The 72,089-nt window shown below is 39.3% G+C and overlaps 1 long non-coding RNA gene across 1 annotated transcript; it reads right to left on the reverse strand.

The window, feature by feature from the left end:
- Positions 1-3,329: 3,329 nt before the first annotated feature.
- Positions 3,330-40,411, reverse strand: LOC132830516 (uncharacterized). Its single transcript, XR_009646374.1, has 2 exons — positions 40,299-40,411; positions 3,330-4,256 (listed from the first exon to the last, which is right to left on the reverse strand). It is a non-coding gene; the product is annotated as an uncharacterized LOC132830516 (long non-coding RNA).
- Positions 40,412-72,089: the final 31,678 nt, after the last annotated feature.

Raw genomic sequence — 72,089 nt, forward strand, 5'->3', positions numbered from 1 at the left:
TGCACATTACTCTCAGACACACACACACACACACACACACAGGTTTTCAATTCAGAGGAATTTAACATTTCTCATGTAAAAATTCATTCAACATTATTTTGCTTGAACAAACATTCATTAATTTTCTTTGCATACCATACCAGTAGTAATAGTCCATGTGTTTCTGCTAAAAGATAATTCAATGCTTTGAATTTGAAATTTAATAACTAACCAAAATGGATATTGAGATTTCAATGCACTATTAACGTTTGCCTGTTATTTGCAATACAAGCATCAAACAAACTTCCTGCTGCCTACTACTTTGAACAATTGTTGCATGAAACCAATGCCAAGTGCACATTGAGTGGTTGCATGCCCGAGCAGAGGCAACATTCAAAAGGATAGTATCAATTCAGGGTAGCTTAAAATGACCTAAAAGCCGACTTGCATCTCTTTAGGGTAGAAGTGCATTTGACTGCAGCAGGTACTAGGTGTCATTCCAAAATTGATTTTTGACCTGGAAAATACAATAATGACACAACATAGCATATAACAGGCTCCAAAATGTTCTGATGTTACAAAAGCTGGAGAGGAAGAAAGATGTGATCCATCCACAGAGGTCTAGGAGAGGCTCCATTCAAACATGGAGTTATTAGATCCAGGTAGTAATACCTTTCTGGTCCAAAGAACTACAGGCAGCCAGTGACTCATGAAATTAAATGACTTCATCTAGCAATCAAAGTTAGTCATTACGTCTTCCATTGCCATATTTGACGAACTACATGATTTGCTCGCACTGGCACACGCAAAATACTCTTCTTGCTTACCAACAGTCTCTAGCAATCACAACTCATACAATAAATTCATATCTTAAGTATTACCTGAGACACTTAGCATTGCAATTTTCACACTCATGACTTAGAGTACAAATGTAATTTCTCAAGTTGACAAGCAAATTACATCTGAAAATGTATTGCTGGAAAAGTGCAGCAGGTCAGGCAGCATCCACAGAGCAGGAGAATCGACATTTCGGGCATGAGCCCTTCTTCAGGAATGATTGCAGAAGAAGGGCTCATGCCCGAAACTTCGATTCTCCTGCTCTGTGGATGCTGCCTGACCTGCTGCGCTTTTCCAGCAACACATTTTCAGCTCTGATCTCCAGCATTTGCAGTCCTCACTTTCTCCAAGCAAATTACATCTACCATTCTCACAATCATGGTTGAAGTGTCTTGCAGCACAGCCAAAATCAAAAGTGATGGAATGAAAGCAAGCACATAACAAATAGAAGTATGCCATTCAGCCCCACAGGCCTAGTAATCATTCAACAAGATCATGGCTGATCTGTTCCAAGCCTCAACTCCTCTTTTGTGCTAGTTCATTATAGCCCTCAGCTCCCTGATATTACAAAATTCCATCTATGTTCTTTATAAAAATTGTGAGATCCAGCCACTGCAATTCCCGGAGATAAAGCATTGGACATTCACTACTCTTAGAAAAGAAATTCCTTTGCATCTCAGCTTTAAACGAATGTCTCATTCAGTCACTACATCCCTTTGTTAGAGATTCCCCAATTGGTGAAAATACCTTCTCAATATCTATCCTGTCAAGCCCACTCTGAATTTTGTATGCTTCAATAAGATTAACCCTCACGTTTCTAAACTCTAATAAATAAAATTTAACTTATTTAGCTGTTCTTGTTAAGTCATCCATGTTGTTCCAGGAATCAGCCCAGTGAATCGACAGCATCACTATTTTTTTTGTTTACATCCGGGCTGTAAAACTGTCTGTAATATTTCAGTTAGGGCTTCAAAACACCTTGCACATTTGTAATAAGACTTCCCTACCTTTAAGCTCCAACCCTCTGGCAATAAAATTCAAAATTCCATCTGCCTTTTTAACTAGTTCATGCACCTGCATGCAGGAAAGGTGAATGGGTGTTGTGGGGGTAAAGAGGAAGGGAGAAGGTCTTTTTACCGGAGATAATGTCAGCTCACTCAATCGTGAAGTAGTTCTATCTGATTTTCAATAATAAACAATTTTTTTTTGTGGTCTGACTGATACGGTCTGTGGTAAGATGCGAGCAAGAATTGGGCAACAAATACCGTGAAGACCATCCTGACATCAAGGTCATCTTATTTCATATTACAGGAGAAAATGACAACTGCAGATGCTGGAGAGTCAGAGTCTAAATGTGTGGCATGTGGAAAAGCATAGCATGTTAGGCAGCATCCAAGGAGCAGGAGAGTCGAGGGCTTCTGCCCAAAACATCGACCCTTCTGCTCCTGCTCCAGCCTGACCTGCTGTGCTTTTCCAGCACTATGTTTCCATTTTTACTTCAAACTAATCAGTTTTGCAGTTACACAGCATCCATTCTCGCAAAATCTTGTGTTAAGAAAACTGTGTAACAGCAGCATCATTTAAACTAAATGGGACCGGAATCACATTATAACAAATAAATGCTTTAAAACTTTATGCTTGAGAAACACTGTCCCCAATTCATCAATCATGTTATAACGAATTAATGTTAACAAAACTTGCATTATAGCAGAATGAATGTACATGCTTTGTGCAACCAGGGTGGTGAGGTTCTCTTTAGGCAGCAGCAAGATGTCAATTGAAGAGGAATAATGCTTGTTAAATGCCTTGTTAATGCCACAACTTGCTTTTTTTCTTAAAAAGAAATAGTCAGACTCCCGGCTTACTATTATTGACAAATGAGCAAGATATCAGGAAAACTTGTTGAGAAAACCAGAGCAGGTACCTGGCAGATTCAACTTGCCACTGGCTCCAAATGACTTCCATTCTGGACAGGAAGTAACATCACAGACACCAGCTGATTAAGTCTTCCACAGACATTGGCATTGGCCTACCCATCACAACCAGTCTGGCACTTCCACTCTTCCTTGCCAGAATGTTTTGTAAATGCAAACTTGCAACAGATGTTGTAAGGATGCAGAAAGGACACTGTACACAGGAAAAGACACCCAGCTCACAGATTGAACCAAGCTGCATCTCTGGGATAGCTGCTTGCTGTCTTAGCACTCCCTTGCACACTGCATACCTGCATGATAATAATATTCCTGCTTTGCCTTGCCGTGTCAATTAGCAGTCACAAAAACAGGCAACTTGTCTTACTGTGAACAGAACTGTGTAGGAGACCCAAACCTTGCAAAATGTCAATCTCATACCTATTCCATGTGTCAGCAGCATACATGGTAAATACACTGAAATACGGATGCCAGCTTGCTGCACACACAAAGTCTTAGGGGAGTAGTCCTAGTTAAGTGCATGGAGTAGAAGTGCCAGTATTGTATAGGGGTGAACAAAGTCAGAAGTTACATGACATCGGGTTATAGTCCAACAGGTTTATTTGAAATCACAAGCTTTTGAAGCACTGCTTCTTCATCAGGTGAAGTAGAGGGGAGCACACAGGCACATTTATAGGTTTCAATAAAACTGTACAAACTTATCAAGGTAGAGAGGTCATAAGTTATCAAGGTGATGGTGTCAAAACAGGACAGTAAGGAAGATGATTTTACAAATACAGAATAGTATGGTGGGGTTACATGTATTACAAGATGAATCCAAGATCATGGTTGAGGCCATCTTCATGGGTACAGAAATGTGTGTATCTTGAAGGCCACCTTGGAGGACGCTTGTGGGAAGATTAGAGCCTTGACTGCTGAGTGCTCCCTGACTGGGAGAGAAACCTCCTGCCTTGTAATTGTTCTGTGGTGTACATTTATCCATTGTCGTAGCATCTGCATAGTATCACCAATATAACTTACATCAGGGCATCTTTGTTTTCCTGCAGTGTACAAGGTAAACACCATTGGCCGGGGCACACAAGTACGTACCATATACATGGTGGGTGGTATTCCCACAAGTGATGATCTTCATGTCTTGCAGTGGTTGCTGTGGCAGGGTTGTGTGGTGTTGTTGTCCTGAAGGCTGCTTTGAGATTTGGCAGTTGTTTGAGGGAAGAAGTGGAAGCCTAGGGATGGCCGTGGCAAGATGCTGGTGTCATTGATGATACGTTGAAGGCTGCAAAGATCATGGTGTAGTTTGCCCACTCCAGGGAAGTATTGGATATCAAAGGACACGATCAGTCATTTCCAGTGTCTGTATTCTGAGGAGGTTATTGCAGTTATTCGTTGTGGCATGTTAGAACTGGCAATTGATGAGTTCAGCATCGTATCCTGTTCTTAGAAGGGCATCTTTTAGCTTCTGGAGGTGTTTGTTGTGTTGCTCCTCACCTGCGTGGATCCTGTGTATTGCTGGCTTATTGTAGGGGGTAGTGTGGGGGAAATAAAAAAAGAAAAAAAAATGATTATGGCTTTTAAAGATCCATGTAATGTATAGCACAGACAGTCAGATTGCCTATTCCTTGACTATCCTACAGGATTGAACCCCTTTGTATGTTGCATCTGCCTAACACAATCACTGCTGAACTACTCATTGATATGTACACCTTTGTATTCAGAAGAAGCCAAATATTATAAAGATTGAATGAGGAAGGACAAGGGTGTCACTGTGATCTAATGCTATGTGCATGCACCTCTTCTGTTGGTACCAGATGGTGCAAATAGGCTGTCAGCAGTTATCCAATCATGGGGTATATCAAGTACTGCCAAATACTGGTGAAATGCATGTATGTCTACACAGATACATGACAGGTATAAAAAGGAATTTTTATATATAAATAACTTGTTGATAGAAGTCATATCACCAGTAGCACTAAATGTGGCCTCAATAGATTTTCTTCTTTATCTTCCTTCCATTTCACATTTGAGTAGTGCTTGCTTGCACATCTGGGATGGAGGGAGCCTACATGGAAGTGGAACCTACTGGTCAGAGTTACAGAGCTGTATAGCATGGAAACAGATCCTTTGGTTCAACTCATCTATGCTGACAGAATATCCTAACTTAATCTAGTCCCATTTGCCAGCATTTGGTCTATACTCTCTAAATGCTTCTTATCCATACACCAATCCACATGCCTGTTAAGTGTTGTAATTTTACCAGCCTCAAACAGCTCTTGCCATACATGCACCCTCTGCATGAAAAAGTTGCCCCTTAGGTCACTTTTAAATCGTTCCCCTCTCAACTTAACCTATGCCCTCAAGCTTTGGACTCCCCTACTCTGGGGAAAAGACCTTGCCTATTCACCCTACCCATGCCCCTTAGGATTTTATAAACCTCTAAACAATCACCCATCAGCCTCCAATGCTCCAGGGAAAAATAGTCCCAAGCTATTCAGCCTCTCCCTATAACTCAAACCCTCCAACCATGACAACATCCTTATAAATCTTTTCCGAACTCTTTAAAATTTCACCAAGTTAGCCTCTAAATCAAAATTAAAATTTCACAACATCTTTCTTATAGCAGGGAGACCAGAACTGCATGCAGTAGTCTAATAGTGCCCTAACCAATGACCTGTACAGCCACAACACAACCTCCCAACTCCTATAGTCAGTCAATGCACAAACCAATAAATGCAAGTATATCAAATGCTTCTTCACTATCCTGTCTATCTATGGCTTCACTTTCAAGGAACTGTGAACCTGCACTCCAAGGTCTCTCTTTTCAGCAACACTCCCCAGGACCTTGCCATTAAGTGTATAAGTCCTGTCCTGATTTGCTTTTCCAAAATGCAGCACCTCACATTTATCTAAATTAAACTTTATCTGCCATTCCTCGGCCCATCTGATCGAGATCCCACGATACTTGGAGAACCCTCTTCGCTGTCTACAACACCTTCAAATTTTGGTATCATCTGCAAACTTAACCGTACCTCCTACATTCACATCCAATTAATTTATATAAATTGCAAAGAACAGTGTACCCAGCAGTCATCCTTTTGTCACACTGCGTCACAGGCCTCCAGTCTGAAAAGCAACCCTCCATGAGCATCCTCTGTCTTCTCCCATCGATTCAGTTCTGTATCCAAATGGCTAGTTCTCCCTGTATGCCAATGTGATCTCACCTTGCTAACCAGTCTACAATAAGGAACCTTGTCGAATGTCTTACTGCAGTCCATATAAATCATGTCTACTGCTCTGCCATCATGAATCTTCATTATTTCTTCAGAACAAAAACTCAATCAAGCTAGTAAGACATGATTTCCCATGTACAAAGCTATGCTGACTATCCCTGATCAGTCCTTGCCTTTCCAAATACATGTAAATTCTGTCCCCCAGGATTCCCTCCAACAACTTTCCCACTCGTCTATTGTTCCCTGGCTTCCTTACCATCTTTTTTAAATAATGGTACTGCGTTAGCCAACCTCCAGTCTTTCGGTCATCAAGGATGTAAATATCAGAGCAAGGGGCCCGGAATCACTTCCCGAGCTTCCCACAGAGTTCTAAGTTATACCTGATGAGGACCTGGGGATTTATACACCTTTGTGTTGTCATGATGCTGTTTTTTTCAACAAAGTTATGCTGTCCTTTTAGGTCAGGGCCATTTTGATTATAGCTAACAGATACTGCCTTAGGAAAAAGGCTTTCATGTTTAAAAAAAAAACATTTGTACAATGAAAGGGAAGTGGATAGTTCTCCTATCTCAGCTTTACTCTGCTTTGGTTTGGTTTTAGCAGTCTGGCTGTTCAGAGCAAGCAGTCTGTCAGTTTTGAGGCTGCTGGTCAAAGAAACAGCTGCATGGAAGAAGATGTTCCAAATGGAATCTCTCTGACATCTCTCCTATAAGACCAGTGTTTGTTTTTTCCTTTTTTGCCAAGAGATGTTTATGGGGATTGTTGCGAGTTGTTGGAACAACATCATTAAGTTGGGATAATCTGTTGGGTGTTCAGATAGGCCAAGTTACTCTATATTCTGTTCTCTTTTATTTGTGTTTCATTCGGTAATCTTACAAATAAATTCAGCTTTGTTTAACACTAAAGTGATTGGGCCAGCTGCATCCATCCTGGAATATCCACTTTACATCTGCTAAAACCAACTAGCAAAGTTAGGATGCTGGCTACTTTCTGGAAATGTTTTGGGCTGGGGTGTCTCTGTGTCTCGGCCTGGTCCATAACAATGTGTTTTAAGACATCCAGAACCATTATCTGAGATATGGACATTTTTCAAGATGTTTCTATGTATTTCCCCATATTCTCAATCTTCCATATCCTTCTCCACAGTAAAGACTCATGTAAAATATTTGCTTAGTATCTCCCCCATTTCCACACAGGCAGCCTTACTGACCTTTAAGGAGCCCTATTCTCTCCCTGATTACTCCTTTGTCCTTAATCTATTTGTAGAATCCCTTTGCATTCTCCTTAATCTATTTGCCAAAGCTATCCCATGTCCAATTTTTGCCCTCCCAATTTCCCTCTTAAGTTTACTCCTCTTGTGTTTATATTCTTCTAAGGATTCACTCAATCTCTGCTGTCAATACCGGACATACGTTTTTTCCTTGACAAAAACCTCAATTTCTCTAGTCATCCAGCATCCACTATATCTACAAGCCTTGTCCCTCACCCTAATAGGAACAGTGTCTCTGGACTCTCATTATCTCATTTTTGAAGGCTTCCCATTTTCCAGCCATCCCTTTACCTGCGAACGTCTTATCCAAATCAACTTCTGAAACCTGACACCATCAAAATTGGCCTTCCTCCACTTTAGAACTTCAACTTTTAGATCAGGTCTATCTTTTTCCATCACTATAAACTAATAGAATTATATCACTGGCTCCACAGTGCTCCTTCACTGACGCCCTGGTCACCTGCCCTGCCTTATTTCCCAAGAGTAGGGGTCCCAAAGGTTTGGTGAGGTTACCCTGGAAACAGGCCGAACATTTAGAAGATATTTTAGAAGCAAGTTGATCGTCTTTGCCTTGAACTTCCAAGCATTGTAGAATTGCAAGGTGAGTTGGAGGGCCCAGCCATGTTTACATTGTCCCAAGTGAAAAATACAGAGAGGCCTATTTGTGGTTCCACTCCAGCTGGATGCTTGCTGACACTGTCCTGTCTCGGAGGACAGGACATCTACACTGGACTGAAAGCTCCTCACCCTATAGTCACATGCCTTCAGTACAGATGGTGCATAGTGTGGGCCATTTCATCCCATATGCCTATGTGCTGCTGCTCCATTCTGTACATTTGGATGAAATCCCTGACTTCTGCCACTACAAGTTTACCTGTTTGGGGTGGAGGAGGTGGTGAATTCTGACAGTCCTCAGAGTGTCAGCTGCTGAAACTTCTGGCTTGGCCAATTGCAGAGCTATCACAGCAAAGTGTTCACCAGAATATATACCCACACTGTCTACATTCCACCAAGTATCTGGGCTGATGCAGGATGCAGTTCACAGCTTTGTCACCATGTCACAGGATCTAATGGCTTTAATCAAAGGGTTTTAAAGCCAAAGTCTGAGATAGTAAAGGCATTGATTGAAATATTTCACAACTTGGGATTCCAAGAGATTTCCAGCATATGGAAAACTGTGACCAAGATGTCCCAGCTGAAAAAGGGAGGGAGTCAGAAAGAAGGAAACTGTAATCAATAAGCCTGACATCTGTAATTAGGAAAAGCTAGAGTTTGTTATTAAGGAAAACAAATGTAGGACTTTTAGAAAAGCTTAATGTAATCAGAGTCAACATTGATTTAAGGATGACAAATTCTCTAGAGTTTATTTTGAGGGTATAACAAACAGTGGATAAAGGGGAACCAGTTGATGTAGCTTGTTTGAATTTCCAGAAGGCATTTAATAATATGTCATGTAAGTTTATTATGTATGATAGGAAGTCATGACACTAGGACTAATGTATTAGTGAGGGTTGAGGATTGGTTATCAGACAGTATTTTTCAGGTTGGGAACACTACCAGTAGAGTCACAAGGGTCAGTCCCAGGGCTTCAATTACTTACTGTCTATATTAATGATTTGGAGGGGGTTGTAGAGTGTAATATTTCCAAATTTGCTGAGGAGACAAAAAGAATTTGAGCGCGCCTGTTGCGAAGAGGACACAGAATCCGTAAGAGGACACTGATAAGTGGAGTGGAAGGACCAAACTTGGCAGATAGAGTTTTAATGTAGGAAGGGTAAAAAATGAGGTCTGCAGATGCTGGAGATCACAGCTGAAAATGTGTTGCTGGTTAAAGCACAGCAGGTCAGGCAGCATCCAAGGAACAGGAAATTTGTCGTTTCGGGCATAAGCCCTTCATCAGGAATGATGAGAGGGTGCCAGGCAGGCTAAGGTAAAAGGTAGGGAGGAGGGACTTGGGGGAGGGGCGATGGAGATGTGATAGGTGGAAGGAGGTCAAGGTGAGGGTGATAGGCCGGAGTGGGGTGGGGGCGGAGAGGTTAGGAAGAAGATTGCAGGTTAGGAGGGCGGTGCTGAGTTGAGGGAACCGACTGAGACAAGGTGGGGGGAGGGGAAAATGAGGAAACTGGAGAAATCTGAGTTCATCCCTTGTGGTTGGAGGGTTCCCAGGCGGAAGATGAGGCGCTCTTCCTCCAACCGTCGTGTTGTTATGTTTTGCCGGTGGAGGAGTTCAAGGACCTGCATGTCCTCGGTGGAGTGGGAGGGAGAGCTAAAATGTTGAGCCACGGGGTGGTTGGGTTGGTTGGTCCGGGCGTCCCTGAGGTGTTCTCTGAAGCGTTCCGCGAGTAAGCGGCCCGTCTCCCCAATGTAGAGGAGGCCACATCGGGTGCAGCGGATGCAATAGATGATGTGTGTGGAGGTACAGGTGAACTTGTGGCAGATATGGAAGGATTCCTTGGGGCCTTGGAGAGAAGTGAGGGAGGAGGTGTGGGCGCAAGTTTTACATTTCTTGCGGTTGCAGGGGAAGGTGCCGGGAGTGGAGGTTGGGTTGGTGGGAGGTGTGGACCTGACGAGGGAATCACGAAGGGAGTGGTCTTTGCGGAACGCTGATAGGGGAGGCGAGGGAAATATATCCCTGGTGGTGGGGTCCGTTTGGAGGTGGCGGAAATGACGGCGGATGATACGTTGTATACGGAGGTTGGTGGGGTGGTAGGTGAGAACCAGTGGGGTTCTGTCTTGGTGGCGATTGGAGGAGCGGGAAGTGGAGGAGATGCGGTGGAGGGCATCGTCGATCACGTCTGGGGGGAATCTGCGGTCCTTGAAGGAGGAGGCCATCTGGGCTGTGCGGTGTTGGAACTGGTCCTCCTGGGAGCAGATGCAGCGGAGACGAAGGAATTGGGAATATGAGATGGAGTTTTTACAGGGGGCAGGGTGGGAGGAGGTATAGTCCAGATAGCTGTGGGAGTCAGTCGGTTTATAGTAGATGTCTGTGTTGGGTCGGTCGCCTGAGATAGAAATGGAAAGGTCTAGGAAGGGGAGAGAGGAGTCTGAGACAGTCCAGGTGAATTTGAGGTCGGGATGGAAGGTGTTAGTAAAGTTGATGAACTGTTCAACCTCCTCATGGGAGCACGAGGCAGCGCCGATACACAGTCATTGTTGTAGCGGAGGAAAAGGTGGGGGGTGGTGCCAGTGTAGTTGCGGAAGATGGACTGTTCCACATATCCTACGAAGAGACAGGCATAGCTGGGGCCCATGGCAACTCCTTTAGTTTGGAAGAAGTGGGAGGATTGAAAAGAGAAGTTATTCAAGGTGAGGACCAGTTCAGTCAGTTGAAGGAGGGTGTCAGTGGAAGAGTACTGGTTGTTGCGGCGGGAAAGGAAGCAGCGGAGGGCTTTGAGTCCTTTGTGATGGGGGATGGAGGTGTACAGGGACTGGATGTCCATCGTGAAAATAAGGCGTTGGGGACCGGGGAAGCGAAAATCCTGGAGGTGGAGGGCGTGGGTGGTGTCCCGAACGTAGGTGGGGAGTTCTTGGACTAAAGGGGACAGAACCGTGTCAAGGTATGCGGAGATGAGTTCGGTGGGGCAGGAGCAGGCCGAGACAATGGGTCGGCCGGGGCATTCAGGTTTGTGGATTTTGGGCAGGAGGTAGAAACGGGCGGTGCGGGGTTGTGGGACTGAGGTTGGAGGTGGTCGATGGGAGATCCCCTGAGGTGGTGGGAGGTGGGGTCGTGGTCGAGGGGGCGATAAGAGGAGGTGTCCGCGAGTTGGCGTTTGGCCTCAGCGGTATAAAGGTCGGTGCGCCAAACTACTACCGCGCCTCCCTTGTCTGCCGCTTTGATGGTGAGGTTGGGATTGGAGCGGAGGGAGTGGAGGGCTGCACGTTCTGAGGGTGAGAGGTTGGAGTGGGTAAGAGGGGTGGACAGGTTGAGTCGGTTAATGTCGCGGCGGCAGTTGGCTATAAATAGATCGAGGGCGGGTAAGAGGCCAGCACGGGGTGTCCAGGTGGATGGGCTGTGTTGGAGGCGGGAGAAGGGGTCGTCAGAGGGTGGGCGGGAGTCTTGGTTGTGAAAGTAGTCACGGAGGCGAAGGCGGCGGAAGAATTGTTCAATATCTCGCCGCGTGTTGAACTCATTGATTTGAGGGCGTAAGGGAATGAAGGTGAGGCTTCTGCTGAGGACTGATCTTTCATCCTCAGAGAGGGGGAGGTCTGGAGGGATGGTGAAGATCCAGCAAGGCTGGGAGCTAGGACCTGGGGGTGGGGGCAGGGGCGGGGTCAGATGTGGTGACGTTGCTCGGTGTGGGGGCGGGGTCAAGCGTTGTGATGGAAATAAGCGTGAGGACGGGGTTACATGTAGTGACGTAAGACGGCGTGGGGGTGGAGAAACCTGAGGCGTTGTGGTCCTGCAGGTTAGTGATGTCAGTGGGGGCGGAAGTGGCTGCGGCGACGGCAACCGAAGGGGCGGAAATGGTTGTGGCGACGGAAGAACCGTAGTCATTCCCGGTAGCCGCGGGGGTCGCAAGTCCGTCAGCAATCGTGGAAGCGGTTGGCTGTGCGGTGATCGCCGGGGCGGTTGTTTGGGCGGCGATCGTGGAGGCTCCGAGGTCGGTGGGGGCGGAAGTGACGTCACGGTCGGCAGCGGCCGTTGGTGCTGCGGGCGCTGTAGCGGCCACATGTGTAATGGCGTCCGACAGGCCGATAGAAGATTCTGGAACAGTTGAGGAACCACGAGTGTGGGGGTAAGTACATGAAAGTTTTCGGTACTTACTGTCTTTAATTTCTGATATGGCTAGGAAGAACTATTTGTTTAGTGTATGGATTCTTCTGTAGATGAAGAACAGCAGAGGTCCTTTGCAAGTTTGAGAGAGTGCTGTCCTGAGCTGGGGTAGGGCTGATTGCAGGGAATGTAGGTAGCGACGCATGGCTGCAAGGGTGGAGCGGAGGATCCGGAGAGAGGTCGGTTGCTGGAGGCTTCGGATTTGTTGTAGGTACAGGTTGTCCTGGTTGGGTCCAAATTTTGTTGGTTGGAATGTAGTTTGGAGTCCGTGTGGGATCAGTCGGTTCCGTAGGCAGGTGCTGAGGAAGGAGATGTGGCTGTGGTAGTGAGTCTGTTTGAGAATGTGGCTGAAGAGCTTCTGTGCAGAGGAGATGACCTGGGGGGGTGCAGTGAGAGAGAGACTCACTGAAATCCTTGTAGAGGTAGGAAGAGAGCTTCTTCAAGGAGGGCATCCTTGCAAGAGGATTCGCAGTAGGTTAAAATCTTCGAGTAAAAAATGAGGTCTGCAGATGCTGGAGATCACAGCTGAAAATGTGTTGCTGGTTAAAGCACAGCAGGTTAGGCAGCATCCAAGGAACAGGACATTCGACGTTTCGGGCATAAGCCCTTCATCAGGAATGAGGAGAGGATGCCAGGCAGGCTAAGATAAAAGGTAGGGAGGAGGGACTTGGGGAGGGGCGATGGAAATGTGTTAGGTGGAAGGAGGTCAAGGTGAGGGTGATAGGCCGGAGTGGGGTGGTGGCGGAGAGGTTAGGAAGAAGATTGCAGGTTAGGACGGCGGTGCTGAGTTGAGGGAACCGACTGAGACAAGGTGGGGGGAGGGGAAATGAGGAAACTGGAGAAATCTGAGTTCATCCCTTGTGGTTGGAGGGTTCCTAGGTGGAATATGAGGCGCTCCAGCCGTCGTGTTGCTATGGTCTGGCGATGGAGGAGTCCAAGGACCTGCATGTCCTCGGTGGAGTGGGAGGGAGAGCTAAAATGTTGAGCCACGGGGTGGTTGGGTTGGTTGGTCTGGGCGTCCCTGAGGTGTTCTCTGAAGCGTTCCACAAGTAAGCGGCCTGTCTCCCCAATGTAGAGGAGGCCACATCGGGTGCAGCGGATGCAATAGATGGTGTGTGGAGGTACAGGTGAACTTGTGGCGGATAGGGAAGGATCCCTTGGGGCCTTGGAGGGAAGTGAGGGAGGTGGTGTGGGCGCAAGTTTTACATTTCCTGTGGTTGCAGGGGAAGGTGGAGGTTGGGTTGGTGGGGGGTGTGGACCTGACGAGGGAGTGGTCTTTGCGGAACGCTGGGAGGGGAGGGGAGGGAAATATATCCCTGGTGGTGGGGTCCGTTTGGAGGTGGCGGAAATGACGGCGGATGATACGTTGTATACGGAGGTTGGTGGGGTGGTAGGTGAGAACCAGTGGGGTTCTGTCTTGGTGGCGGTTGGAGGAGCGGGGCGTGGAGGAGATGCGGTGGAGGGCATCGATCACATTTGGGGGGAATCTGCGGTCCTTGAAGAAGGAGGCCATCTGGGCTGTGCGGTGTTGGAACTGGTCCTCCTGGGAGCAGATGCAGCGGAGACGAAGGAATTGGGAATATGGGATGGAGTTTTTACAGGGGGCAGGGTGGGAGGAGGTGTAGTCCAGATTGCTGTGGGAGTCAGTCGGTTTATAGTAGATGTCTGTGTTGGGTCGGTCGCCTGAGATAGAAATGGAAAGGTCTAGGAAGGGGAGGGAGGAGTCTGAGACAGTCCAGGTGAATTTGAGGTCGGGATGGAAGGTGTTAGTAAAGTTGATGAATTGTTCAACCTCCTCGTGGGAGCACGAGGCAGCGCCGATACAGTCATCGATGTAGCGGAGGAAAAAGGTGGGGGGTGGTGCCAGTGTAGTTGCGGAAGATGGACTGTTCCACATATCCTACAAAGAGACAGGCATAGCTGGGGCCCATGCGGGTGCCCATGGCAACTCTCCAGATAGCTGTGGGAGTCAGTCGGTTTTCCAGATAGCTGTGGGAGTCAGTCGGTTATACACTTTAGAAGGAAGAATCAAAAGACAGACTATTGTTTAAATAGAGAGAGGGGGAGGGACTCCAAAAAGATATGATAGCGGAATTTGGATGTTTTGTGTAAGAAATATCAAACATTAACATAACTAATTTGCTCCTCACTACCTGTAAAAATCTTATTTATCTTTCTTTTCAAAACAATTCTTTAATTTTCCATTTTGTTTTTGAAATGACAATTGGGAGAAGAGACAAGGTTATTAAGTACAAAATAGAGAAGTTCATCTAGTCTCATCTTAGATGACTTTTGATGACTTTAGAATACAAAAAGAAACTAGCAAGACAAGTAACATGACTCAAGATCAAGAACCTGGCTGTATTTGGATAAACCAAGTAAATCCTTTGGTGACAGGAATATCAAACAATGATGAAAGACCTCAATGTGGTGTCAATATGTTTGCCATTACAATTTCAGTGCTATTAAGGTTTGAAAATGAATGGTTGAAAAATGTAATACAAGTATTTGAATATTCCCTAGACAATAAGATTGGTGGATGGTCATCTAACTGGCAACAACTAATCTGATGCACAAAAATAGATGAAGTATAGAACTTCACTTGGCATATCCCTGAAATAGGGAGCAACTTTGCAGAATTTTTCCTCAAGAAATGAAATAGATTACTTGGAGTCCATCATAGGAAATTGTGCTTGTTCTATGTAAGTTTAATTCAATGGAAAACAAAAGCTATTCGTTATTTAGCTTAACTTTAATTTGGCAGTTATGAAATTTCACTTGTGTTCCTACTCAGATTTGATTTTTCTTTTGCCACAGGGATTAAGGTGATTTAAAAACTTATTTTCTCAAAGTTATTTTCCTCTATACTGAAAATTCCTGTACACCATTTTATCTCCTTAACACAGTCATCATATACTAACTTACTCAATTTCATAATACAGCAACCAGAGAGGCAACATTCCACGCAAACGCTCACAGCAAGAGGATGCTTAGAAATACAAAAAATGCTTTTAAAAACTTCCAATTTAGCCCTTTCATTTAAATATTCAAACCATCGTTGCTACCAGAGTGTTCTGCCTTAAGACAATGATTCTAAAAATCCTAATCTGTCTATTCATGGAATTCTAGATTAACATGATAACGTGGCAGTATTGTCAAAACTGAAATATACTAGTTTGAATAATTTCTTCTGAAACAAAAGATGTGCACTCAAAACATTACAATGGCTTAAAAATTATCAATGCATTACATTCAGTTGCACTTCTTCCAGAATTAAAGTATTTAATTCTTTCTGGAACCTTCGCACAAACTCACGTTAGAGTAAATGTTCACTTTATCTCCCAAAATCATTTGTTCAAAGTTGAGGCAAATATTAGGCGGATGTTAAATTATAATCCAAATCTTATTCAGATTTGCATTTAATTTACATTATAGAATGACACAACCAGCTTCATTCCTTCTGTGGTGGGTTGTTTTGCTAGCTCTTGGAAGAACCAATACCATTAGTCCCACTCCCTTACACTTTCCCTATAGCTCTACAAAAGCTCCCATTCAACTTAAACAATTCCCTTTTGAACTTTATTACTGAATCTATTTTCATCATTCTTTCACTCAATGCATTCCAGATCTTGACAACTAATTGCATAATAAGCATTTTCATCATCTCATCTGTGGTTCTTTTTCTGATCACCTTCTGCCTGTATCTCGAGTCGAATGACCCATTTGCCATTAGGGACATATTTCACTCCATTTATGTAAACAAGTCATGGTTCTGAACAGGTCTGTCAAATCTCCCCTTAGAGGCTCTGCTCAACTGTCTTCTATTTCCTTTAAATTTCCTTTCTATTTCCATACTTTCCTCATTCCTGAAGGGGTCATGCCCGAAAAGTCGATTCTCCTACTCCTTGGATGCTGCCTGACCTGCTGCGCTTTCCCAGCAACACATTTTCAGCTCTGATCTCCAGTCCTCACTTTCTCCTTCTATTTCATTGATGTAACTTATAGCCAATATTCCTATTCCCATATTAAAATATGGTCTAGAATATTAAGCTCATTAGTAAAATATTAAAAACTTTGTTATACTCCAGACCTCTCGATCAATTCAGAATAACTGTGTACATTATTCTGTAATCTCTAGTCCTAATTCTGAATCCTGATGGAAATAACACTTATGCTTCCAAATACCAAGAAAAGACAAACTGACTGAAAAGAAAGGGTAATTTAAAGTTCATAAATCCCAAAGTCTGTACGTAGCAATCATAGAAAATCTTCAAGTTGGTACTTCATCTTATTTTGCTTTAAACACTACAAACTGGAGGAGTACACAATGTCTTAACACGTCACTGCAAAGTGTTAAAATAAGGGAACACAATTAGAGGTATTACATTTCCCATTTGCAGTGAGCTGAATTTTGTACCTAGGGAGATGTTAAATGGCTTCAGCCTTTGAAATTGTAATCTTTTCATTCAAATCCCTCCCTAGCCTAACCCAATGAAGGAGCGTCGCTCCGAAAGCTAGTGTGCTTCCAATTAAACCTGTTGGACTATAACCTGGTGGTGAGAGATTTTTAACTTTGGACTGGGGTGTACAACACCAGCATCTCCAAATCATAGCCTAACCTCAATCCATTTCTTTGAGTTCCTTTAACCTTAGGACTCTCAGCACAGGTGTGAAGGCATTAAAATGACTCCTCTTTTGTATCATTAGATCACTGAAAAACTAAGTTACCAAAGCAGCTACTTTTTTTTTTTAAAACTGTAATAGAAAGTCTGGAGAAACAACAGGTCTAGCAGCATCTGTAGATAGAAAACAGAGTTAAAACTGCTTTCACTGACATTGTCAAAACAGATTTAAGTGTGCCTGCTAAACTCAATACACTATCCAACATTGGACATTTGCTGAATAATCCTGACTAAGAGTTACACTCAATAAAATAGATGATGGCAATGTCTTGGCTATTTAGAGAATAGCTCTGAAAAGTCATCTGCCCAGTTTAAGATTTAAACAAAACCTGGCAATTAACGGTCAATTTTAACTGATGCATGCTTCACAGTGAAATAATTCCAGAGACCAGTATCCCAAAGTCACCCTTTAATTTACATATGGAGAATCCTTGACACTGATCCAGCTCACTCCGAGCCAGCTCTCAGTGAACAGAACCTCTCACACCCTTGTTCTTTCCCCACGCTCATACTACCGCTTAACATCAGTAGTGCTTATTTTTCCCCAGCAGTCATGTGTGCAGGTGTAGGACACAATGAAGATCAAGCGCATGAATCTTTATTCAAAATCCACCACCAGGAAGGAAAGAAACGCAAGAGTGGCCAGTGACAAACAGTATCCTTCTCAACAAAGGATGAAGTCCTTCACACAGTGATCCAACTCCCTCAGAGGCAGATCTCAGACTGAACATGACATCTGACACTCCTGTTTATTTATTGTCTTTTTTATTCCCCCCTACACTTTTGCCTAACAGTGGTAGTGCTTATTTTTCCCCCAGCACCCATGTGTGCACGCGCAGGTGTAGGACAGTGAAGAACAAGTGCATAAATCTTTATTCAAAATCCACCACCAGGAAGGAATGGAACACCAGAGTGGCCAGTGACAAGCAGTGCCCTTCACAAAGAGAAATGTTGTGTAATCAAAAAAAAGAGTGAAGAGGAGGGCAGTGATGACACCCCTGATCTTCTCAGTCAGCCAGGGCTCCCTGATTGAATCTGTTAATCAGATTCAATCAGGGAACTCATTCTCAATCCACCTGGCTGACCTCATAACAATCACTACACACAGTAATGCCTCTTTAAAAGAAAAACCTACTTTCCAATCACACCATCATATAATAGAAACTGGTTTCCATTTCAATTGGTAAGTTCAGTAAATTGCCCTACTGAAAGAAAAGGTAAAAAGCTTCAATAAAATCAATCATTTCTAAGCAATATCTATTCAGCACTTCTAGGCAACGTCAGACTCAAAAAGGGTTTTGCTTAAACAGCTAATATAAACCAGCTAAAATAAAAGAATTAATTAGCAATCTTTTATTTAACTCTTTATAGTCTATGACCACAGTAAAATTGAAAGACGATTTCACCAGATGAACCTTCAACACCATAAAAGGATGAATACAACAGGAATTTTCCTTGAAAGACTTGAAAAGCCTTGGAGAATATGAAGGATTAACTGGTTAAGAGACAAAATGGTGGAGGTACAATAAACTGATAAGGGTTGGAGCAAATATTGTCACACTAGGATAAGACTGAGTGATTCCTGTCTGGGTGAATGTAGCCCTACATACACATTTCCAGGCATCCATTAATTGCATCATTATGTGCTGATAAAGGTTGAAATTTGCATGTGACCAAAAAGGTGTCTGAATGATATATCTTGTTGTCAGCAGAGTTTTCATTCCAGTTGTCTGAAATGGACTCTCTCCCTACATAAACATGAATAAGTGATCAAAAACTTGCACTAAAGGTTCCTGTGACTGGTTATTAAATGTAACTACAACAAAATTGTTAAAGATTAATAAGTTATCAAAGTAAAAAGATCACAACACCAGGTTGTGAGATTATTAACTTTGTATACACCAGTCCAACACTGGCTTCTCCAAATCATGTTTAACAAAAGTAATGTGGCAAAATTCTAAATACCAAGGAGCCAGTGTAGGCCATTTGGATTTAGAGCCTGCTCCACCACTTAATAAGATCATGGCTAATCAGATTAATCTTCTTTGGTAAAGGTTTTCTTCATTAATGATTTAGATTCATACCAAATATCCAGGCACTGTTCTTTCACTGTTAAGTTCCAATAAATAATGATTGTTAATTGTAGAATGTCAGAATTACAAATTCTTTGACCATTTTTCAATGAAGTTGGAGCTGTTGTTTGCCAAGATGTTTGCTTCTGTATCTATGCCTATGCTTAATTATCTGTATGTAACAAATGAGTTATTGGGATGGGCAAATGTATCACTGTAATTGAGTTAGTTATGTTCAAAGGTTAGCCATATGGAAAACTCTGATCCAGATGTGATATAGTTAGAGAATGTTGCTGGTTGACCAAAGCAGAACATTTACCATTGTTAGAATATTTCTGATTTTGTTTTATGCAAGGTCTCAATTATGTTCTCAGATGACAACAAGACACTTGGAAGTCTACTATGAAATAACATCTTAATTGAATTCTTTCATTCTTTTCAAAGCCTCAAAAGGGTGACTACTGCATGACAGATCATCTTAAGACAGCAACTGTTCATAGTATGAAATTGTAATTTGTTACACAGTTTCATCCCTTGCTCTGCATCAAGCAAGAAAACTTGATGTTTTCATGTTACAGGTTGAAACATTTGCAATAAATAACCACTCTCGTGGAGCTTAAATTGAGTAGTGAAAGTATTATTCAAAATTGCTATGTTATTCTAACTTGGGTTTTTGATATGGAGTGTGATCTCTCATTTATATTGTCCTCAGATCAGACTTATACTGTCATTTAGAAAAATCAATTTGATTACAAGTTAAAACCAAACTGAATCTACTTTGTATCTATTAGGTACCTTTAGGATAGATAATCTTTGTTTAGTTTTGGGCCCATGATACCAAATTATCAGCTGATATTCCTATTTGATACATGCTGAAAATGTGTTGCTGGAAAAGCGCAGCAGGTCAGGCAGCATCCAAAGAACAGGAGAATCGACGTTTCGGGCATGAGCCCTTCTTCAGGAAACAGAAGACGACAAGTTCATGAAGCAGTGCAAACAAATCTAATAATTTTTTTTAAGATTACATAAATCAGCAGCCCACTCCAATTTTAAAAATGCTGTTCTATTAATCTGATACGTAGATATCAAAGTTAACTGGCACAATAGGTCAGGCTCAAGCTCCAAAATTAGGAGAATTCCTCCTGACGCATCTTTTACTCCAAAACTAGTAAAAAGTAGGTTGTTGTTCTGTGGTCAAAGGATAACTTTCATTCCACAAAAAAAAATCCATATTTACTCTAGATTAGTTGATAATAAACTAACTGAAAAATAACTTCATTCAGCTTGAGTGTCATTCAGTAGTTACATTTTAATTCAGAAACAATTTCCAAGTCTAGATCGTTATGGATTTATTTAAGACGCTACTGTACAAGAGCTGCAAATTGTAACAGGAAGACAAAGACGACAGAGAAAGCCAATACTAAAAGGACTATATTAGAGAGGATAGCTTGGTGATGTGGAGATTAATATGACTTGACTCGAAGAGCTTCTTTCAGCAGAAAAAAAGTAATATCATCGCAATTCATCCAACATTCATAATTTAATACCTTTAAGTTAAGCTTCTGAATCAATTTCTAAAATGGATTGGGCGAATACCAACTCATGCATTCGCATCTAATCACATCGGGAAGTCTACTAAAGTGTTTCCAAAAGTCTTGCATATTATCTGATTGCAAAATAATTAACTCGACAAGAGTTCAAAACGCAAGCCTTTTTACCATCAATATTTTGTCTTGTTTTTCAAAGTTTCTGTGACGTTATTTACTTGTTAAAAAGAAATCATGCTGAATGCAAGTGAGATATTTAGCACCTCTGAGTACAAACAGCATGATAACATCCTATTAATCGCTCAGTATTCAATTCCATTTATGGCACAAGTCAACATAAAGTGTCAGCTTATGAAAATAACTTCACTTGTTTTAAACCAGTTCATGGTCACAAATTTAATAAATATAGTATCTGTTTTAGATCTTAAACAGCCTCTTGATTAATTGGTGTATACACATAGCTGAATCAAATGTAGGCTGCTAGTCATGGGAATTTTCTTTTAAAAAAACTCTATGCATTAATCTCATCAGCAATATTGGTTTGCTGAGGCAGACAGCAACAAGGAGGTCTAGGAAAACCAAATTTACTGGTGGCCTGACAAAAAGCCCAAGAGGTGCTGTAAACTTTAGAAACATAGGAAATGTTTGAAAACATTCATTCATGGAAAATGTGAAGTGCAGTATTGTTTCTTCTCCCAGTATCACATTCAAAGCCACTCCATTAATCAGATCCCTGCCTCTGTTGGTGCTGTAGTAGTCCAATATTCCATTTCTCTTCATTAGTTTGACAGTAAACCAAGATCCAATATCATGTGTGCAACTGTAGTCCACCCAATAAGATACCAAATTGGTTCCCATGCTCAAAAAACACATCAGCTTGAATATTTTTTAGGCCAATGCATTGGGAAAGAGCCAGAAATACCAAGTGCTTTACTATTATTTTGTAGGAGTAGAATAAGTACTGAAAAACTAACTTTTGTTAAAACACAATCCATACCATTTAAACTGGCTCACTTATTTAGTACACATTAATTTCAAATCTATATTGGATCTTTTTCTTCAATCACTATACAATTTGAAATAATCACAATAAATCATTGCAACTCAGAATTCAAAGACTAAACGACTGGTGAGGCACACATGCTTTAGACACACTATGCTAATATCAGGAACAGGTTCAAGCAAAATCTATACCTATGGATTGTACAAATTATCATGGCCAAAGAAAAATCATTTCATGCAAATATATTGCATTAGTTCAAACATAATACCAGCACAGATTTCAGAACAATGTCTGGATCCATTCAGAGCAGGAAATTGTGCTTTTCACAGGAACCAAATGAAATATAATTTCAACTGGTAGAAAAAAAAGGAAATGATTTTGGTAGTTGACTTTCAAAAATAATTCAAATGATCTTGGCTATTAAGAAGATCAGCAGCTTTAAAACAAACAGGATACCTCTACTACTCTCTCAACATAAAAGGCAAATGGATTATCAATAACATTGGTCTTGAAGGAGTTCCTCAGTTTTACACAATTAGTTTTATTTCCAAAATAAATCATAAAGTATATGGCTAATTATAGGTGACTGTTGCATAATATAACTCAAATGATCATATCTGCCCTCACCCAGATTTAAAATCTTTGCAACATGGGAAATACTGATGTCAGAATTAGACGAAGCAACTTCATTTTTCAGCAATAATCACCTATGAGTATTCTATTCACACATATAGACATTCATGATAATTAGACATCCAACCATTAATTTACGTGTTCAGTACTAAATAGCCCTAAAGCTACAGACAATAATGAATAACCTAATTTGAAAATGGTCACTTCAAAAAATGTATTATTTACAAGCAGCATTTCCTGGCATCTATTTGCTTTGTGTAGTTCTTGTCTGTGCAAGACTTGTCAGCTATGAACAGGCTGACAGTTGTCTTTAGAATTCTCATACAAAAATGACAGCTCTGAGAGAGTTCACAATGGCTTTGATTTCTACGTAGGGTGTTATTTAATAAAATGTTTGAAAGCTACAAAGAAAACATGTTTTGGCTCTATCCAATCAAATAATTTAAATGGCAGATTGGAGGCATACTCATTCTGAGGAGTCAATAATAAAGCCAATAGATACGGTGGTGCAACAAGAGCCAGAGGAAGTTTATGGGATTGAAGTTCTAGATTTTTATTCTGTTTTAGCATAGGATAATCTTCATATTAAGAATACAGTAAAATTTCTAGTTAAAATTATTAAATACAAACTTAATAGATTGTTATTCAATTAAAGACTACTGGCATTTATAATTTAAGCTAGTCAGAGTCATGCTCAATTACATGATGTAGCACAAAAAGTTACTCTATTATCCCATTGTCTTAAAATTTAAGACTATGACAGTGTTTTACGTTAAACCAAAGTACATTAGAGTTCTTTTTCAATCTGTGCATTCACTATGTTAATCATTGGATAAGTGAAACTATATAAATAATATTGAGACTACTGTTTTCTGATGGTAATGGTTGATGATACTGAGCCCATTTATGCCACCTTTCCACATTATTATATTTTACACTGTGGCAACTTCAACATGGGATAACCTTAAGCATTGCCACGCAGTTGTTCATCAATTTAGAGTAATATAGCCTGAATTATAGTAATTTATACCTTGCCAATGAAACCTAATAGTGCACCATCAGTTCTCATTACAAACTGGTTTGTGTTTTGTTATGAAGGTGGTGATGTGGTCTATTCTGCACTTTGTCGAGATAGCCAGAAGGGACAAGGAGAACTGTTTGTTGCCGGATTGTTTTTTTTAGTTATTATTGACTGTGGTTTAACTATAGTAAGTTTCTGCAAACATTTTTCTATTTACACCATTGTACCTACACAGAACAATATTAAGTACATATATTACCAGTGCAGATATTCCACCATTATCCAGTCTCCAGTATGTGACTGATATCACCATTGCATCATGATATCCAGTTATCATTTTCATTACTACATCTCTCCTACTCCCACCCATGTTTCTAACTTTTGCATGAACATTTAATAATTAAAACAATTTACATTATCACTAAATCCAAACTTCATAGGTTGAAATCATTGGTATTTTGTGCTTCTGCTGATCTTGTGTAATTACCACTGATTTATGGGGATGGTTTTCAACCATTTCCACAACTTGTAGATTGGCATCAATGTAGTTATTTTCTCAACATCCCAAGTTTGGTCTTGCTGCCTCAAATTAAAACAATTGTTCCTTCTGAACAAGGATGTAACTGCTCTGCCTGTTTGGGGACTGTGCCTTCAAACTTCCAATCACGCTTGCATAGCTTCTGGCTTGGCATCAAAGCTGATAAGATTCTTCCCTCTTTGCTGGGAATTATACCAATTTTTCTGTTTTCTCTTTATCAGTTAAACTTTATTATTCTACTTTCTCGTGGTATCAATGTTATATTTAGTCTGAGATTTGGCTGTAGCAATGGACTTTTATCCTTCAGCCCAGTAAACCTGAATGCCAACTACTATTCTTAATCCTTGAAACCTTAGACTGTCTCCATTGTCTTGAATTCCCTTCATCCAAGCCCAAATGGAGATGTAGTAACATGATTGATTCTAGATTCCTAGGTGAAGCTCAAAACCTCTCCATTCATTAACTGTTTCAGGCTGTGTACCAGCAATATCTTCTGGAAAAGGACATACATAAAAGCTTTTCTTCAGTAATTTAAAAAAGTAGCCATTTTCAGCTGTTGTATCATAAAATCTGGTATCTTCTCGTCACTTCAAATAGAAGTTTACTGTGATCAAGTATGCCTTCCTTTGAAAGTTGAAATCATCTTGTCAACTTTTAGTTGCTCTACCTGGGAGTCAAGGAAATACTAAAGGTTCTGGTGGTGACTGATTAATTCGTTTACCATATCTGCAATCAATTTTTAAATTTCTTTTGAAATTCCTGGGCTACCATATAGCTTGCTGTATATGAACTCTACACCTAATATTCCCACATGACCTCCACGCATCCAAGAAGAATTTCTTCTGTCTTCAGTAACACTAGCTGATGATTAAAGACTAGAATATCTGCTATGGTAAAATGTTCCCTTTGTTCATGATAATTTAAATCAGCAGCTAATCATTTGTGTTACATTTCAAACAAACAATCTTGTAGTCACATTTCCTATTCCTGCCTTTTTAAAAAAAATCATAAGCATAAAACTACTTTGAAGTTAGTAAAAAAGCTTCTGATGAATGAAAAGGCATCTACTTCATAACTAAGGATTAATCATCCATTTAATCTTGATCAACTGGAGTTGTAGACAATGTGTCAGCTATGATTTGAGGTTCCCCCTCATTGCATTATGATCTTACAAGAATCATTGCAAGCCTTAATCTTTGGATACATAAATGAGTTTGATTATATCATTGGATTCCAAAAATACTATCAATTTTCTGTTCTCCTTCATAAATCAATCTCATCTGACAATCACCAATGCTTCTATATCTATGAAGAATTGAAAGTTGTTCTGTGATAGCTTGTTTCCAGAAAATGAACTATGTTAGCTTCCTTATACCATCACATGCTGGACCTGCTACACCTGTTCTGCTGCTACACCTGTACAGAATACATCAGCAGCCATTACTGAGTGAAACTTGGGATTATAAAGCACCTACTCATACGACAAAATGAGTGACTTATCTGCTGAAAGTGCTATTGTATGCTCAATTTTTCAAAGCCATTAAGGACCATTTCTTAAAAGTTATAGAATTGTAGCCAAATTTTAATTAAACTTCAGTACTTGGTTGGCTGCTCCCATACATCGCTGGTCATCATTGTACATTGCAGTTGTTCAAAGTCACTTATGGTTGAGGATCTATTATCTCTCTGTTGGATAATATGTTCTTAAGAGTCTAATTCACAATCTTATACACTCGCATTAAATGGGAAACCTGCATTGTAATACTTTCAAACTTTATAAACTCCGAGATCACCCACCTCCCCCCCCACCCCACCAGTTTTGAAGTCCTCTGTAGAACTAAGTAGGTCAGGCATCTGATAAGTAACTTCATTCTCCTTTACAAACGGAGATATTGTGCATGAAAATATCACTTTATGCTAATGATACCCCAAAAGGAAAACGATTAATTCAGAAATAATGAAGAATGGTATATTTGATATTACAAGCTTTGACTTGTAACCTAAGGATATTTGCAAAAAAGAAAAAAAAACTTACTGCGTTGTTTAGAGAAAAGCTAGCCTGGCAAAACTTGCCAATGTCATTCATTGAAGATATTGGCTAGACTGCTCTTCTGACTGCTGCTGCATCAGATCTACACATATCCTGAACTTACCACTAGATTTGGAAACTGTTAGAAGCTCTGCCCAGTTGGCTCTGGGGCAGGTGATATTACATTATATAGCATTTGGTCAAGCTATTATTTAAATTTTCTTCAGTATATAATGAGGTACCTTCCTGAGAGAGCATATATACATAATGAACTAGCATCTGAAAGCAAAATAACAATCTTTCTTAAACTTTCCTGAACCTTTGAATTGTCCCATTGTCTTTCTACAGAACATCATCTACACTTTGTAGAAGATCTAGCCATATAACCGCATTTCTGCTCCACACAGACACTCTTCAAATCCTTTACTAATTAAAATCTCAGAACTCTCACCCTTTGTGGCCAAGTAATCTGACCTTACACTTGAAGATCTGGGCCCCAAGTTTAATTCATGTAAATTTGACAGATAAAAACAAATGTTATAATAAATAGTTTATAACCTGTCTTGCAGCTTTTATTTCATGTAAGCTGAATTCAAGAAACCTAGAGACTTGCCAAAGAAAATTCATTTTATTTCTAAATTTCTTGAATTTCCAGATTTTTTTAGACTTGGCTTGCTTTTTACTTTCTGCAGCATTTTTGTTTTGAAAAGCTGCTTTAAGTGTCCAGTCTTCTCAGATTGACAACACCTTGCACCTCCTATTGTGCACTCTTCCTATCCATGGGATTGCTTTAATCCACAAATTTAAATACTTCAAAATGGCTGTTGTCCTAATCTTGACTGGCTTTCACGGCCTTGAGTGGACCAGCTGCCTTATTTTGGCCTACTCAGCTGAGTCAGCCAAAATCTCAGTATTTCTCTAGATGATGTCCCATTTTGCAGTCTGACTGCATTTATATAGCATTCTATATGATTCCAAATGATAATGATTATACTGGGCAAAATCAGACCTCAGGTGTGAAACCTGGCTTGATAGATCAGTTTAGTTTTTGCAGTTAGTTACACAGTACTTAGGCTGTTGACTTGAAGAACTCAAGTTAGAGCTATATACACATTTAGACATTAACAAACAGCAAAGAACAGTTTAGCCAGCTGTCTAATGATATTTTTAGAAATACTCAATCCTGGATAAATATCATGACATCCAACTGAACTTTGTGATTCTTCAATTCCTTCTTGGGCTGCTGGTTTTATGGCTTGCTTGCAGTCCTGCTGCTCTCAACCCTTTTTACTGTCTGATAACTTGTAAGGTTCTGAACAAACTCCCAACGGGTATATCCTGGAGAATTCTCAAACTAAAACTCTTCTACTGGGATGATTACTCTCCTAAACTGAACTCTTGAACTGAAGTTAAAACTGAAGTAACACTGGTCTGTTTTCTCAATCTATCATAAACTCAGCTGTATTACTTGACACTGGTCTCCTGCTAGCCACTTAAATACATAATGACCAACAAAGCACGTACATATTACATCTTTATCACACTTTTTTTCAATTTCTTTGTGGGAAGGTATCTACTCTCGAAAAAGCATTCACGATTGCCAACATAAATTGTTAATAATATGGTTGCACATCAGACCTCAAATAATCTTTGAGATTTTTTGCTTTGTAAAGAAATTCTATGACAAAAAATTCTAAGACTTCATATGCATATCAAAATTGGATATATTAACATCAATGTCAGTAGATCCCAAGACCAAGCTCAGTGTCCCATTTCTGCTGATAAGCAGTCAAACATTTTTGTTGATAAGCAATTTCCTGGAAAAGTAACTGATGGACAAATGATCTGCATAGGAGAATATTACCTACAAAATCACTTGCATCAATATCTAGTTTGAAAAGCTTCGGATAAGTCAGTTCCGTTAAAATTGGGTGGTCGACAGCAGAACTTTCATATGAAAAAAAGGCAATTGCATCAGAACAATTGCTGAAATCTGAAACATCTGATAAAATTTACACATGTCAATACTGCAGAATTTTGCTTTTATCTTTATTCTGGAAAAGTTTAAGATAGCCCTTATTTTGCTTTTCCAGCTACTTCCTGGCCTTGTTCCACAGCATGGTCTAAAAACAAAAAGCAGCCACTTTTGCTAATGGTTATTTTCATTTTTATTAAGATTTGAACAAACTGACTCCAATTGAGCAGTTTTCTCATTGTTTTTCCCAGGTTCGACTGAACACAAATAGTCAACATAATCATAACTGCATAACTGGGTAAATCAAAAGAGTTGGTGTATTTTTCATTCTTTACAGCAGATATTTGCATTGATGCACACAAAGAAATATCAGATTTTGTAACACCAAATGGGCTTTCAGTTAGTGGAACTTACCAATGTTGTTTTTAACAACTCAACTTTGTAACAAACCATGCAATTTCAATCATCTCAATACAAATCTTTCAATCATGAAATTGGAAAGGAATCCATCTTGTTATTGCAAAGTGCATTGACTTTGCAATAACTATAGTATTGGAGGTAGTATATTAGATGGATAGATGATTAGCTAATGAATAGAAAACAGAGGGTTGGGATAAGGAGGGCATTTTCAGGATGAAAACCTGTAACTAGAGATGTGCCTTAAGGACCAGTGCTGGAGTCATAATTATGGAAAATATATATTCAATGACTTGACTGCAGAAAGAGAATGTACCAAAACCAAAGTGTTATGGACCAGACCCTGCTCAAAATGTTAAGGTGGTAGCTCAGACCCTAACTTATTTTAAAAAAGGTAGATGCAAGGCCAGGTGCGACATGACTGGTCAAACTATTTGATATTAAGCAAAACAATTTAAACACTAAATTTAAAAAAAAAAACAAAAGAAAAGGAATTTAGAACATTTGAAAAAAAAAACACAACCAAATAATAGATACAGTTCCAATATAGTAATATGCCATAAACAGTTCCCTCACCCCCAAAAAGTTAAATTCAGACAGTCTTATATATAGTTTTCCAATCCAGGAGGAAACATAAGAGATATTTCAGAGAATGTAGCAACTAAGAATCATTTTACTGAAGCGTCAACTCTTCTGGGACCCAAACAGCTTTTGACTGCTACAGCTAAAAAAAAAACTAGAAAGCTTGATCTGTGGGAACTGGTCACCCCTCTTCCATTGTTACAATAGTTCTATTGAAAAAACAAAAATGCCTCCTAAACTATTGACTTAAGCAGTCTTCAGTAGCCACTTTGTCACTACTGCCTTTAAAAAGATTTTGTTTTTGGAGATCGTAAAGTGACATCATCACACAAGTTTGTAAATGACAAAAATAAGTGGGAAGGTGATTGGTGAGGATGGGAATCCTGTAGAGGGACACAGACAGATTAAACAAGTGGGCAAAAACTTGGCAGATGGAATGAGGGAAAAGAGAGAGTTAATGCACTTTGGTAAGAGGAGGAACGGAATATTATTTAAAAGGAAAAAGACTACAGAAAGCTGTGGAACAGAGGAATAAGTGCTCACGTGGTACAGCAGTAGAGTCCTAACCTCTGAACCAAGAAGCCTGGATTCATATTGTCTCAAAGCAAATGGAGTATAAAAGACAGAGGTTTTGCTAAAACTATACAAGGCACTAGCCAGACCATAGCTGGAATACTGAAAAGTTTGGGGATTATTAATGGAAATAAAAAGGTATAATGGCATTGAAGAAACTCTTATAAAAGATATTCATAGGAACATGAAAAAATAAAAAGCAATCTTCACATACAAGAGACCCAGGGAACTTGACAGGGAAAATATGAAAGAGGTTGTTTTCCCCTTATAGGTGAGTTTAGGACCAGAGGGCATCTCAGACAAAGTGTGGCACAGTGATGAGCACTGCTGCCTCACTGTACTAGGGACCTAGGTTAGATTCCAAATATGGGCAGCTGTCAGTGTGGATTTCTGTCAGATGGCCCAGTTTTCTCCCAAAATCCAAATGTGCAGGTTGGGTAATTGGTTATGGTAAATGCAGGGTTATGGGGATAGGGTAAGGGGCTGTGTTTGGGTGGCATGCTCCAAGGGTGTACACATGACTGGATGGGCTAAATAGCCTTTTCTACAGTAAGGTTTCTCAGTAACACATTTAAGACAGATGCGGAGAAATTTGAGGGTAGTGAATCCGTGGAATTCTTTACCACAGAGGACAATTGAAGGTGTGTTTAGTATATTCAAGGAGGAGAGAGAATTTTAACTAGCAATCAAATCAATAATTGTGGGAGAAAAACACAGGAAAGTGGAGTTAATGATTATTGTATCAGTCATTATCTCATTCAATGACAGTAAAGATGTGATGGGCTAGATGACCCACTTTTGCTCCTACATTGTACGGTCCTATAGTAAACCTGTTTCTAATTGTGCCCCAGAGAGACGGTAATGTACTGCCTTAAATTTTGCAACAAAAAGCTTCAGCTGCCCTTTTTATTGATTGTGTGTTGAACACATTTCAGAGAGTTTTTGACCAACACCCACTCTGGTTAGTTTCTGAATCTTGAAACATTGGTTGGAAGTGTAGGCTGAGTTTCAATTTAAGTAGCCCTATCATCTCATGCTCATAGATCTTGGGAAAGGTATTGAACTTTGTAGACTCCTTAGGTGCATCCTTAGTGTCAAAACAAATGAGGGAATTCCTTTACCCTGATCATTAGAATGTCTTGGACAGCACGAGTCCTAGTAAGTATATTTTGATGCCATCTTTTGATGCTCCACGAGATTGTGGATGGTAAGTGAAAGACAACTTTTTACTCCCAAATTATTCCCCAAAAAAAAATGGTTCCGGAAATCCTTGGAACATCAAAATTGGTTCAAAAATGAATTCATGTAATTGCACAAAATCAGGTTGAAGAATATTTGAGTTTGGGGAAGAGTCAATTGGTTCTATGGGGATTTATTGCACTAGCAATTACACCTTTTCAATTCACCAAGTCATAACCTCCATTAACGCATTCAATTAATATTTTAGTTAACTCATCAGCCAGAAGCAACATTTAGAGGCTTCACTGGCTTAATCATCTTAAGCAATATAAGAATCTTCTTGTCTGTTCCAAGTCATCTTGGTGCATTCACAGTGAACATGCTCTACAAGTGCTTCTGCTACACTTTTAATACCCATTTATTTTCCTGATGTGCTCTTTTCAGAGGATTCCTCAGGTATTTGTATTACTACAATTAGTAGTTATTTAACTTTTAACAATTGGCTTTTGTAGATTCAATCCCCTGACAAGGGAGGCGTGATTTTTTTCTTAAAACTGCTTTTGGGTTCTAGCATTCTATTTACTCTCTAAAAAGAAATAACTTCCCTGTTGCTAGATTTTCTATTGCTCCAATTTCCTGGTTGATTCCCACAGGACATCTCTTTACATTTAAGTGTCTGTAGTGGGTGACACGGTGGCACAGTGGTTAGCATTGCTGCCTCACAGCGCCAGAGACCGGGGTTCAATTCCCGACTCAGGCGACAAACTGTGTGGAGTTTGCACATTCTCTGCGTGGGTTTCCTCCCACAGTCCAAAAAATGTGCAGGTCAGGTGAATTGGCCATGCTAAATTGCCCGTAGTGTTAGATAAAGGGTAAATGGGGTATGGGTGGGTTGCGCTTTGGTGGGTCGGTGTGGACTTGCTGGGCCGAAGGGCCTGTTTCCATACTGTAAGTAATCTAATCTATTAGATAACAGTTTCTGTCAGAACTGCTACTTCAGATCTTCAGGCTCATCTAGATTAATCCAAAATTTACTGGAATATTTTCAGAATCACAAGTTCACTCATTCAAGTTTTTTCCTCTAACTTCAGCAATTGAAACCATTGATCACAGCTGTAGTTTTTGCAACTTCCACAAATACCTGATTCAGTTTCTTTATAGATCTAAATATTAATTAATAAAACTTTATACACAAAAATCAGCTTTTTAAGTATTGCTCTTTTAACATTTTCAGAGTCTTTGGATTGTTCTTCAGACAACATGGAGTACACATTCCAAACTAACAGTTAAAATACAAACACAAAGGCCCAAAGATGTTTTGGCCCTTAAAAGGAGGTAGGAAGATGAAATAGAGGTGAAATATCTGTATTCTAATTTGTGTAAACTTAAAGTTGAGTTAATTCTAAATCTCCCAATTGAATCAAAAATCACCCTGAACTACTTTATTCTAAAAGCTTTTCTGGCTTGCAGTCATAATATCCAACCCTTCTTTGAAACTGACACTTTAAAAATTCAAATTTTCACTCCCCTTTCTAATTCAAGGAAGTATTCCGCTCCCCCAACCTCCCTCAATTCTAACTGAATCTCAGCTGATTTCATCAATGAAAAGTCATGTTCAGGTTTTCTTCCTAATTCTATTTGCTGGGTAATCATTTTAGGTATCTCATCAGAAATTCTTACTTTTATTCCTCCCTTTAAATTTACCTGCCAACTCAAATTAATTTTAAATCAGATTTCAAATAACCCACTTATGTTTACTACTCCCAATTTTGGTAACAAAGTCATTTAGAAGTCAACCAATGTAACATACATCACAACTAACACTCCCATTTTACATCCAGTACTTTCATGCACTTTTTAAAAAAAAAAGACACACGGATCCCTCAAATTCAATGAATGCCCATTCCAAGTGCCCCACACGATTGATCCCAGCTGATTGACTTTTCTAGCAACTGTGTGCCTAGAGTGAAACTTGGCATTATAGATTGCAACTGAAAACGTGTTGCTGGTTAAAGCACAGCAGGTTAGGCAGCATCCAAGGAACAGGAAATTCGACGTTTCGGGCCAGAGCCTGATGAAGGGCTCTGGCCCGAAACGTCGAATTTCCTGTTCCTTGGATGCTGCCTAACCTGCTGCGCTTTAACCAGCAACACATTTTCAGCTCTGATCTCCAGCATCTGCAGACCTCACTTTTTACTCGAATATTATAGATTGCAAGTTCAATGTTTTGCAATTACTAGGATTTCCTAACACAAGAACACCAATATATTAGAGAAAAAAAACTACAAAGTGCAGTTTTGAAAGATATGTTTCTGCAACCTTACATTTTCCATGGCTAGTCACCCAACTTGCACATCTCCAGACTGTGGGAAGAAACCCATGCAAATATAAGGATTGTCTGTGTGTGGAGTTTGCACAGTCACCTGAGCCACCCTATCACTTGAGTTAAAGCAAATTTTAATCCCTTTCAAATGTTTCTTACCTAACTATAAAGGGAAGTAGATAAGAACTCAAAGTTCACCACGTACAGGTCATTTTGTTAACTGAATTCACTATAACACAATTGACAAATTGGGACACTTTCTAAAGTGAAGTTTTAAAGCATACATTCCTTATGATGCAACTCCATTCCCATTAGTTTAAGTTGTGCTGCTATTACATGACTTTAGTATGGCATTGCACGAGAACAGAATTAATGTGTTATAGCAGAACTGACTGTAGTTAGCTTTTGGAACTTCAAGTGTTATTTTCAAGAACACCCAGTCTAATTATCCAGAGATTGGAAGTCCTTGGCCAATTAATAGTCAATATAGATTTCAAAAAAGGGAAATCCTTGCCTGACCAACTTTATTGAATTTTTAAGAGAAAAAAAGCAGTAGACAACAGTAATGTATATGTAATTTCAGTATTTGAAAAGTGTTTCAATAAATGCCCAATTACAGTCTAAATAAAGTTAGAAAATAGATGGGGGGGGGGTTAAGTGGCAGAATAGAGTGCTATTTGGCTTCAAACAAAGCTTGTGGGAGTAAAGGGTAGTTGTTAATTTGGAAGCAGTGGATTTTGTTAAGTATTCACTGGACTTGTATGCAGTCACCAGGCCATTGCTCTTAACAGATATGTTCAAACCCCACCACAGAATTTAAATACAATTAATAAATCTGAAACAAAGTTGGTCTTAGTAAGGATGACCACAGAAAGTACCATTGATTGGTGTTAAAACCATTCTGATTCACTAATTTCTTTCAGAGAGATAGAATTGATCAGCCATCCTTATCTGAACTATCTACATAACTCCAGGCAGATAGTAATATGACTGCCTGTTGAAATTACCTTGTATGCCATACAATTAAGGGTAACTAGGGATGATGCCCAAATCCTAAAGAACAGCATAGAATTACAGGAGGGCAAAAACAAACTTGCAGAATGGGCAAATGAAGTCATATGCTTTGGCAAGAAGGATAGATGGTCTTTTTTAAAAAAACTGGCAGGTGCAAGCTCAGATGAAATAAAGGGTCTCTGGAGTGCAAACTTACTAATCACTAAAAAAAAGTGTGCTGCTGGCTTTGCATAGACATCAAAACAAAGCAAACTAATCAGAAAGCATTATTTCTAATGGGATAAAATTGGGAACTAGGGAGGTTATGCTAAATCTATGAAAATCAAACCACATTTGATTTTACAGTTTTACCACATTTCAACATGTTATATTATGAAAACAAAAGCATGGAGGGAAAATATCATTTTTAACTTGAAAGAAAATTGGCATAGAGGAGTTAATTGAAATAAAGAAAAAAAGCTTGACAGAGACACACAGATCTTATTTACCAAAAGCAGTGAACATGTAAAATACAGTACCACTGAACCAAAAAGCATTGATACGCTTAGGGAGAGCAATACAAATATGGTGAAGGGAATAGAGGAGACATCAACAGCATGGTTTCACTTCCTGCATTCAGCTGAGGTCATCAGGTTCCACCTCCTCAAACCCTTAAGTTTTAATCACTACAAGTTGTCTCACTCATGAGAATACAGCATTATGATCCTCTGAGGCTATAGTGACTTCTTTCCATATTTAGAAACTTGGAAAGAAGTTTGTATAAGTCGTAAGTGTCAACATGGACTGGTTGGGTTGAATGGTTCATTTCTACCCTGTTTATACACTATATAATCCTATGTAAATCAGGCTGCTGTCAAGTTACATGTTTACACAAGATGAATTTTTTGCAACATTCCTACCAAGAAAGCAAGAGGGAGTTAGAACAACCTTTTGTACTAAATTTGTTAGTTAGATGTTGAAATATTGCAGGTTTACATATCTCATAGCACTTTCTGCTACACATTTTGGTTATCATTTATATTTAATTAGGGGTGCATTCTTAAACATGGTATTTCAATAGTTCTGTTCAACAATGCATTTTTAATGTCAACTTTAGCAAGAAAATCCATTTCAGTTATCAATATACATTTGAGACAAACTACCATTATGCATGGAGTTTTGCATTATACTGGCTTCAAACAAAACATACATAGAACATTACAGCACAGTACGGGCCCTTCAGCCCTTGATGTTGCACTGGCCTGTGAAACCAATCTGTAGCCCATCAAACCTACATTATTCCATTATCATCCACATGTTTATCCAACGACCATTCAAATGCACGTAATGGTGGTGAGTTCACTTTAGTTGCAGGTAGGGCATTCCACGCCCTTACTACTTTGAGTAAAGAACCTATGACATCTGTCCTATAGCTTTAAATCATGGTGTGAAAGAGAATCCCCTTGTGTTAGCCATCACCGTCCAAGGAAAACAGTTCTCACCATCCACCCCCTCTAATCCTCTGATCATCTGGATTCCCCCTATTAAGTCACCCCTCAACCACCTAACAAAAACTGATTCAGGTCCCTAAGCCCATCATAAGGTCTTCCCTCCATACCAGGAAGCATTTTAGTAAATCTCCTCTGCACCCCTTCGAATACTTCCACACCCTTCCTATAAAGCGACCAGAACTGTACGCAATACTCTAATACAGTCTCAGCAGAGTTGTTTTACAGCTGTAACATGACCTCATGGCTCCAAAATTCAATCTCTCTACCAATAAAAGCAAACCACATTGTGCACCTTCTTAAACCCTATTAACCTGGGTAGCAAGTTTCAGGGATTTATTCCCATGGACTCAGATCTCTATGCTCATCCACACTACCAAGAATCTTACCATTAGCCCAGTATTCTGTATTCCTGTTACTCCTTCCAAAGTGAATCACCTCATTTTTCCACATTCAACTCCATTTGCCACCTCAGAGGGACATAGATAACCTGCAGAGCTGGACTGTAACCTACAACATCCTTCCACACTGTCCACCACACCATTGACTTTAGTAACATTTACAAATTTACTAACTCATTCTATGCCCTCATCCACGTTATTTATGAAAATGACCAACAGCAATGGTGCCAAAACAGATCCTTGTGCTACACCACTAGTAACTGAACTCTAGAATGACCATTTCCCATCAACCAACACCTTCTGTCTTCTTACAATTCACCAATTTCTGATCAAAACCACTAAATCATCCTCAATTCCATGCCTCTATTTTCTGCAATTCATTATCACAGGAAACCTTTCAAACATTTCACTGAAATCCATATACACCACATCAACCACTTTATCCTCATCCTCCGGTTTGATCACCTTCACAAAGGACTCCGTTTTGAGGCACGACCTACCTTCACAAAACTGATTATCCCTATTCAAATTATTCTTTTCTAAATGATTATAAATCCCATCTCTTATAACCATTTCCAACAACCAAAGTAAGGTTCGCTGATCTGTAATTACCAGGGTTGTCTCTACTCCACTTCTTGAACAAGGAGACATTTGCTATCCTCTAGTCTTCTGATACTATGCCTGTTGACAAAGATCAAAGCCAAACACTCTAAACTCCTCAGCTTCCCCGAGAACCCTAGGATAAATCCCATCTATTTTACACAATTACTAACACCTCCTCATGAACCTCAATCTCATCTACACTATCTCAGTATTCTCCCCAACAAAACTGTCAGTACTCATAGGAAAAAGACAAAAAAATTTTAATTTGGTGCCTCTCCTATCGCCATGGACTCCACGCACAATTTCCACTCCTGTCCTTGATGGCCCTAATCTTACCAGAATCAGTATTTCTTTTGATCCGGAAATACTTACAGAAGGCATTAGAGTTTTCCTTGATCCTACCTGCCAAGGACTTTATATGTCCCCTACCGGCTCCTCTTAGTACTCTTCAGGCCCTTCCTGGTTAACTTTTAACTCTCAAGCAATTTAATGGAGCCTTCATGTCTCATTTTCAGTAAAGATAAATGTTCCCTTACTTGACAACTTCCCCCCTGCCTTCCAAGTACATATTCAAAGACACGCAGTAGCTGTTTTTTTGAAAAGCTCCACATTTCAATTGCGTCCATCACCTGCAGCTCCTTACCCTATGCATCCTAAATCTTACCTAATCGTATCATAATTGTCTTTACCCCAGCTATAACTCTTGCCCTGCAACAGATACCTATCCCTTTCTATCGCCAAAGTAAAAGGTAATTGGCAATAGTGACCACAATTCAAAGTGCTCACCTACCTCCAAATCTAACACCTGGCCAAATCTAATGTGGCCTCATCGCTTATTGGCTTATTTACAAAACATTAGTGCTTTTTACAAAGAAAGTAGTAAATACAATGTTTCAATATTCAGAACTGTTTGACAATTTAATTGTTTCAAAATCCCTTAACAGGTCTTTCAGATGCAGCCACCATGTGCCATCGATGTACTTGCTGCAAAAGAAACTTTCCAGGTCAAGGCTGAAAGTACTATAGCTATTAGATTGGAGTGTTGGCTCAAATTCAGAACTATCAGGGTGTGACTCAAGTAAGCCATAAACCAAAGATCATCATTTTTCTATAGATTTCTTTTAAACAAAATCCAATCTAACCTAGATGGCAAATATCAATTGAATGATACTGGAATAGAAATCTTTTACATCAGTCCAACCAAAATACTGAGATACTGTACAAAGTTTAAGGGGGCATTAGAATTTCAATAGAATTCAGTCATCAAGTTGCCATATAAATCAAAGTATAAATATTTCAATTATCACAAAGAATGGCAACATCTATTCATACCCATGGCCATATTTACTTTGAATCAAGGGATTTATTTGCATGTGTACAGCTACACAATTTTCACTTTCCATAGAAGGCTTTCTGGACTTTGAAAAGTTAACTTAAAAAAATTAAACCTTGCAAAATCAGATGGAGGACATGCTTGGTAACTACTGGTTTACTAAAATCAATCCTGTAGCAATCAGCTATTGGGCTCTTGTTAGGTCAAAATTATGTTAATAGCATCTCTTCCACATTTCTACTGCAAGTTTCTTTTAACCTTTTAAATACTTTAAAACCTATTCATGCACCTTCCTGTAGCCACATTAGTTTTCCCATTATTTTCTGGTCAATTGGAAATTGTTTTTCTGTATAAAAGATCTTGCTGTCCAGCATAACTAAGGTTTTAAAATGGTTAAAGATTGTCTCGATAACAAAATGGATCAAGGGAGGAATTGTGTGACATGTTCTGAGCATTGCTAAAACGCAGCCACCCAAGTTTGCCAAAGATTCTAGTAGTATTTTAGGTTGTTTGAAGAAGTACGTAGCTGCACATACTGGTAAACAATGTCCAAAACCTCAATGCTGATAGTGGATTGATTGTTTGTCTAAGAAATCCTACAAAAAGGTGTTAGTAATGTAGTGTTTTTGTAAACTGATCCTAAACTTTTAGCTGCAGGATAACATGCAATTGAAAGGTTGAAGGAGAGCTAAATTAGCATTTATTGTTAAGTAGAATCAGAATCCCTACAGTGCAGAAAACAGACTATTCAGCCCATTGAGTCTGCACTGACCTTTAAACAGCATCTCACCCAGACCCAACTCTCCACCCTATCCCCCAACCCCAGTTACCATGGCTAACCCACATAAGCCTGCACATCCTTCAGCAATTTACCATTGTCAATACACTTAACTGTATAACTTTGGACTGGGGGTGGGAACCCATGCAGACACCAGGAGAATATGCAAACTCCAGTCACCCAAGGCTAGAAGCAAAACATATGGCCCTGGTGCTAAGGTAGCTGTGCTAATCACTGAGCCACCAGGTTTCCTCTTTTCCCCACCCTCCAAAAATGTAATTCATGTTGCCATGGAGGTAGGGTTGAAGAGGGAGAAGTGCCTACAAGAAGCCATGGTAGGATTAAGTTAGGAGGAGCACAAGTCAGTGATTCACCATGCATGAATGCAAGTTATTTTATACTAAGACAATAGGCTTAAGGATTTAAACCAGCTTGGAAGTTTTGCCTAGCTCTCGCTAAGGGAGGAATCATGATAAACCCAACTACAAAAGCTAGTTCACAGATTGCAATTTACTTGCTTAAAAAAGGTGCAAATACTTTTGAGCCAATCATTTTGCAATGGTTCTGAAACCAACGTGTTCATTCTAACAGATCAAACAATCCAGTTCTTTTTCAATATATAATTTTAGTTCCATCACTAAACTTTTGCTATAAATTCTGCGTCTTATAATCTTATACTCCACAAACACCTGCGGAAGGAGTAGCACTCCAAAAGCTAATGCTTCCAATTAAACCTGTTGGACTATAACCTGGTGCTGTGTGATTTAACTTTACACACCAGTCCAACACTGGCATCTCCAAATCTCAATGAATTACACACTTAAAAAGGTACAAAGTATTGTGAAGTGAAAAAGGTAAATTTTAGTCACTTAGAGTACAAGTTATCTGGAAAAAATATTTTGAAGTCAATGTTTTTAGCTGGTTTGCTCCATAAAAACAAACTTAAAACTTGAAAGCTTGTTGGGCAATTTATTAATATTGTCAGTGGAAATTTGGAATTAATTTTAGAAGTTACAGCTGTGAGGATTGAAACAGAAGACTTTTTTAAATTAGAGGGTTTTTTAAAAAAAAACCAAGGAGTTTGTCCAACCAAAAGAAATTTTAAAAATTAATTTTCAAGCAATCTGAACTTTTGATGAATGTCAACTTGTGCAAGTTCAAGGTGAAATACAATTTACCGAGTATTTTATCTAACATTTATTTAGTAGAAAGCAACATCTACATCATGCCTTTTGACATCAGTTGTTTTGACTTGGACACAATTGTCATGTAATTACACTTAAAATGAAGCTACACAGGACATTTCCCCATTATAAAATGCAGTACATATATATAGTTATTTCTCCAAGGGAAAAAAAAACAGTTGCATAGAAGATTTGGATACAGGGCTACTTGTCTAAGGCTGCAGGGATTTATTCCTTAAAAACAAAACTGTAATGGTTGCAGTTTGATGAAGTGGCTTCCAAAAGAATTGATTTTTCTTGCCCCAAAACCACAGATCTAATGAAAAAGGAAAAATATTGATTTGGTAATATGAATGGCAACACTTTTGTTTCTAAAAAAAAGTGGTGATTATAGAGAACCAGTCATAAGCTGCAAATTGAGCTAGCCATTTTGAACATTAACCTAAAAACTCAAAACACAAAACACAAGCTATATATAAAGTCAAAGCTATTTTTTGAACTGTATTGTTTCTTTAATACAGCTCATGTTTTAACATGATAAGCTGAGAGGTACGTCAGTGCAAAGGAATTTGACTAATGAAGGAATTGCATTCAAAACAAAAATTCATATGGTTATGTTTTGTGCAGTAAACTAAAAGTAGGCAATTATTTTGATTACAACTTTTTAAACAAAGTACCATAAGAAAAAACTGCCCCCTGGAATCTTTACAAAATGCAGAGGTTAAGCACATTAGAATTCTTTTTGCAACATAAAGATAAGTAAAAACAGCCCCACCCAGACACAGAAGTTATAAGTGTGCATTTATACAATATAATCAAAGTTATGCAACTGAGCATTAAGCCAATTGGAGCATGCTGTATTACAAAGCATGTTTCTTCCAGACCAAGTAATCAATGTTTACTCACACAAGACTAGAACAGTTAAGTCCCTTCTGGCCCACAGAGCCATACATTCACATCCTCTTCATCGTCCCGTTGCAAATAGCCAACCTCAACAGTTCTTCAACTGGCAGCTTTAGCTGCTTGACACGGACATAAAACTAGCCAGTGAAGAACGGCTGTCGGATAGCCAGAGTAATTCATGGAATTCAATCCTCCTACAAAAAAAGAAAAAAATTCTTTATCTCCCTGGTTAAGTTACATAGTAATTGAACCTTATGAAGTTATAGTAGAAACCAGAATCACTTAAAAACCAAGTTTATTTTATTAGCTTCACAACCTGGGCTATGACAATAGTTTCTAGTACATTGAAAACTCAATTGCATAAAAGACATTTCCACAGCTCAATCTTGTTTTCAAAGAGAAAAACAATTCCCTTCATATGGAAATAAGTGTAGTTATTTTAAAAGAGGCCACACCCTACTTAGATAGACTTAACAGAAGAGAATGCAGGAGGTACTGTAGCTATGGAAACTGGACCAGCCTGTCTTTAGTAATGTGGGTTACTGTCAACTTATGATGCTGTGAATTCTTGAGATGCCTCTTGCATATAGCAAATTCCAATCAGTCTGCCAGCCCCATTTGTCTGAACTGTGATAAAAATTTCAGTATAGTACCTCCCTTCACCTTGGCTTTAATGCATGATTCAGCAATAGGCCAAGTTTAAGGAGGCATTCATTCAGTGACTTAACAGGAAACAGTCTTGGGTGGGGTGAGGAGGAGAGAGAGGAAGACGACAAAATCAGAGGTCCCCGCAAAGTATTTGAAAACTCCTTATACATAAAACATTATCTATAAAGGAACAGGTATAGTTAAATTCAAAACTCATTTACCAAAATTATATTTAAGATATAATGATATTGAAATAGAAATAATATATTTCGACAGATCAAGTGTTTACTTACAGGTTGGATAGCATGGTAGAGCCACTGGAAAGGGACAACATCATTCGTTCTTGAAGATTAACTCGTTTGATAATATCCAATTTATATACGATGTTTTGCTCTTAAACAGTTCCTTCCAGTTCATAGTTAGTCATGGGGAGAATCCCAAAATCTGCCAAAATATAAATTCCCAGTACGTTCATTTCTGACATACAAGATTCGCAGTAAGTTGTACACACCCCACGTCTCGGGAGGAAATTTTCCACACAAAACACATCAATAGTTATTTCCAACATTAAGAGTACCCCATACTTTTACAAACCTGGTGAAAAATATGAATCATCTAGTTCTAGATAAAATGTTCAAGATTTATAATAAATCGCATTAGTCATCTCACTTTTTCTCCCCGCAGAGATTCTGTTCACCCGCGTACTCTCAGTTCCGAGGCAATGCACGGTTCCCAAAGCACAAAAAAATAATTATTATCTGGAGACTTTGGAACACTTTCATTGTACAGGGGGCTAAGCTATTGAAGTTCTCATAATTAAATATAGGGGGGAAAACCCATTTTAACTTACGCAAGAGCAATGACATTGGAGCTAGACTGCTCCCTGCAGTTCCAAACTAAGGGCAGGAACTCAACTGCAGTGTTGCGTAAGCATGAATAAAGATAAATGCAAACAACCAAAGTCGCGAAAAAAAAGAGAGAAAATAAATATATTCTCTGCCTCCCGGCTACTAAAATATTAGTGCAACACGCTCAGGAAGTCATTTCCCTAATTTAAAATCTTTTTTGGGGGTCTATTATTTAAGCACCATATGGAAACAAAGATTTATCCAGAAATTCTGGGTCAGGCGAGGTGGAGGCCAAATGTTCACTTCCCTAAATCAATTTAAATAAAACCGATTTTTTTAAAAAAAAGTCTTTATACCTCCCAGATAGTAGTCAGCTGCACTTCTAGAACTTTCCTGACCTTCACCTATTTTCAATACAGTACGTTTAAAAGATCTTTAAAAGACAGGCCGTTCCCTTTTCTTGACGCAGAAAAAGCTTCGTTAGCTAAAAAAACATCATAGACCCATTAAAAAAAAGGATCGAGAAATAAAATCTTACTTAAACAAACACGGCAGATCTTTCTTCGGGGGGGAGGGGGGAAAAGAGTTAAGACGTATAAGAATTGAACTTTTTAAGAAAAATTGTTAATTCACTTTTCATCTTTTTTCTGCACTTGTAGGGAGTTGTCTAGAATCCCTTAAGATTTTTTTAATGAAACTTCAGGAACTTGCGCACATTCACATCACCACCCTCCAGGCTGCAAGAGAGTGAACCAACTCCCCGTGAAAGTCTCTGTCCCAGCGGCGCCTCGCTGCCTCAGACCTCTCAGTAACTGATGATTCGTCAATGACAAGTCGGCGACCATCACCTTCTTTACCAGAAGCTTTCCTTCTTAGCCAGTTGGGTCAGCCAGCAATGCCGCTGGTAAGTGACTGTACACTTTTCCCCTGATTAGAATAAGTCCACTCTCACTGCACCAACCATCAGACTGACTGATGAACTGAGACACCGACCAGCTCCCCACTTAACTTCACTTGACAGTTACCACCGTCACGGCACCGTCAGATCTGATTGACAACCGCTCCCACCAATCCCTGCGCGGGGAATGGGCAACGGGGCGCGGCTCCGGCTGCAGTTCGCCCAACCAGGAGGAGGGGACTGGACTCGGCAGCGCCACGATTTCTTCCCAGCCGCTGTGCGAGGGGAGGAATTTAAAAATCGTTTTTGGGAGGAGGCGGGGGTGGGGTGGAGAGCAATAACTGGTAGACGTGACGTATGATGATTGACTACCACATGAGCCAATCGATTGCAGCTGTCGTGCCAGTGGCCTTCCAAGCCTGACGTCAGTGGGGCAGACAACCCAATGCGAACACGCGGGCCAGTGCCCGCCTCTCCAACGACAGCGAGCTGGTGCGCGCTGCTTTGTGGGATTTGTCGTTCGTGCCCCGGCTGTTTAACGGTTACGGAGCACGTCGCGCATGACCAAACTACACGTCCCAGAACAGATTGCGTCTGCATGACTTAGCATTTTATGAATGGCGATTTAAGGTTTGACGGCTAATTCGCTGGAACTGATTAAAATGGGAGCATATGGAGGAATGTTGAGGATAGTTTTACCATGAAAGGTTGGGTTATTGCTATAACTTGAACGTCATTATTGGCACCCATCATATTACTGTACATACTTTTGTACGTTTGTTTTCACGCTTAACCGAACAGGAATAAGACAATTCCAATTATGAAAACAAACATTTTATTTTATCTGAATCTAACCTTTTAAAAGAATATGTACAATTCTGAATGGCAAAGGGGCATCATGACTGGCAGCTCCTGTAGCCACTCAGCGTGGCGGGCTGTGTCTTAAGGGCCTATCGAGGGTTGGATGAGGCGGGGCCTAGGTGGGTGGGCGGATTCAATGACTCAACAGAAAGGTTTGCGTAGCGGTGCCCGCCCCCTCCAGCTGAGCGCCGCGAACCTAGTGACCTCATGGGGCCGATCAGCTGTTTCCATGTCTCGCCCTCGTGACTACTGGACGTACAGTAATGTGATGTAATCCCGATCACGTGCCACCGCTGACCCAACTAAATGTAACTTTTTTCCTAAGAAAAATGTGTCATAATGGCTTCCTGCCTTTATCTTTAATAACTTAAATCACAAAGGCCTTCTTGATCACTGGTTTTCCTCAAGACGTTACGTTAACTTTAAAAAATACATTTTCTTTGTACTTTCCCCAAGTAGGCAGATCATCATCATGTGCTAATCATCGTTCGTGCCCTTGTCCTGTCGTGCAAACTGAACGATAGAACAAGTGCACTTTGGATTTTTCCTAACATGCAGGTGGCCCAGTGCGTATTTCATAATCAAAATTTCCCGACGGTTACCTAACAACAGCAAGATACTTCGATTGCTCAAATGTATTTTACAAGTCACAGCGACAGTTTTCAGTCGTGTGAAATTGTGAAATAAATATATAAATTAACTTTAACGCCTTATAGGAGATAATCATTTGGAAAGACTAATGTTTAGAAACATCGTAGATTTGTTTTTTGACTCAAACTTCACGTCACAGAGATTTATAATCTGGCCTGACACCAATGCTGTTCGGTACCAATAACGTTGTTTATTTAATTTTTCAGAATGAGATATTATGCTCGCTAAGTAAAAGAGCGTTTAGTAAATGACACGGCACTCTTCGAAAGATAATAAAGGGGTTTCCCAGTGACTTCGACGCCATTAGCTCGGGTTGTTTTGTTTATCTCATTATCTAAGAAATTTTGTGGGTGAATTGGCTGTTCCACTACATAATAACAAAAATTGAGCCAAATGCACGAGTTCTTTGGCTAAGAGCACTCCCAATAATGTGACTTACTTATTTTCGGTCAAAGAAACTTTTTTTTTGCTTGTGACATGATAGTCTATTTATTTTCTACATTGCCGTTAATATAGCGCTGTTCATGACCACAAGGCATCTCAAAGCGCGTTACAACCAGTGAAGTACTTTTAAATTATGGTCACTGTTGTAGTAATGGGGGAATGACCAGATAATTTATATTTACACTGATTTAGGGAACAGTATTGACTAGGACACAGGGATAACTCCCCTGCTTTTCTGTTGAAAGAGTGTTGTAGGATTTTTCACATAACGTATATCCGACCAGCCGCATGGAGTTTAATGTTTCATTTGGAAAACGCCACCTCTAATAGTGCAGTCCTCCAACCTACAGTATTGGCATGACAATCGATTTTTTTGTGCTGGGACTTCGAAGCTTGATATTTAGCTGAGAGTGCTGCCAACTGAGACATGATGTGGAGGTGCTGGTGTTGGACTGGGGTGGGCAAAGTTTAAAAATCATACAACACAAGGTTATAGTCCAACAGGTCTATTTGGACATTTTAGCTTTTGGAGTGCTGCTTCTTTACCAGGTAGCTGTGGAGCTGGATCATAAGACACAGAATTTATGGCAAAAGATCACAGTGTCATGCATGCAAATGATACCATATATTGAATAAACTAGATTGTTGTTAAGTCGTTCATCTTTTAGAATGGGTGGCTGGTTTTGGTTCATTAAACCTAAAGTGATCTTGAGAATATGATTTGAAAGAAGTTCTGGAATTTACATATTAATGAACTGAAACCTGCAACCCTGTTGGTGAGGAATGATATTAAGTTCCTCGTGAGGGGGAACATAGAATCAGGAGATGTAGAGTCAGTATGGATGGAGCTGAGAAATTCTAAGGGTAGAACTACCCTAATGGGAGTTATCTACAGGCCCCCAAACAGTAGTCTGGATGTAGAGTGTAAATTGAATAAGGAGTTGAAATTGGCCTGCCGCAAAGGTATTACTATAGTTGTTATGGGGATTTCAACACGCAGGTAGACTGGGAGCATCAGGATGGTACTGGACCCCAAGAAAGGAAATTTGTGGAGATGGAATCTTAGAACAGTTTGTACTGGAGCCTACCGGGGAGGATGCAATTCTGGATCTGGGTGTTGTGCAACAAACCAGATTTGATCAGGGACCTTGAAGTAAAGGAGCCATTAGGAGGTATTGACCATAGTATGATAAGTTTTAATCTGCAATTTGAGAGTGAGAAGGGAGAATCGAAAGTGTCAGTATTGCAGTTGAACAAAGGGAACTATGGAGCTATGAGGGAGGAGCTGGCCAAAGTTCAATACCCTAGCAGGGATGGCAGTGGAACAACAATGGCAGGTATTTCTGGATATAATGCATAAGATGCAGGATCAGTTCAAAGAAGAAGAAAGATCCTAAGGGGAGGCTGGGGCGACCATGGCTGACAAGGGAAATTAAGGACTGTATAAAGATAAAAGAGAAGAAGTATAACATAGCAAAGATGAGTGGGAAGCCGGAGGACTGGGAAAGTTTTAAAGAACAACAGAGGATAACTGAAAAGGCAATATATGGAGAAAAAATGAGGTACAAAAGCAAACTGGCCAAAAATATAAAGGAGGATAGTAAAAGCTTTTTTAGGTAAGTGAAAAAAAAAGCTAAGTCTAAAATTGGGCCCTTGAAGACAGAAATGCGTGTATGTATTATGAGGAACAAGAAAATGGCAGAAGAGTTGAATAGGTACTTTGGATCTGTCTTCACTGGGGAAGACACAAGCAATCTCCCAAATGTAATAGTGGCTGAAGGACATAGGATAACGGATGAACTGAAGGGAATTTATATTAGGCAGGAAATGGTGTTGGGTAGACTGTTAGGTTTGAAGGCTGATAAGACCCCGGGACTTGATGGTCTGCATCCCAGGGTATTTGAGGAGGTGGCTCTAGAAATCGTGGATGCATTGGTAATAATTTTCCAATGTTCTATAGATTTAGGATCAATTCCTGTGGATTGGAGGGTGGTTAATGTTGTCCGACTTTTCAAGAAAGGAGGAAGAGAAAAACATGGAATTATAGACCGGTTAGCCTGACATCAGTGATGGGAAAGATACTGGAGCCAATTTTAAAAGATGAAATTACGACTCATTTGGATAGCAGTAACAAAATAGGTCAGAATCAGCATGGAGTTATGAAGGGAAAATTGTGCTTGACTAATCTGGAATTCTTTGAGGATGTAACTATGAAGATAGACAAGGGAGAGCCAGTGGATGTAGTGTATCTGGACTTTCAAAAAGTCTTTGATAAAATTCCACATAGGAAATTAGTGAGCAAAATTAGGGCACATGGTATTGGGGCAAAATACTGACTTGGATTGAAAATCGGCTGGCTGACAGGAAGCAAGAGTAGTGATAAATAGGTCCCTTTCAGAATGGCAGGCAGTGACCAGTGGAGTACCACGAGATTTGATGCTGGGACTGCAGCTGTTTACAATATACATCAGTGACATAGATGAATGCATTAAAAGTAATATTACCAAATTTGCTGATGCCACAAAGCTGAGTGGCAAGGTGAAATGTGAGGAGGATGTTATGAGGGTGATTTGGACAGGCTAGGTGAGTGGACGGATACATGGCAGATGCAATTTAATGTGGAAAAATGTGTGATTATCTATGTTGGTGGCAAGAACAGGAAGGCACATTACAGTCTAAATAGAGTCAAGTTGGGTACAGGGGAAGTACAACGAGATCTAGGTGTTCTTGTACATCAGTCAATGAAAACAAACATGCAGGTACAGCAGGCAGTGAAGAAAGCTATTGGCATACTGGCTTTCATAACAAGAGGAATTGAGTATGGGAGCTTCTGCAGCTGTACAGAGCCCTGGTGAGACTGCACCTGGAGTATTGTGTACAGTCTTGGTTTCCAAATTTGAGGAAGGAAATTTTGGCTATTGAGGGAGTGCAGCATACATTCACAAGGTCAGTTCCCAGAATGGCGGGACTATCATATGTTGAAAGATTGAAGCGACTGGGCTTATTCTTCACAGATCACACCAGATGGCCTCCCTCTTTAGAGATCACAATTTCCCTTTCCACGTGTTTGAAGATGCTCTCCAATGTATCACATCCACATCCCGCAGCTCCACCCGCAAACCCCACCCCTCCAACTGTAACAAGAACAGAACCCCCTGGTCCTCACTTTCCACCCTACCAACCTTCGCATTAACCGCATCATCCACCGACATTTCTGATACCTCCAAACAGACGCCACCACCAGAGATATATTTCCCTCCCCACCCCTTTCTGCTTTCTGCGACTACCTAGTCAGGTCCACACCCCCCAACAACCCACCCTCCCATCCTGGCACTCTCCCCTGCCACCGCAGGAATTGCAAAACCTGTGCCCATGCCTCCTCCCTCACCTCCATTCAAGACCCCAAAGGAGCCTTCCACATCCATCACAGTTTCACCTGCACATCCACCAATGTCATTTATTATATCCATTGCTCCCGATGCAGTCTCCTCTAGATTGCGGAGACTGGAGACCTCCTCACAGAGCACTTCAGGCAACATTTCCAGGACACCCACACCAATCAACCCCACCGCCCTGTGGCCCAACATTTCAACTTCCCCTCCCACTCTGCCGAGGACATGCAGGTCCTGGGCCTCCTCCACCACCACTCCCTCACCACCCGATGCCTGGAGAAAGAACGCCTCATCTTCTGTCTCAGAACACTTCAACAACAGGGCATCAATGTGGACCACCAGTTTCCTAATTTCCCCTCCCCCCACCTTACCCCAGTTCCATCCTTCCAGCTCAGTACTATCCTCAGGACCCGTCCTACCTGCCAATCTCCCTTTCCACCTATTCTGCTCCACCCTCCCCTCTGACCTATCACCTCCATCCCCACCCCCATTTACCTATTGTACTCTTTGCTACTTTCTCCCTGCACATCTTCGGACTGTGGGAGGAAACCAGAGCACCTGGAGGAAACCCACACAGACACGGGTAGAATGTACAAACTCTGCACAGACAGTCGTCCAAGGCTGGGACCCTGGTGCTGTGAGACAGCAGTACTAACCACTGAGCCACCATGCCACCCACATTGATTATTCTGGAGGCAGGAAGCGTGTTTCAGCTGATGGTTGAGTTCAGAACCAGAGGACACAGTTTAAAAATAAGGGGTAGGCTATTTAGAACAGAGTTGTAGAGAAACTTCTTCACCCAGAGAGTGGTGGATATATGGAATGCTCTGCCCCAGAAGGCAGTGGAGGCTAAGTCTCTGGATACTTTCAAGAAAGAGATGGATAGAACTCTTAAAGATAGTGGAATCAAGGGTTATGGGGACAAGGCAGGAACAGGATACTGATTGTGGATGATCAGCCATGATCATAATGAATGGTGGTGTTGATTCAAAAGGTTGAATGGCCTACTCCTGCACCTATTGTCTAACACATTCGAAAAGATGAAAGATTCAACAGTAATCGAGGTTTCTTCAATATATCGTACCAGTAGCATGCTTGTCACTGTGATCTTCTGCCATAAATTCTGTGGTCTTATAATCCTGCTGCACAGCTACCTGATGAATGAGCAGTGCTCTGGAAACCAGTACTTCCAAATAATCCTGATGGACGATAACCTAGTCTTCTGAAGAGGGGTTTGCGCCCGAAAAGTCGATTCTCCTGCTCCTCGGATGCTGCCTGGCCTACTGTGTTTTTCCAGCACCACATTTTTCAACTCTATAACCTAGTCTTGTTTGATTTTTAACTGAGACATGGATGATATCAAGTATTTAATTTATGTGCTCCCAGTACATGTTGTTTGCATTTTGTAGCAGTACTATGTTTCCAATAATGTAGAGTTAAACTGGTGTTTGATACTTGGAGTGCCAAAGCGCAATTAATGAACCTTTTTCAGTAGAAGGAAATGGTGAAAACACACAACAGTTAATATATGAAATAAGAAAGACTAATTAAAAAGCAGTCTTAGCTCAATCATAGTCACTGATTTCCTGTGTATTTCTAACACTATCTCTTTTTATTTGATTTTGAATAATTGCATTTTCCTTCTTTTAATTGGAGAGTGCTTTGGCCTTCATAATTTGCATTTTCATGGAGAAAATATAAAACCCTGCCACTATTGGTGATTGTTTTGAATATCAAAAAATTGCACAGCTCAAAATAACTGGTGGAATTTGGTAATTTATCTACAAAATCAGTCAACTTGTTTCAAAAGGAATCTCAAGAGATCTTTTGAAATTCAATGAATATTTCCAATAAATAGACACTCACTGTAAATGGTATCCCTGGAAGTATGAACATTTCTTCCTGTCTCAGCAATACTCTGAAAAAATGAGAATATACCAAGTCAATGACTAAGTGAATTTAGAAGTTAGTTAGAAACAAAAAACAAAGGTTGCTGGAAAAGCTCAGCAGGTCTGGCAGCATCTGTGAAGAGAAATCAAAGTTAACTTTTCTGACAGAGTCACCAGACTAAACGTTTTGATTATTATGTAACTTATAACAACAGTTGAGTAATAAACTAACCTTCAACTTTTTTTTAAAGCATAATGTTGTGTTGCTGGTTATTTTTAAATTGAAACAGTTGAAACTAAAAGGGAGCTACATACGAACTTATACAAATTCTTAGGTCACAGACCACAAAAAGGGCATGCCTGGTGTGTGATTCTGATATTTTAACATAGTACAGGTATAAAAAGTACTAATTGAAATAAATTCATTGCACACCAATTTTTAAATTTTATGAACATTGTTGCTCTAACTGAATATGTTTTACCTTTGTGCCCCATTTTAGTTAGAAATGGTTGCCAGTATGTAAAACTCATGCTCATTGTAATTTTCATTCCATTGTCATTTTTAAGTTTCTCATTAAAAAGCAAAAATTATTACTTTTGCTTCTGCACATTATCAAGACTAGCCGGTGTGTTTTGAAAAAATATTGGCTACTTGAATGCTGCATTAGAGCATGATCGGTTGTGTGAAAACATCTATTGCATGTCTCTAAATACAGTACAATAATAATTGAAGAACGCTGTTAACCAAAAACTAGCAAGCAGGCCTGATAGGCTTGATTTGATATTTTATTCTGAAAGCACTTCCTGCTGAGAGGAAAAGAGAATCAACTGACAAGTAAATATTTCCTTTGTTGCAGAATTAGCGTTGACAAAGATTTGCAAGCAGATCCTCCATCTTTCTGTTTTAGTGGGGAAAGTTGAATGATAACTTGAAGGAAAAAATATAAAATCAAGCCTTCATTTTGCCCTTTTTGTTATTACTGTAACTAAAACTTACTGTCGAATAGATTTTCTGAGAAAATGTCATCTTTGTGTGGATGTTTTAGTTATTCTGTGATCCTCTCTTTCTGAGTAATATCAGTGAAATAATATCTCATTTGGGATTAATTCTGAACAATTTCAGGCTGAGTCTCCTCCCATTGTTACATGCAAGAGATTTAGTCACAGTGCACAGCTGGAGCTTCACCAATTACTGTTCCTGTTCCTCAGGCATTTTCTTTGCACATGCTAAATTCACATATCATCACATCATCCAAAAACCCATTGCTCAACCTATTGTGTCGGGAGTGACAGGCAGTCTAACATTGCCCAAATCTCTATGTTCCTTTTTCACACCCTACTTCCTTTCAAAAGCCCCTGTGGTGACTAAATGCATTGTTTCAATAAGTCACACTAAATGATGCCACACACGTCGAATAGTGCACAAATTGTGTAAGTGCCTTTGGATCATATCAGATAACTCTATTACATTCCATCAAACTAAAAATAAAGTATATATTTCTGGTTACAGATTATATGGGACATAAATGCACGTTCTAAACCAAAAGATAAGAATGAAACTAGGGTCAATTAAGTACAATTTGCAACTGAAACTAGCATGGTTAACAAGCCAATTTAGATGCCAGAATTTTAAAAATATACCTTCCATATTTTTCACTTGATAGCCAAACTCTGTATAATTTAATTTAATTTGTTATATTAGCAGCTGGGATCTATGAGCGCTGTCGTCTATTTTAAAAAAATCTTTCCGAACAAGGCTAGTTTTGCTCTGTTAAACACATGGTATTTGCTTTACATAGATAAGTCTGTTCAGCATTAATCAGTTATGACAGCACTCTACAATACATAGGCAAACAATTTGCTGCCTGAACAAAAGCATTTTGAGTTATGTCTTTTCAGAATAATGGTAAAAGGTGCAATTAGGAATGTAGTCATGAACACATTACAAAGACAGTGCCAGAATTATCCCTTCATCTTTAATTGGAGTAACTGAGCACAATTTCATCCATCTCTAAAGTGTGATAGGTTTGTTCAGCACAAATTGACCTAATTTTATATAGTTTAATTAGGCTTGTGGGTATGACTCACTAAATATTATGCAGATGTTAGGCTGTCGCTATATTTATATTGCTGACTGTCACTAATAGACACATCTGTTTCTTAGCCTGATCCCTCTTTTAAAGCTCATGCAGTGAGCTCCCCTTTATTGATTTGTGTCAGGATTTCTGATTATTCTACTTTATTCTTTAGTGACCATCTCAAAATGTTCCTAAACGATCACAGAGTATATATAGAAACTTAATAGAACTCTTCAAATCCTCAGCATTTTCATGTGTTTGTTAAAGTTTCATAGATTGGCATGTTGCTGAACAAAGAGGCCTTGGAGTGCAGGTTCATAGCTCCTTGAAAGTGGAGTCGCAGGTAGATAGCATAGTGAAAAAGGCGTTTAGTATGCTTTCCTTTATTGGTCAGAGTATTGAGTACTGGAGTTGGGAGGTCATGTTGTGGTTGTACAGGACATTGGTTAGGCCACTGTTGGAATATTGCCTGCAATTCTGGCATCCTTCCTATCCAAACGATGTTGTGAAACTTGAAAGGGTTCAGAAAAAATTTAGAAGAATGTTGCCATGGTTGGAGGATTTGAGCTACAGGGAGAGGCTGAACAGGCTGGGGCTGTTTTCTCTAGAGCGTCGGAAGGCTGAGGGGTGATCTTAAAGAGTTTTATAAAATCATGAGGGGCATGGATAGGATAAATAGACGAAGTTTTTTCCTTGGGGTGGGGGAGTCCAGAACTAGAGGGCATAGGTTTAGGGTGAGAGGGGAAAGATATAAAAGAAATCTGAGGGGCAACTTTTTCACGCAGAGGGTGGTACGTGTATGGAATGAGCTGCCAGAGGAAATGGTGGAGGCTAGTACAATTGTCACATTTAAAAGGCATCTGGATGGGTATAGGAATTGGAAGGCTTTGAAGGGATATGGGCTGGGTGCTGGCAGGTGGGACTAGATTGGGTTGGGATATCTAGTCGGCATGGACGAGTTGGACCAAAGGGTCTGTTTCCATGCTGTACATCTTTATGACTCTATGACTCTATGTTGCTGTGCAAATTACTTCTGTCAGTTTTGAGGGCAGGTACAAAAACATTGGACAAAGCTATTATTTTGTATTGATTTCAGAAGTGTCTTAAAGGCCAGTCTGACCACCCTAATGATTGCAGTATCTTGTTTTCTAATTTGCTGGTGACAAGGTGATGTTGGTTTAAACCTTGGAAGGAATTACTTGTGCAATCTTTCAAGTGTGGTATTCATCACTTGCAAATGTTTGATTTTCAAGGTAATTTGATTAATGTGTAAAACTGTGAAAATAAATCTAGTTTCATAACTTTTTTGAACAAAACTTCGTTTATAAGATTTGGGAGTTCTTTATAAACCATTTCCATTTAGAAATTACATAATTTACAATAAAATTCAACTTGTCTCCATGTATCATGTTCCGTTTTGGATATCTCAACACTATTGTAATAATCGTAACAGTTATAATCTGCATTCCACATTAGGCATATAGCCTCATGGGAAAAGTTTTCAAATTGAAACTTTTAAAATTAGAATGGAAATAACTATTTCTCTCTACACCATTTCTCATTCTGAAATGTGTCAATGGTGATGGGTAGGTGGAGAGGCTAATGCGTCATCAGCAAAGAATAAATGGATTGATATGATGCTACTTATGGCATTTTATTCTTTGCTACAATTATTTCTAATGGACATGACATCAACACTTGAATCAGTTTGCTCATGCACCTAATGAAATTTGCTGTGTATTTATTCCCAATACAAAATGTCACTGGGAAAGATCCATCTAACTGTTTGCCTAAGTTCCACGTTTAAGAGGTAATTGCTTCGTCTGGATGCTCACTGAAGATGTTACCTAGTATGGTGACAAAACGCCTGAAAATGAACCTTCCAACTCAGCGAGCAAGCCTACATCCAGGTAATTCGGATGGCAAGTTGAATGTTGGTCTTTATTTCAAAGGGACTAGAGTATGAAAATTGGAAGATCTTGCTAGAAATACACAAGGTGTGACACCACAGTGGGAGTTTTGTGAAGTTCTGTGAAATTTTGTGCCTTTATCTCAGGGAAGATGTTCTGGCATTAGAGGCAGAATAGAAAAGATTTGCTTGGATGAAAGCAAGTGTGAAAGGACTACCATGTGAGGAGAGGTTGAGTAGGTTGGTGCTGTACCCATTGGAGTTTAGAATAATGAGAGGTGACCTTATCGAAACATATGAAATTCTTAGAGAACTTGACAAAGTAGATGTGGAAAGGTTGTTTCTCCTTGTGAGAGAGGTTAGGATCAGAAGGCATAATTTTAGAATAAGGAGTCACTCATTTAAGACAGAAATGAGGAGGAATGTTTTTGTCTGAGTGTAGTGAATCTGTGGAATTCTTTCATGTTGAGAGCTGTAGAGCTTGGTTCATTAATCACGTTCAAGACTATGCGTTATGGGGAAAAGGCAGGAAAGTGAAGGTGAGGATGCTCAAATCAGCCAGAATCTCACTGAATGGCTGAGGAGATTCAATCGGCTGAATGACCTACTTTTGCTCCTATATCTTATGATCAATCTTTATTTTGCAAACTGATCACAACCGAATATGATACAAATTAGCCCCAAGTTGAGTTAAAGCTTTTCATGACTTTTGGATTTATTCAGACAGGAATGTTTCATTGATACAACTTATTCATTGTTTGAATTTAATTTGACAAAGCTGCTTGGATCTAATAGTAATGTGATTTTGGGTGGGAAAAAATGCATTGTTCACAAAATCAGAACATCCAAAACTGCTTTACAAGCAATTAAGTACTTCTGAAGTGACAATATTTACAAGGATACCAGGAATAACAGCCATGTTCTTCAAAGTAGTACCATTGTCTTTAACATCAATGTGGGTGGGCAGAGAGTGCCTTTACTTCAGGCCTCATCTGAAAGCTGACATCTCCAAAAGGTATAGTACGCTCTTAGTACTCCACTGGAGTGTTAACCTATATTTTTGTGCTAAATTCTCTGAAGTTACACTTGAACCCACAGCCCCATTAAACAGAGGCAGGAGTGTTACCAACTGAGTCCTAGTTGTTATAGGGTCATTGTAGCATATACTTCAGTTCCAATTGCAATTGCCAGAATAATACAGAACAGATTCATAGTATAAGATTTGTAAAAGACTTGTGGGTAACTTCAAGAAACAATTAATATTATTTCAAATGTCCACATCCTTGCAGTAGGGATAGCACAAAGGCTTGGACGTTTGCTCCCAATTACCTTGAGGAAAAAGTGCATCAAATAGCATCTTTGTTCCAAGTATTGTGGGGGTGATTGCATGATAGATTGAGGCCTGCCACCATAAATGCAGATCAGAACTAACCACAGAGGCTGAGGCAAGTTGGTGAAAAGGTCTGCTTCAGTATAATGGGACTTCATCCCAGTTACTTTGTTAAATATTAGTCTCCCTAGGTTTCACACCTTACAACCCCTCATCACCCATCCATTCCCCATGCCAAAGATACCAATATGACTGGCATGGTGGCACAGTGATTAACACTGCTGTCTCACAGTGCAAGGGATGATTCCAGCCTTGGGTATCTGTCTGCATGAAGTTTGCACATTCCACGAAGTGGTCCAGTTTCCCCGCACATACTGGCCAGATGAATTGGCTATGCTAAATTGCCCCTTCGTGTCCAGGGATGTGCAGGCTAGGAGCATGGAGCTCCTTTCATCTCTCCATAAACTTTATAGCTCCCGTGGTGTCAAATTATACACCCCCATCACTACATTGTGTCCTTATGTCCTCCATGTGAACTCGCCCAGTATCCACCATGGGCAGGCCTCAGGAGCCATGCTGAATTGAAAAAAAGTTCTAAATATGTTTGACTAAATAAAATGCAGTCTCACACGTAGAAGTCCCATTCAAAACATGTAAATTCTCACAAGCACTTAATTGCTTATAACATACACATTTATATTCATAAGCATACATCAGTCACAGCTAATTCTTTAATAATGCTTTGGAGCTGTTGGTCAAACTGTGAGATTACAATCTTTCACTGTGTCCATGATAGGTTGTGGAAAGCAATCAAACAGCAATACCTTATAATGATACTACTGGGGAGCCCTGTTGTGGTGCAATTGTAGTGTCCTTATCTCTGAACCAGGAGGCCCAGGTTCAAGTCCCAACTGCCCTAGAGGTGTGTAATTACATCTCTGAACAGGTTGATTAGAAAAATAGGTATAATGATTGCACTTAATATCTTCCAACATACAGTTATTGAAACTGCTGGCACCGTTTTATTTTTCAAATCACACAGATATAGGCAGATTTTTTTTAAAGGATATTGTTACAGGGTAGGTTACTTAGGTAGCTTTACAACTCACTGTTCCACAGATTTTATCAGCCCTTCACAAGTATTTACACTTACTCGAAAAATTCAAAACTCACAAATTGCAGGATATTGTCCTTGTTCCAAAATGGGATTTGTTTAAACTGAGCATGGATACCTGATGGTTTGGCTTTTTCTTCTATGTGAGTAAAATTCCGCTACCTTTCTCCTACCTGTGGAAATAGAATGTGCTCAAAAACACTTTTGCATCGATGTCCTGCCCAACAATACTCAAGGGCTCTAGAGTCTCTGACTCCACAACATTCCAGGCCAAATCTTCACATGGCGATAAATGAGTTGTTATATACAGAGAATATTTGGATAAGGTGAATCTTGATTCCTCGAGTAAAAAATGAGGTCTGCAGATGCTGGAGATCACAGCTGCAAATGTGTTGCTGGTCAAAGCACAGCAGGTTAGGCAGCATCTCAGGAATAGAGAATTCGACGTTTCGAGCATAAGCCCTTCATCAGGAATAATTCCTGATGAAGGGCTTATGCTCGAAACGTCGAATTCTCTATTCCTGAGATGCTGCTGAATCTTGATTCCTGATGAAGGGCTTATGCTCGAAACGTCGAATTCTCTATTCCTGAGATGCTGCCTGGCCTGCTGTGCTTTGACCAGCAACACATTTGCAGCTGTGATCTCCAGCATCTGCAGACCTCATTTTTTTTCAAGAAGGGAGTCTTGCTAAAAGTATTCCACAAACATTATGTACTTAAGCTGCAAACCATTAGGCACAAGAATCACTTCCAGCACGCACTTTGCAAATGGTGGAGATCCTGTCTCTAAAAACTAAATTTAACCATGACTCAAGTTTGTGGCTTTTGAAACTTTTAAGAACATTCTTAAAAGAAAGGCTATTAGTTTCTCTTTCTAATCTACATTACATTACTTCTATTTTTGCTTATATTCCTGTAAAGCAGTGCCAATGCTAAAATTCATCTTAAGCCACAAGATACTTTTGGTATTGATACTAGAGTTAAAACATACCTACTGCCTGCGCTTTTTAATTTGTAAAGAGATAAGAACCAATGCCATTTGGATTCCATTGTTTTATGGAATTATGTATAATAGATTTAATAAAACCACATAATAATGTAATATTAATAGTGTTAGGAACAGAAGTAAATTATCTAGAAATGGAAAAAAGGGAATGGTAACAGAGTGCAAAATAGATGCTTCCTGGAAATTAAGCTTAAGTCCACCTTGCATCGGTTAATAGCTGTTATAAGGCAACTTTGGCAGAAATCTGGGAGCAGAGTTCTCAACAATGGTCTTGGCCATAAGTTAAACCAAAGGGATTTAAGAAAGAGAGAATTAAAAATGGAATAGTTATCAACAATTCATAAATTTTATTTGCAATACAATATTCGATAAAACACATGCACAGATGCCAATCAAAGATTTGAGAAAATCTTATGCAGTAAAGTCAGCAATGATCACTGATACACTTGAACTGTCCTTGAGAAATCTAATATTTGGTACTTGTTTTTTCTGTCTTTTAGGCATAAAACAGGTGTAAACATACCAACTTAAAAGTGGAATTGTCATGAACGATGAAGTTTACAAGATGGTCTTCTTTAGCCTTAGGTGAAAAAGAATATCCTGAAAGTGGGGTTGAGGAGATTGTGATAAACACCTGAGCTGAGAAACGTATCCATCAGATATTGTTGGCGTAGGTGAAAAACTCAAATAGATACCAATTGAAGTGCCAATTGATAATCTTAAACCTTTTCACAGTTTCTCAGAGAAATAGAACAGCATATTTTTAAGAAGCAGCATTCCAAATGGATATGTGTTTAATAGCAGCTCCAGATTGTACACGAAAGAACTGACAACAGAGGTGGATGTCACATGACTACAGCAAGCCAGTCAGTAAGATAAGGGTACAATTATATTTCTCCACACATCCTGCTCTACAGAAAGAAAATTGTAAGTACTATCACGAGCCTGTGGAGTTCTTTACCACAGGAAGTGGCATTGCATGTTTCCAAGAAGAGGTCAGAAATAGTTCTTAGGGCTGAAGATTATGGGGAGAAAGCAGGAATACAGTACTAATTTGGATGATCAGCCATGATAATATTGAATGGCAGAGCAAGCTTGAAGAGCAGAAGGCTGAATGGCCTACTCCTGGTCCTAAGTTCTATGTTTCTATACCTTTTCTAGCATGTTTAGAGTTACTAGTCTCAGCTCACTTCTGCTGAGGTGAATAGATTTTCTTCAACACCTACTAATAGACTTCCAAATCTTTATTCTGGATTAGTGGTGCTGGAAGAGCATAGCACTTCAGGCAGCATCCGAGGAGCAGTAAAATCGATGTTTCAGGCAAAAGCCCTTCATCAGGACTTTTGCCCAAAACGTCGATTTTACTGCTCCTTGGATGCTGCCTGAACTGCTGTGCTCTTCCAGCACCACTAATCCAGAATCTGGTTTCCAGCATCTGCAGTCATTGTTTTTACCTTCCAAATCTTTATTCTTGCCATTGCCTTAGGCTGTCAGCTTAACTTGCCATCTTGGCATGAGTTTTATCCTACCATAGAGCCTCATATTTGAGACCCCACCTTATGTATGTCTGCTAAGTTCATAATATAAAAGGGAGCACTAATGTCTATCTGACACTTCACATTCACTTGATGCTCTCCCCTGCACTCATTATTCTAGCTGTCACAAACCATTTATCCACCTCTAGACCTAAAGAATGCAATCTTCTTCATGGCTTGAAGTGATTCATGAGAATCAACAACTGGCACAACTCCAGCAGACATCTTTAAGGCCTGCTTTGCTTCTTAGCTAAGCACTTGTATGAAAATTGATTCAGTTTCTTGTATTTAGACCACTGTTTTCCCCATGCTAGACATGCTCAATCATCTTATATGTGACATCCTGTCCTTTTGCTTTGATCTTTCTGCTGGTTTTTCTGTAAATATTTCTTCCTGTTTCCTACAATGTGTTGTTTTTATTCAGCCTGTTTCCCAGTGTAAAATTAAACCTCTCTTGTTCTCCCTTTAAGCTGTCTTAGCTAATGATCAACAATCTCAAAGCTTCTGCATATGTCAATAACCTTCCCGAGAGTAAGATTCTCCTCTCTCAGCAGGCATGCTCTCATACTAGGATTCCTTATGTCTAAAACAATTTAGTCTCTGATTAGATCATCATTCAGTTGGCCAAACTCTGAGGATTCATCTAGAAGTATTTGTGCGGTCAGTGTGGATATTGATAAATACACTCTCTATCTCCTGCAAGCTCTGCTGCTGAACACAAACCATTCAACTGTAACAGTAATATCAGATTCAAAGTGTGTCTAAAATGTTTTTGAAATTTCTCCTCCCTGACTTTTCAGCTCCAACTTGTAAAGTAGCTTGTAGCACTCTTTTCCCAGCACAGATAGCAAGTGTATTACTCTAATTTGCTCTTTCTTTTTATCTAATTCTACAACAATTTCAGTATTTTGCCACTGAGAATGGAGAAAAATCCAATTCTATCTCATATCTCCTTTTATTTCCATAGCAGAAGGAAGTGAAAAATGCACAGCCATGTTGGCTCAACCAGAAATTCAAAGTGGTCATTCATTTTCTTTTTTCTGTAGCTAACTATCTTACAGCTTTGAAAATCCATTTTCGGATGGATGTTCTGTACTGTCTTTTTCATAGCAGCTCACTAACTTATATCTCTGAAAATCCACTGCTCCACTCTGACGGCACATTTCAAGTGATCTATACTTAATAGCTCAGACTGATTGTGCACAAAGACACTTATGGCAGGGGTAGAGGTCGTCTGGTTACAGCAAACCAACTAATACACCAACAGTACAATTGCATTTCTCCAAACAGGCAGAGGGACAAAGATCATACTGTTGTGGAGAACCATATAGGAATTGCTTTGTGTTAACAAATAATCAAGATTTGTGTGAGAGTTTGTTTATGGTTTGAAAGGAAACGAGCAGAACAGATCAGGCTCTTGGAGATGTAATGAAAAGGGAGTAACTGATGTGGGCCTTTTTGTGAAAATTAGATCTAAAAAATCCAGAGTGAGTTGAGTAACTTTTGAACTTTCAACATAGACTGGCAGGGAGAAATAGGACTGTTGCTCCACAGCAATTTTTTTTGTCAGAAATATGGTGCACAGCAAAAATATATATCTCAGCTGCTTTTTGTTCAGTCTGATGTACAAGTGGTCTTTTAATCCATGTTTAAAATGTTGCTGTAAATGTCTTAAAATGCAAAACTGAGTTCTTTGACAATTTTTGTAGGTCCCTGGGTAATTCATTTCTTAATAAACTAGTGTTATCTACTAGGATTGTAACAAATGGCTAGTGCTCAATCTGCCTGGGCATAATATCCACTGGTGAATTTGTGGATCCAGTTTTTTTGGCTCCCTGGTTACGTGTTGGGTCTTTAAATATGAAAATTAGGGTCCCAGTGCCTTTGAAAGACTGCAGTAAATATTGAGTTTGTGATGGACTAACTTTCAGATTCTTCAGAGGCCTCCTATGGCCGTCACTTGGTTGTGTTTAAAAACATCTGCTTAACACTATCTCTGGATCTTATATTTCTATCATTATAGGCCACTTCACTTTCACCTTTTAGGAACTCCCTGACATCTTTGCTCAGATGAACTGGAAGTGGACCCATGCCCAATACTGATAGGTCTTGTCACAGCTCTAAGCAACAATGTTGATGAGGACAGAGGGCCAACATACATCAATTCTTTTCCTCTCAGCTCAAGTGCACATCACTGTATAAAATTATCACAAATTAATTTTTAACTCGCTTTATCCATGTGAAATTGGAGCCAACATGAGAACAATTTCATGTATAAAACTTTCAGGCTTGATTTAGCACTAGAAACAAGTTGTTTTTTGTGACTTTTAATCTTACTCTGCTGTATTGTAGTTTCAACAAAGATCATTCTTGAGAAACCAGAACTAGCTGTTTGCAAATGGACAGCTCCATCTTTTGCCAATACATGAAAAAAAGTATATGCTATATTAAATCTGCTTTTTTCTTTGATAACATGTGAGATTTTTAAAGTGAATTTTTAATTTAAAATTGCCTAATTTGTAGTGTTGCACATCACTAGTTGTAGGCCAGAACAGTGACAACACAGCAAAATCTCTCTGTATACAAACATATTCACTATGGCTAATTAACCTAATAAAAATCTATCCCTAATGTTTATCCATTTAAGAAGTTCCTTCTGCTGACTTCATACTATTGCGCTTACAACAGTAAAAAAGATAATTCCCATAAGTTGCAGATGCTGAATGTTATAAAGCAGTAATGAAGAAAGGCAGTGTACTTGTCTTCTTCAAGATTTGCTCTGACACTAACTGGTAAATCAATGATGCACAAGGAATATAGATGAATTGCAGGTGGGTCACCCCAGTGGCAGTTTTTTTGCCCACCATTTTATTCACTGTTCAATGAGCCTCTGAAGATAAACAACTAGCAGATACTCACAACTCTCATCAGGAGGGGGCTTTTTGTGGCATAGTAATTGTGTCCCTACACCTGGACTGACAGACCTGGGTTCAAGTCCTACCTACATTTTATAACACATCACTGGACAAGTTGATTAGGAAAAATATGTTAATTTTTAAAAAAAAATTTATTGGGTAAACTTGAAAACTGTAACATTGTTATAAAATGTCAATATAATGTCATAAGTATATCTGACGGACTAGCTTGTCATTATTGTTCTTAACTTGAAATTGTTTGTAAGTATGTGGGAATTTTTGTTAATAGGTTTTCTGTTGTGTCTCTAGCATGCTTACTCACCACCCATTGGGAATACCATAAATGGGAAGTCTGGACATTCAGTCATTTTAATTTCATTTTAAAGTATGATTATAGCTATTTTTAGCTATATTGCTGAATCACATCTATGTACTCAAGTTCCCAGATCCATGTCAAGCACTTGCAATACAGTATTAATTTCTGTGAATCTTATTTCCTTTGCAATGTACACATGCTTACTTTGAATCTAAATGTTGCACTTATCTTTTATCTCTTTATATTTCTCCCTATCTCTCATGAAGGCAGTTGACTATTGCCAGGATGCAATCTTACAGAATTGATGGGATATAGTTTTATAGAATGGCTGGGATTAGAAGTTTTCCATATATGTATTTACACTGGTTTTGTAAACAAAATACAAACAGAGATTGTCTGTCTTTGAAACAGATTTGTATGTTGAATACAAATATACTGCACTGAAAATTTCACTTTATATGTTTTTATGATGAATAAACATAAATACACTTTAAAATGGAAAAAAATGTGTAGAACATTCTCTATTGGTAATAGTTAAAGAGTATGGAAGAGTAAACTTGTAGGTTGCCGAGAAGCCTGATACTAAATTTCAATATCTGCTTCATTGTTCTTAAGAGTCAGTTTTCTGAATAAAACCCAACCCATTGTTACAGATAAGTACCTCTCGGTGGCCAACTACATAGGTGGTATTGATAGATCTTATAATTTTTTAAATTTTTATGATTAAGATAAAATGCAGTGTTGTCAGTGCTTTGAACACCTTGACAGTTTATGTATTAAAAACATTTAATCCAGGTGCTCTTGCCAGTGAGGCCGATAATGAGATACCAAATTTAGTTTGCAGTTGAACTCTTTTATTAACAAAATATTCCTTGCTCAAACACCATGTGGACATTTCCCAAATTCCTACAATTCTATATCTAGTTCTATCCATTTGAGAAAGGATATTACCCGCAATGATCCACTTGTTTGAGCTGGGCCATTAGAATCTTCTTCCTCACTGATGTCAGGCTGGCTCTCCTTCACAAAGGTGGGTCTCTCAGGTCATGGTGGATCTTCTCCTGGGTCTTCTTGGGTTGTTGCATGAGTTTGGCTTCAGTCTTGGCTGAGATGTTAGCTTCTGGTATGTTTTTTTAATCCACCACTCTCCCCAGAACTTTCTGAATGTCCCGTGGCTTTTGTCCAATGGCATCATGAGTGGGGTTCAATGCTTCCAAAGGAGTCTTGCCACATCTTTCACTGTTGCCTTGCCAGGGAGGTATAATGTGCATATCCACAGACAAGGTGGAAGTCAAGGTGCCAGGAAGTCTGACCGATACGTCTCTAATGCAGAATGCTCAGGTTGATCATAACCGGTTTCTCTTAGAACCTTTTTGACCTCTTTCACCTTGCTTTCCACTGGTCAGCTGCTGGCTGCTGTTTAACTGAGTTTAGCCAATTTTCTATCATGCCTGATTTCTCCAGCTGTGGATCAATTTACCATGTCCAAATTTGGACCCTGGTTGCTTGACGACAGAAAGGAAGATTGTGTCAAAGAATTACAAATGCAAAGATTATAACTATTTGTACTTGGGCACAGGAGTAAAACATTCAGTTTTGCTTGTCCCATCAGTTAAATCATGTCTCATTTGAACAATAACTCTGTTTACTTGCCTTGATTCCATCATTATTCATGCCTTTGTTTAACAAAAGTTTACCAATCACAATTTTGGAATTTTCAATTGAACTAGCCTCCACAGCTCTCTGGGAATGTGAGTTCCAAATTTTTGTATGAAAAAGTACATTCTGACAACATTTTATAACTGCCTTACTCTAATTTTAATAAATTTTGCTTTATTTAAAATGGTATATTTGTTTTAGTGTGGGGAGTATTTGTTTCAGCATGAGATTTTTTTTCTGCTTTTCCATTTTGGTTTGAAATAACAAACATTGTTGTTTTTCTCTTGTGGCATTCTTGTACTATACCTTACCCATCTATAAGAATTGTAAGAAAATTACTTCTCAACATGCACTTGTATTGCTTTGAAACTGGGGGCCAAGAGGTATGGGAAAAAATATCCTCCAATTTTCCCTCTTTCAATCTATGACAGCCAAATGATTTCTTATAGTAACCTACTGGAATTAAATAATAGTTTTGGGAGAGGAGAGAATCCCTACTTATCAGTCAATGATACCTCAACATATGATAATGCTTCAACAGTCAGCTATTATGTTTTTCAACATTTTAATTATGTTTTAAGTCTTACAAGAAGTATGTTTTGTGGAGGAAGTGACAATCCGACCATGACATAATGATACCTTATCATGATATGTATAAATTCATTAAGCAGATTTTTGCACAGCAACCTTTCTTCATTAAAATGCAAAGTATATTATAAATCAGCTGAATTTCCAAATGTTGTTAATTATATAGTATAACTTCCAAAGAGAAACCTGAGAAAAAGACAATAATCATTCAAACATCACCCTCAGGGAAAGAAAAAATCCCATGAGATGTCAAATTGCTTTTGATGGCTTTCAGATACAAATCTTACATTATTTCTAATTAATTTTCTGCTCAATTATTCCTTGTGCTTTTGGATATTTTGGGTGGCACAAAATTAATGCTACATACTATATATATTTTTAATGCAGTAAACTGACATTTGTTCCTGATAAAATTTCACTGAATGGTGTGAGGAATGAACATTCTCCATTGGTTGTTTAATTATGTTTCTGATTTTCCACTATTGGATCATGTTGGGTAATTTTGTTTTGATTGTAGTATAACATGTCACAGCTTGACAGGTTCTGACTCTTGCCTGACCCAAATGTTTGGTTCAAGAGCTGCTTTGGACCTGAGCACATTGTCAAGGTTAAACATTCTATAGCAGGACTGAGGGAATGCTCCATGTTGGATATGCTGTAGATTATATGAGATGTAATGCCAAGATTTTATTTTGCTTGTTCTGTCGAATGCTGCAAAATAATTCACGATATTACTTCAAGAGAAAGTAGGAAGCTTGCTCAGTGTTTTACTCACCCTCTGTATGTCAACCAATATCAACAAAAGCAGGATTGGTTAAATAGTTAACACGCAATTTGTTTCATTATTCAGCAAATATTAAATGACACAGTTATGTACAAACTGTGTCAGCATTCAGAAAGTAATTTATTATGTAAGGATCATGTCTTTTTACTTTATGCTTTTAAAAATGTGAATGACATGATAAAGGGTTGTTTAAAAAAAGTGCTTGAAAGGTTGGTTGCAATTTTGAAAGCATCCAACACCCATGACAGGCTTTGTTTAAGCAACTGTTTGAACAAGCTGGAATTGGAGTTTGAGTTACAAATGATTTGAAGTTGGCGGGGTGTATGAATGCAGCTTCTGCTCGCAACAAGAGGTTGACTGGTCTGGATGAGCAATCAGTTATCAATGACAGATACCTTTTTGCCCAGCATAAGCAATGTGTTTGGTTCTCGGGTAACTGAACAGCTTGAAGTCAGGAACAAGCTAAAAAAGAAAAGAATTATTCAGTTCTTTCCTAACTCAGGAGTGCTCAATCTGTTCCCTGAAGTCAAATCTCACTGGAAGCCTGAGGGAAATCAGTTTACCTTTCTGCACCAGTTGTCATAAGCTGTGACTTTTAAGTGATAAATCAGAGTATTTTTGTGAGTGAAACAACCACATTGTTTTTCTTACTGATCAGTGGAAGTATCTGGAGAAAAAAAATTAAAGCATCATGGGAATCAGCAGAAAAGTCATAAAGATGAATCATCTCAAAAAGTCATCTCAACGACAGTACTTAGGAACAAGGGGTACCGAATTGTCTTTCCAGTTATTCCTCATTGACAATAACCAATTTAACCCTGTGTGTATGAGGGGGAGTTTATAAGGGAATTAGAGTTTTGATTAGTAGTAGTATATACCAATGTTTTATAACTGCTTACATGTAGCTAGAGTATAATTCCTAGTAATAAATAGAAATCTTGTCCTTCTGCTTTCTGTCAATCTGAGTCTGAACTTTGCATTCCTTATCAAATCTTTAACTTTTGTGATGACTTTGAGAATAGTTTGATTTCCAACACATTAAACCAGAGAGTCATACCTGATGGCAATGAAATGTTTTTGATAATTTGAGCATGTGACAAGCAGTATTTTAATACATTTTTGGTAGTAACTGCATAGCCAGTGAACATTGGAGTGGGAGAAAGAAAATGATGCAATAACAAGATTGTGGAGACAGTTGAGTTCTGCATGTGAGTGTGTATGTATGTGCGTGTTTATAAATGAGTGACAGAATGTAAGATGGAAAAGTTCAGGCTGAAGTGGGGTGAAAATTTGAGAGTTATTTGATTTGTAAATCATCAAAATGTGGTCTCATGATAAGCTGTAATAAAATTATAGTTCAGTCTCATGTACAGTAATACATAATGATGTTGACCTGAGCAAGATTCAGCTTTTGGCAACATGTATACTGCTGCCATAGTAGTAAACTAAATATCTTAATAATACAAGTTTAATTCAGTACTGGTTAGATATTTTGAGACTCTTGCCTTTAATTGACAAGATTTTGTTGTTATAAAATCACTTATTAATTTAACTAAAGAGAATTATGAAGAAACATGCACTACTGAGTCTCCCATGGCATTCACCTTAAACTAATGTGAACCATTTAATAATAAGCATGAATTCTGATCAGATTTTAACTTTAGTTGTTAGAGAGGTTTCAGGTGCTTTGTTCTGCTTCTTGTAACCATGTTTGCTAAATAATGTTTGTAACAGGTGGGATATGCTCTAGTCCACATACTGTCAGTGTATTTCAAACTCTCATATTTGATTCTACAGCCTTGCAGTAACCAACTAAAAACTGACTCTGATATTTGCTCTACTGAGAAAGATAAACCACAGAACAGTGTCACTTATCCTGGAAAATAAATTAAAAAGAGTCAGAGGTAAATCTGGAATATAACATTTGCTTTGGGGACTGAACTTCATAAATTTCAATGAAATAACATGAAAGTATAATTTTAATCACAATAAAAAGGTATGCTGGAAATATGTAGTGAACAGGAAACAAGACACCTGGAGGATGCTAATGCCTATGTGAGATTTTTATGTTATTAACTAATGGTATTATTGCTAGGATTGATTTTCTAAGATCAAAAGGATTCCAGTAATGTATGTAATGTTATAAAAGACTGATTTATTAACATTTTGGTCATTAATGAGATCTAGGAATGCTCAGAAGAGTGTGTCAAGGTATGCCATTATTTTACAGTTGACCACCTGTTCTCCTCCCACACCATACTGTCAACTAGCTGTGTGGGAAATCAGCTGCTTGATTTCAGTCTCTTCTATTCTGTCTAATCCACAGCAATGGGCTTAATTATGCACTTCCCTCACTACTGCAAGGATTTATCTTGAGTCTTTTCCTTCTCTTCTTCTACATAGTATAAACATTTTTCACTGTATTTTGTATCAAGATACATGTGACAATAAATAAATAAATCAAATCAAAGTCATAGTATAAGGTTCCATGACACACTGCTCTACCTCCCTGAATTCTTCCAGCATTTTTAACTTGTCAGGCTGCTGATCTGACATCTAGTTCTGAATATGCAGCAACTTCAATTAAATATTGGGAAGACCAAAGGCTATGTCACATTAAGATTAGATTACTTACAGTGTGGAAACAGGCCCTTCGGCCCAACAAGTCCACACCGACCCGCCGAAGCGCAATCCACCCATACCCCTACATTTACCCCTTACCTAACACTACGGGCAATTTAGCATGGCCAATTCACCTGACCCGCACATCTTTGTGACTGTGGGAGGAAACCGGAGCACCCGGAGGAAACCCACGCAAACACGGGGAGAATGTGCAAACTCCACACAGTCAGTCGCCTGAGGCGGGAATTGAACCCGGGTCCCTGGCGCTGTGAGGCAGCAATGCTAACCACTGCGCCACCGTGCCGTCCTTGGATCCTGTCACAAACTCCATTATTTCATTACCATCTCCATCTTTCTCCATAGCAACTATCATATTTGAACTCAAGATGAACATCAAACATACAACCTTGCCATCACTTGTGTCTATTCTGCCTCTCTAATGTGACCTGGCTTCTCCCTGCCCCTGCTTATCTGATGCTGAAATCCTCATCCACGCCTTTGTCACTTTTAGATTACTTCAAAGCACTGCTCATCAATATCCCACATTCTGCCTTCCATAAACTTAAGATCATCCAATACTCTATTGCCCATGTCTTAACTTGCAACATGCGCTGTTTTTCCTCATCATATGTAAGTTTGGTCACCTACAATGGCCCCTAGTTAAGCAACACATCAGTCTATGGTTAATTTGGCTATGGGAATGGATGAGGAGGAATGGCTGTATTTTAAGCATTTTTGATTAATGCACTTTTTTATTCATAACTTTTAAGGTTATTGTTTTCATGTCCTTTATAGTTTCTTATATCATTTAAAATTTATTAGATAGATTAATTGATTGATCATGATATTCCACACATCCAGTAGAAATCCATAGTTCTACTTTTTAATGACAAAAATTACTAAAGAAAGTCATGAAAGTGGTCAGCCAAAGCTATTACACCTTTGTAAGTAGCATTAAGACTAAAGCATAACAAAATGGAAACGATAACTTTAGAAAAAATGTTTGGTTTACACGACATAGTTGCAGTGAGGAAATGGAACTTGTAGAAAGCAACAGAAACCATATTAGATTAGATTATTTTTAGATTACATTACATTACAGTGTGGAAACAGGCCCTTCAGCCCAACAAGTCTACACCGACCCGCTGAAGCGCAACCCTCCCATACTCCTACATTTACCCCTTACATAACACTACGGGCAATTTAGCATGGCCAATTCACCTGACCTGCACATCTTTGGACTGTGGGAGGAAACCCATGCAGACACGGGGAGAATGTGCAAACTCCACACAGTCAGTCGCCTAAGGCGGGAATTGAACCCGGGTCTCTGGCGCTGTGAGGCAGCAGTGCTAACCACTGTGCCGCCGTGCTGCCCACAAATGAATCACCATACATGGGCAATAAGTGAATATTCTTGAAAATTGCTGGATATCTGAGTAGACACCAAGAAATTAATAAATTAATAAAGAAATGACCATTGCTGAAGTAATACATTCATATAGTAGCAAGTGCTAGCAAATTAATAAATTAAGAACGCAATGGACAGCAGCAAATCAAATGGAAATTAACTGGTATGTAGTAAATTCATAAATTCATCTACCAGTCAGCAAACCAACAATCAAGTCAATAAGGGAACACCAAGAACTTAGTAAATTGATGGAGCTAAAGACACTGCAAAACGTCAGCATATAAATGAACTTCAGACACACCAAAAAGTGGGTAATGACATTGGCAGAAAAAGTGTGCTTGACTGGCCAACAAATTGCATTTGAATTGATTTGAGGAACAGGAGACCAGTTTTATAAAGATGATCTTGAGCATGATGATTGAAGAGATGTAGGAAGATAGGAACTACAATGTCGTAGGATCAGCACTGAGGCAATCTTTGGGGAACAGGATTAGCGGTTGAGCGAAAATATTCAGGTACTATCCAAGAACTGTTATTCTTAGCAATGGACACAAAGCTGAAAGTGGGTAATGACTAGCTTAAAAGGAGATGATTCATTGTTGGGCAGCTTGGGGATTTTAATTCAATACTCATTCAATTCAAGTGAAACCACCAAGATTAGGTTTTTGACATGAAAAATAATTAGTTTTATACATTCAAGCCTAAAATATTTAGTTCAATAAATAGTAAAGCAATCCTTTACATGATCTCTATGTGAATTACTTTTCAAATAATTAATAGTGCTTGGTTAGAATTCATAGCATCGTTACAGTGTGGAAGCAGGCCATTCAGTCCATCAAGTTCACAAAACCCTTCAAGGAGCATCCCACACAGACCCACCCCATTACCCTATACTGATCATGGCTAGTCCACTCTGCCTGTATGTCCCTGGACACTATGGGTAATTTAGCATTGCAAATCCATGTAACCTGCATATCTTTGGACTGTGGGAAGAAACTGCAGCACCTGGAGCACACCCATGCAGACACAGGGAGAATGTAAAAACTGCACACAGACAGATGCTTAAGGCTGGAATTGAACCCAGGTCCCCAGTATTGTGAGGCAACAGTGCTAACCACTGAGCCACCATGTGCCCATTGGAAATTTAATTTTGAAAAAATTTCTAAGCTGTTTAATTTATTAAGAATTACTGCAGAAATATTTAAAATATACACATTCAACAACATTCTCCAAATATATGTAGACTACAATGGTTCAAGAAGGTAGTTCCCAAAATGGCCAGGCACTACTAAGACTAAATGTGCATTGACCAAATCCAGAAAATAAGCAATCAAGTCTGTAAACCTCAGCTCATTCTGACAATGTGCTATTGGATGTTCTTATAAGAACTATTTTTGTTTTCTGTATTTGTTGTAAGAACAGAAGGTGACATTTTTAAAAGGTACTGTTTTGTTAACTTTTATGTTCTCTTATTCAAATTAATATATTTTAGGACATAGACATCTTGAGTGGAATTTTTCATGATTGCATGAAGAATTGGTCGCAAATCTGGGCAGGCTCAAAATATTAGTTTCCTGATGTCAGGTTAGTTTTGCAATTAGGTTAACAGAATCTCTCAGATGGATCAGCTTTCCTAATCACCATGGTCAGGAAACTCTTTCGCATTTGTAAGCATGTCATGACAGCTCACTAACAGCCCACATATGTTCACAAACTTGATTATATAATACGCATGTATGAGCTGTTTATCTGTTTGGGTAAATTTGGTCCTCCAATCTCCAGTATGTACAAACTTGTTCAGTTATTTGGCTTCTTCATTTCCAAGGCATTTCTTTACCCAAACACTTAAGAGTGTTGGGGTGAGTTAGAAGATTTGCCAACACAAGCTAGCTGCATTGGCTAATACTAGTGAATTTATCTGGGGCAACAACTGGGACTTAAATCAAAAGGGGGCTCATCTCCAAAGACCTTCTTTGGCAGTTCCATTTTTGTCCCATGTAAGCATTTGATCAAAAGCTATCATAGAGACATAGAATCATAGAGATATCCAGTACGAAAACAGACCCTTCAGTCCAGCTTCTCTGTGCCATCCAGATATCCTAAATAAATCTAGTCCCATTTGTCAGCATTTGGACCCATATCCTTCTAAACCCTTCCTTTTCATAGACCCATTCAGATGCCTTTCAAATGTAATTATACCAGCCTCCACAACTTCCTCTGGCAGCTTGTTGCATATACATACCACCTTATGCATGAAAAAGTTGCCCCTGAGGCCCCTTTTAAATCTTTCCCCTCTCACCATGAACCTGTGCATCTACTTTTGGCTCCCCACCCCAGGGGACCTTATCTGTTTACCCTATCCATGCCGCTTATGATTTTATAAACCTCTATAATGTCACCCCTCAGCTCTGATGCTCCAGGGAAAATGGCCTCAGTCTATTCAGCCTCTCCCTATAGCTCAAGCCCTCCAACCCTGGCAACATCCTTGTAAATATTTTCTGAACCCTTTCAAGTTTCACAACATCCTTCATATAGCAGGGAGTCCAGAATTGAATGCAGTATTCCAATAGTGGCCTAACCAATGCTCTGTACAGCCACAACAGACCTCCCAACTCCTATACGCAATGCACTGACCAATAAAGGAAGCATTTCTTTTCTGCCCTATCTATTTGTGACTCCACTTTCAAGGAACTATGTACCTGCACTCCAAGGTCTCTGTTCAGCAACACTCCCCAGGACCTTATCATTAAGTATATCAGTCCTAACCTGATTTGCCTTTCCAAAGTGCAGCATCTCATATTTATCTAAATCAAACTCCATTTGCCACTCCTCAGTACAGTGGCCCATCTGATCAAAATTTTGCCGTACTTGATATGTACTTTCACGTTGTTGTGTTGAA

Source organism: Hemiscyllium ocellatum, chromosome 31 (genome assembly GCF_020745735.1).
Source record: "Hemiscyllium ocellatum isolate sHemOce1 chromosome 31, sHemOce1.pat.X.cur, whole genome shotgun sequence".
In the NCBI taxonomy this organism is placed as follows: domain Eukaryota; kingdom Metazoa; phylum Chordata; class Chondrichthyes; order Orectolobiformes; family Hemiscylliidae; genus Hemiscyllium; species Hemiscyllium ocellatum.